This window comes from Leucopleurus acutus (assembly GCF_964270905.1).
Source record: "Leucopleurus acutus genome assembly, chromosome: 2".
Taxonomy (NCBI): Eukaryota; Metazoa; Chordata; class Mammalia; order Artiodactyla; family Delphinidae; genus Leucopleurus; species Leucopleurus acutus.
Genome location: NC_139143.1, coordinates 40,537,847 through 40,609,096, shown reverse-complemented (window position 1 = coordinate 40,609,096; position 71,250 = coordinate 40,537,847). Strand labels below are relative to the sequence as shown.

Genomic DNA, 71,250 nt, shown 5'->3' with positions numbered 1-71,250 from the left:
GGTATCCCCGACGTGCTCAGTGTTTTCTACACCAGTTACAGTGCTGAGTGAACTTACGAGTATTTCTGCTATGGAGGAGGATTGAAACAATTAGACATAGGCTCAGAAGTAATTGTCAAAGTAGGACTTTAAGAGTATTTTGAGTACCAACAGCACTGTTGGAATATTTCGGTACCCTCCCAAGGTGATTACTTTGAAGGGGACAACACTCATTTGGAAAACACATTTCAGTTCTAACACCGTGTCCTTGAATACACGTGCCCTGGTGCCTTTCCTGAAATCCCAAGTGCTTGCTCCTCTCTTTCTAAATTTTTTGCCTTGGGTGGTAGGGAAGTCCTGAGGCTAGTCTTCCCAATTTATTAATAGGGTCTTGGGGGTGGGGGGCAGGCGGGTGGTGTGTGTGTGCCAAAGGACATGCTGTTTGCAGAGGCTTAGAGCCAAGACCTAGCACTCTTGCACTTCAGCTCTTCTGCCAGAGACATATCATTTCTCCCAAACGGGTTGTCATTTCACTTGGCTCTTACCACATGCTCGGAGGGAGGGCTGTCAGAATTTCTGGAGAGGAGGCTCTCGGTACTGAAAATACGAATACTTCTTGACGGATGTCTTCCTGAAAGGACAGAGAACAAACCCTGAACGTAGTCAGCCAGTCCTCCGAGTGCTTCAGCCTGTACAATTCCTGCATCTTGGGTGAAGTGGGTTTGTGTGATGTCTGGGATTTGGGGCCTGGCGTTCTGTGGGGAGAGGGTCAGAGCTACAGGGATGATGTGCTAGGAGACCCGGAACCCTCCTCGGCTAGCTGAGGACAAAAGGACACTAGCACAGGAATTGAGGAGGCTGGGAAAGAGGCTCCTGGGGCGAACCCTCCCTGCCTTGAGGCTGGAGGCCATTTTCTCCTTCTGTATGTCTTTCCCAATGCTAGACGTACCCAGCTGTCGCCTGCTAACTTACGTCAGGAAAAACCAAAGCTGCTGTCTATGTAATCAAACCATCATGCTGTACTCCATAGAATATATGGTGATGTATGTCAATTTTTTATCAATGAAATTGAAAAAAGAAACAAAAAAAAACCCCAACCCAGATGACCTCCCGCTCCCTTCTTCGAGCTCTCCAAGCCCCCACTGGAGTTGCATCTTGCAGTCTATCTATCCCATTCTCTCTCATGCTCCCTGAAGGGCAGAAAGGTCTGCAACTTTAGAGAAAGTTGCGTCCAGGTGAGAGGTACATTCCGGGGGTAGAAGTTCTGTAGGTCTGGACTCCATGGATTAGAAAGAAAAACCTACCCAGCTCTTCTTGTTTTCGGGGCAAGAGGTCATAAATATTTTTGGCTCCTTGTCTGGGTCGAGGCAGAGTCAACAAGGGCATGACGGTAACTTGGAAGTAAGGAACTCGCCCTGCAAGGCAATGAGAGACACGGAGGTCATGGCTGGGCCCAGCTGCACAGAATGCGGGGCCCCTTGGGGATGAGATGGTCCCTGAAAATATTGCCCACCCTCACCATGTATCATGAAAAATACGTTTTCAGACTTGACCAATTCCCTTTGAGCTAGAAGCATAGGGGACTCAGTGGACAGAAGCAGGGCACAGGGATACCAGGGCAATGACTTTCGAAATGGAACTCCACTCAGCACTGAGCCTTATGGAGCCACAGCTTAGGATCCCAAGGGAGACAATGACCTGTGTGTCAGGTAAGAACAGAGGACTGCCCAGCTCAACAGTTTATCTCTGGAGGGTAAACTGGGCTTTAAATACCAGGCTAGTTGATTGATCCTAGTGTGTCTCAACTTTGGACAAACAAGGGACTCACACTTCTTCCATTTGCTCCAGTTCCACAGGATGCAGAAAACTGCGACAACCAGGAGGATGGCAAGGAGTCCCGCAAACCCAGAAAAGTTGCTGCTGTTGTGGTCTTTAGCTCTGCGAGGAAAACCAGACGCCATGACCCAGCCATAGGAGGGTGGGAAGTTGGAGAAGATGCTTCCTTTAGGAGGTAGGGCTTGAGGATTTGGAATGAGAGCCCGGTGAAGGAAAGCTGAGGTGGGGTGGGCTGGATGGTGGAAGAGAGGGTCATCTTCCCTTGGCGAGAGGGAAATAGGACATGGGAGAAGGGACCTATCCTTTTTGAATGCCTACTGGATGCCAGTGTTTTGCATGTGAACCTTATTTAATCTGTACAACAATCCCATTTCTCTTTGTGACCAAGGAATCCGAGAATTAGACTCAGCAATGTAGAGTAACATGTCAAAGATCACACAGGTAGGAAAGAGCATGATGGAACGTGAGTCTAGGTCTGTTTGGGACCAAAGACTCTTCTTTCTATGGCTTCACACTGTCTTCCAAACTTGTAATGTCAAGTCCACCTGCTCCCGCTTCCCCCATTCGCTGCTCCTGGGCTTTCTGTCTTGCCTGAAGGAGAAGATTACCCAACTTACAATTAGGGAGCAGCTCTGGGACAAGAGTTCATGTTGCCTGCACTTGAATAACCCCTGTAGCACCAACTTGTGGAGCTGGTCTCCAAGCAACACTCTGTTGTTCTGCGGAATTTAGCAAATGCACGGAGCAAGTTCTGGGTTACTTGCAGTCCCCAGGCAGGCACGGAGTTACTGCTCTGCTTTGCTTATAAGAAGCAGCCAACTGATGTTACAGAAGGACTCACTAGCAGACCTGCTCCCCCAGTTACTAGAAACCAGGTCATCTATCAGGGAAGATTTTTGTCCTCCTGAGTTCTAGGCTTGTTTACCCAACTCTGTATTGGACATTTCCACAAGGTTGCCTAATAGACATTTCAAACCAAAAATGTCTGGAACAGAACTCCTGCTCTCCCCCCACAAACCTGCCCCTCTGGTGTTTCCTATCATCTAATGACTCGGCCAAAAACCTTGGAGCCATCCTTGAATGTTTTCTTTCTTTCACACCCCACTTCTAGTTAACCAGCAGACTCTGTCTGCTCATCCCTGAGCATCTATCCAAACCAGTCACCTCTTGCTCCTCCATTACCAGCACCCTGGTCTGAACCACCGTGCATTCCACGTGGACCTTTGCAAGAACCTCTCTAATGGGTCTCCTTGCTTTCACTCTTGGCCCCAACACACTATCTTCATGCTCGGGCCAGAGTGATCCTCTAAACGGTAAATCAGATCACGTCCCTCCTCTGCTTGCAACCCCCCATGACTTCCTATCACACTTGGGATAACATCCATAGTCCCTACCCAGTGAGAACTTCATGGCCTCTTCTGTTCTGGCTTCTGCCTGCCTCTGACCTCATTTCCTACCACTTTCCCTCTGACCTTGACCTCCAGGACTCCGTGCTGTTCCTGGCAAAGCAGTCTGGTCTCTCAGACCTGCTGCTCCCTCTCCCACAGCTCAGTCCCTCATTTCACTCAGGTCTCTTCTGAAATGTCACCTCCTCAGACAGGTCCTTCCTGGCCACACCCTCCCTCGTACTCTCAGTCCTCTTACTCTGCCCTGGTTTTTCCTCAGAGCACTTATGACTGACTGACATTATGTTATCCATGCATTTGTTCATCTGTTTCTATCTGACTCTCCCACTTGACTGTAAGCTCCAGGAGGTCATGAACTTGTCTGTCTGGTTCACCTGGTGCCTGGAACAGTGCCTGGTACTCAGTAGGGGCCTTATGAATATTTGTTAAATGAATGAATGAGTAAATTATCAAACAAATGAATGAATATAGAGATAGGATTTTTTTGCCGGGGGAGTTGCAGGGTTCTGACATTTTACGAATTCATTCCCCATCAATGCCTCTGTCCACCTGCAAGTGACATGTATTTGTTTGTCATGGTAATGATACTTACCGCCCCAAACTACAGTGATTTAAAATTTATTATTTTGAGCTGTGCTGTTATGATAGCACTGAAATTTATACCTCCCACTGTCAAAGTTTCAACGGCTGATGGATTTTTTATTTAATATAATATTGAAGTTTTAGCTGTAAAATTTACATCTACGATTAGTTCTGTGGGGTTTTATGTTCTAAGGATATATCTTTATCATATCTATGATTCCATTTTTATTCATGGCAAGTTTTTAGGGCCTAAAAACACATGAAAAAAAATGGGCTTTCTGTTTCCATCAGAGTGGGAACTAGTTTTTGTTTTTATTTCTTTGAGGAGTGATTGGTGGGACCTGAGACAGTAATGATCGAGGACAGCAATCAGGACCTCTGAGCGTGAGAAATCCAACCAGGCCAGGCAGCCAGCTCTAAGGAAATATTGTGTTATCATATTTTGTCTCCCCCTATCAACTCCTTTTTCTCCTCAATACCCATTTCTTTCCTCCAAGCCGTTCTGAGTAAACTTCTCTGAGCCTAGAGTTTATTGGTCTCAGGGGACCACCCTGGTGAGGGACGGCAATGCTGCTGGGGTAGAAGCATCCCAGGGTAGACCAGGGCCCTCTGTCGAAATCAGGGGAGGGGAGAGCTCACCACCCGGGCCACTTACGTGTCTGGGCTGCCGAGGGTTCCCTGCAGAGTGCTGGGCTGTGAGGTCCTCGCTCTGATTTCTGAGCGGGTCGGTATGGTGACATCCATTATCCCAGGACCGTCTCTGGCTTCAGCTCCTCCTTCTAAGCCTTCTCTTAATCATCATCTGCTTGCCAGCCTGTCTGCCACTTTCCCTGGCTCTTCCTAAATTGCTGACTCCTAGGAGAAAAGGCAGAATTGGTTTGTGTTTTACATATAATCCTGTGTGGTATAACCACTGTTTTTAGTAGATAAGAATGACAGAACTCCTCCTGGTCTCCATGTCTTCCGAACATTCCCTAACATACAACATTTTACTCTCAAAATTCATCTTCGTAAATCTTTATTTACCAAAGTCCCTCACAAATAAAGTCTATTGGTTTTTATTTCTTTCTTTCTAAAGCTTCCCATCTATCTTTCTAGAACTTTCTACCTCCCAATCAACTCCCTACCTTGCCTCTATCCCTTAAATGTCAGGCTGACTTGACCCAAAATATGAAACAACAGGTTTGGTTCTACCTGGATGTAGCTGCGATGCCGACTGCAGGAGGGGCGAGCTCCTCTGGGTGTGGTGCTCCGCAGCGAGGCTCAGGGGGAAGCCAGGGTCTCTGCCTTGTGAGGGGGATGTGAGGGGCACTGACGGGGAAACTGCAAAGAAGGCAGAGACAGGCTCCGTGAGAAGCTCATCTTCCCCCAACCCCCAAAGCAGAGATAAGAGAGCAAACACTTTGCCAGAATGGAAACAGAGAGTCAGCTACAGGAAGCAACACCACCAACATGCTAATGAAGCATGGGGCCCAGGAAAGGCTGCTCAGCTCTTAATAAGGTAGAAGCAATCATGTCTGCACCCCGTTCCCTGGGCTGCCCGGCGCGCTGTGTTCTGGGGGGAGCGTGATTCAAGATGGGGCAAGGTGGTGGGGGATTTGGGATTGTTCGCCCTGGGTTTCTGAGACACAGAGAGTTTTATAAGCCTCCAGATTTGCAATGTTTGTTTCAGCACTGGGAGGTGCTTTTTAGAAACAAATGCAGATCTCTGGCACCGGCTGCTGATTCGTGGGCGGAGGGGGCAGAGGAGGACTGGTGGTTTTCATAAACACTTCCCAGGTGATTTTCACAGAACTGGTCTGTGTTTCACATTTTGAGGACCTCTGCTCTGGGTACGAGCCCCAGAATGAAGCTGAAGCAGGATTGACATGGCCCCGGGGGCCTGCCCTCAGGGCCCCCGGCCGCTGGCTGGCTTGCTTACAGGGCTCTTCAAGAGAAGATCCATCCCAGTCTGGCCTGTTGTGCACCTGTCTCAGAAGCTGGAAGATTCACTCCCCGTGTCTACCCAAAGTGTCCCAAACGTCAAAGTTTTTTTTTTATATAAATTTATTATTTATTTACTTTTGGCTGCGTTGGGTCTTCGTTGCTGCATGCGGGCTTTCTCTAGTTGTGGCGAGAGGGGGCTGCTTTTCGTTGTGGTGCACGGGCTTATCGTGGTGGCTTCTCTTGTTGCTGAGCACGGGCTCTAGGCGCGTGGGCTTCAGTAGCTGTGGCTCACGGGCTTAGTTGCTCCGCGGCACGTGGGATCTTCCCCCACCAGGGATCGAACCTGTGTCCCCTGCATTGGCAGGCGGATTCTTTTTTTTAACATCTTTATTGGAGTATAATTGCTTTACAATGATGTGTTAGTTTCTGCTTTATAACAAAGTGAATCAGCTATACATATACATATATCCCCATATCTCCTCCCTCTTGCATCTCCCTCCCACCCACCCTATCCCACCCCTCTAGGTGGTCACAAAGCACTGAGCTGATCTCCCTGTGCTATGCGGCTGCTTCCCGCTACCTATTTTACACTTGGTAGTGTATATATGTCCATGCCACTCTCTCACTTCGTCCCAGCTTACTCTTCCCACTCCCTGTGTCCTCAAGTCCATTCTCTACATCTGCATCTTTATTCCTATCCTGCCCCTAGGTTCTTCAGAACCATTTCTTTTCTTGTTAAGATTGGCAGGCGGATTCTTAGTCACTGTGCCACACGGGAAGTCCCTTCAAATATTGTTCAAAGTTTTTTTTCTAGCTTTCTCCCCCTCTTCCTTTTACGCATTTCCTGACACTCTTTCATCTTGGGAGAGTCCAAGGAGAAGGGGCCACTAAGACTATTAGTGAAGAAGAGCTTCTGATGTCACTTTCCACAAGGAAATGGATTCCCAGCTGGATGGCAGGGAAGCCAGCCAGTGCCTCATCACATGCTTCTCTCTCTCTCTCTTTTTTTTTAAATAAATTTATTTGTTTTATTTATTTATTTTTGGCTGCGTTGGGTCTTCATTGCTGCACGCAGGCTTTCTCTAGTTGCGGTGAGTGGGGACCACTCTTCGTTGCAGTGTGTGGGCTTCTCATTGCAGTGGCTTCTCTTGTTGCGGAGCACGGGCTCTAGGCACGCGGGCTTCAGTAGTTGTGACACGCGGGCTCAGTAGTTGTGACGCATGGGCTTAGTTGCTCCACGGCATGTGGGATCTTCCCGGACCAGGGCTTGAACCCGTGTCCCCTGCAACGGCAGGTGGATTCTTAACCACTGTGCCACCAGGGAAGTCCAACATGCTTCTCCCTTATGTCATCCCAGCGGACACTGAGGCCTCAGCTTCCCTGAGGTGTCGGTGCCTGCCCTGTGTCCAGGCTCCCAGAGGGCCCCCAGGGGAAAGGTCTGCAGGTTGGCCCTGGCCAGCTCTCCCCTGGGCTCTGCCAGTGCAGGTCCTCACTGCCTTCCCTCCAAGTAGCCTTACCTGGCAGGAAGTAGAGATGACTCAGAGGCAGCTGGTTCTAGAGCTGGAACCTGGGTCTCTGTCTGCCTCTCCTTTGGATGGGTCTGAGTAAGAACTAGGACTCCTCACAGGGGAAGAAGATCCATTGCTGCATCACACTTGTGGCTGGGACCGAAGGAAGAGAGAGGGCTCTACAGGCCTGTCCGGAGCCATTGGTGCCAATAGGGGATGGTGTGTGAACTGGGAACTTGGAAGATGGTACATGGGAAGTGCAGATAGAACCAAACCTTAGCACACTGACAGCTACTTTAAAAAATTTTTTTTTTCAAGAACTTCCCCCTGCCTGTGATCATCTCAAGGTCTTATCATGTTATCTTATCTACCCAGTCTGCTTTAGTTAGACTAATCTCTCCGGTCTTCTGCTTTTCTCCTGCCCCCACGCTTGAGTGAAACAGCCTCCTCATAGAAAGTTCCCAGGCTTCAGAGTGAGCTCTGGTTTCCAGGCCCTGGCTGCATCACTTTCCCCTGTTCTCCTTTCCCTCCCCATGGTACGTAAACCAATCAAACCCACCACTCAAAACACAAAATAGATACCCTAAGTTATTCATCGTGATAGTGGAAAAAACTACTCACTCCTGGGTGACAGCGTATGTGTTTTAAACCTGATTGCTCTAGTGTTGGCTTTTAACCACTCAATGACTTGAGGGGTTGAATGTGACATATGATTCTAAAGTATTAAGATTGGTTTTAAATAGACAGAACTTAACCATCCAAGCAAGCAAAGCCCTTTGAGGGGGCGGGGCTACACGCTAAACGTTGTTGCTAATACCAAAAATCGTTCAGAATCCTCTCAGGAAAGACAGAGCGCTGGGTTAAGAGTATCAGATCTTAAATGACTACCTGGGTGATGTCGGGCAGGTCCTCTAATCTTTTTGGCTGTTTCCTTGGATGCAAAATGACAATAATAATAGTGTTTAGGTAATGCTGTTGTGAGAATTAATTGGACGAACAATGAAAAATTCTTGGCTATGCAACAGCTCATTAAATGGGGTTGCTACTATCATGTCATCTCCTGATGCATGAGACTCATTTCTTTACACTTAATGGACTGCTCTCTCAAGCCTTTCTTCTTTTCTCGATGCTTAGTCTGCCTACCTTCTGCGTGGTCCTTTATTCTTTAAGCACATATCTCTGGGACAACTCCCACTGCACAGTACCAGGCACTGGCTTTGCACATAAAACAGAAGCGGTCCCGGCTCTCCTGCCGTGGTCAGTCTTGGATGGCCACCCCCTTGCAGGCACTCTGCTCTCCAAGCAGAGCCGGCTCACTGTTACTTTCGGACTCTAGGCCTTTGCACTAGTTCCTTCATTTTACCAGCGGATTCTTTTTCTCTTGTAGAATTCCAATAAAATCACATTTTAAGAGTTTATACTGGTTATTTCTGGGTTGTGGGGCTTGAGGTATTTTGTTATTTTCTTTTTTGGACCCATTGTTTGAATTATTGCAAAGATCAAGTGTCTTTTTTTTTTTTTTTTTTTTTTTTGCGGTACGCGGGCCTCTCACTGCTGCGGCCTCTCCCGCCGCGGAGCACAGGCTCCGGATGCGCAGGCCCAGCGGCCATGGCTCACGGGCCCAGCCGCTCCGCGGCATGTGGGATCTTCCCGGACCGGGACACAAACCCATGTCCCCTGCATCGACAGGCGGACCCCCAACCACTGCGCCACCAGGGAAGCCCAAGTGTCATTTTTATAAAAAATAAAATTGTTATTTTGAAAAATGTGCCCTAAGCATCACCACTTCTGTGAAGCCCTTTGCACCTGGAACTGGATTCTTGCTCTTCTGTGGCACCGTGTGTAATAGCACCTCTCAGTTGTTGGGATTAGCTGTTTAAATGTATGTCTCCCCAAGTAGACTTTGAACCCTCTCAGGGCAGAGACTGTGTTTTAAGTTATTACATCTCTGGCATTTGGCACGGTGCCTGACTGGAGAAGTTCTCTCAGGTGCTTATTGCTGCTGTGAATTTATGACTTAAGTGTGTAACAGGGTGAGATATTGAGAAAGAAATGAGTGTCCTTGTCTTTTTCCTGCTGTGCACTAATGGGCCAAAGGACAAAGCCATCTCTGCACTGCTCTCCCTGCACCTCACAGGAAGGGCAACCTGACGTCCTGTGTTGGGTCTCCTTTGTCCTAGGAAGGGGTTAACAGTGGCTTTTGTATTTCTGGGCCCCCCAAAATGCCGAAATTGCCCTGTGTGAAAGACAACTGCAGCCAGGCTTTGTTTTCGAAGGTCTGGGGGCTGGGACAGTGCAGCAGGATGACAGCTGGAGCCTTAATGGCAGCCCACGCCTCTACGCTCATTTGCCCGTGTCCTGGAGGGCTTCTCCAGTCCAGGCATGTCTGAAACAGAGCAAAGGCAGCGAACACCTTCCTTTTAAGTTAACGTTGTGAGAAAGCAGGATTAGGACAAAACGATTTAGAAAGTACAGAAATATTTCTTCCACCTCTCTGCTCCCTGCCCCCACTCAACCAAGGTCCTTGGGAAGAGTGAGAATTTGGAAGCAAGGAGTGTGACCAGACTAGGGGATAGCTTCTGTCCCCTCCGCTAAGCTCCAGTGGAGGAGGCGGGTTGGCGCTGCCGACAGGTAAGCGAGCCCTTTCCTTAAGCCTGGCGTCCTGAGAGAAGGCCGACCTCGGCCAGCTTGGTCCTTCTGGAGTTCTTCGTTTGGCAGCCTCCCCCTGAGTCCTGGCAGCTGGAGAGCCACGGAGCATAGATAGCTGTGAGGCTGACAGCCCGGTCTTCCCTCAGCCCCAGAGCTGTGCGAGAGCTGGCTTCCATCCCCTCAGCCCATACAGGCAGAGAGGCTCTGGCAGGAGGGTGATGACTCCTCAGCAGAGGGAGCAGGGTGGGTAGTCACACCAAGAATCAGATTAGAGCACAGCGCAGGTCAGAGGAGGTGCTGAGAGCAGAGGGCCTGCCTGGGGACCAGGCAGCAGCATGACAACAGGATTGGGAAGTTGGAATGGGGAAGGCACAGGTCAAGATGGTTTTCTTCGTTTCCTTCTTGTGTGAGTGAATAAAATATTATTTCAATCATTTCATTAACTAGGGCACCCTGAACAAGCTGGGGTGGCAAGCAATATATCTTAATTTTTCTGAACAAGAATTTTCTTTTCACTATTTTGTGTGTCATAGGACAACAGCATGACAGTGGGGCTTGAATTTACCTGTATCCCTTAGTATTAGCCTAGGCCCATGTATGGTATGTGTGCTAGCTAAAGCTGCATTACTGTCCTTCCATCTTCCCTTGATTGCAGCCACACAACAGCCAAAGTGATCTCCTTAAACTGTAAGATAGATCATTGGAATCCTCAGTTAAAACCCTCCAATGAATTCCTGTTTCATGAAAGCCAACCTTATACTGGCTTATAGGTTCTTGCGTCCACTACCAGCCCTCCATCTCCGAACTTATCTCTTCACTTTCCCACTTGGTCACTCAGTGCCAATCCCTAGCTTCCCTTCCTGTCCTCAAACAAAGCAAGAGCACCTGCCTCAGGGCCTTTGCACTTGCTATGCCCTTTGTTTTGAATCTCTTTCCTCTCCATATTTACCTAGCTCACCCTTTTACTTCCTTCACTTCTCTTCACAGTCTTCTTTGTCAGAGAGGGCTTCCCCGACCACTCTACAAAAGAGCAACCCTCATGCCCTGTGCTCCCTGTTTTCCTTACGCCACTTTACTTTTCTCCTTGGTCCTTGTTACCATTCCATATGCTCTGTATTTACTTGTTTGTTTTGTTTCTCTCCACAAGACTAAATTCAAAAAGGTCAGGGTCTTTGTTTTGTTCCTTGTATCCCCCGTGCATACATTGGTGCCTGGCATAATAAATACTTGATGAACGAATGAGTGGACCAATATTCAAGTGGAGGAGATGAGACCATAAAAAATGACTAGCAGAGGCCTCTCACAGATCTTGGCCAGTGCTAGCTAGTTTGGTGCTAGATTTGACTTGATTTAGAAAAGAAGAGAAACAGACTTCTTGTACCTTAAGGGCTATGGAACAACTTGTCTTTGTTGCAGGTGTGAGTGGCTGAGCCCCAAGTGAAGCCTGCAGGTACTGTCCCAGTATGCAGTAGTGCTCAATGCACACACAATGCCGCATTTCAGGGAAGATAAAGCAATGGAGAAACACCATCTAGACATTCTGTTATGGTTATTAATAGCAATTTTAGACACCAGAGAAAGAAAGAGTGTCAGAGTTGGAGAGACCCTTAGGTCACACAGCAAATTAGCAGCAGGGTTGGGATTATAACACAGGCCTCCTAATTCCCAGGCCAGCTCTTTCCACCAAAGCTCAAATGAGCCACTTTGCTTCTCTAATTTTATGCCATTCCATTGGGTTAGATCTCTGGATTTCCGAACTACTGTTCTTCACAGCAAATTCCAAAGCAGAAGAGCCAGATAACAATCTCAGCAGAATGGACTATAATCCATTACTCTATATTATTTATGCTTACGTTGATAATTATAATGGGAGACAATGAAGACAGGAACCCAATTACGCTTGCTTGTGTGTTTAATCACACAAGTTGTTGTGACATTGTCACCTAAGTTTGGATCATTTCAGCACTGATTATTTGATTTGTTAATTAGAACCTTAGCATTCCAGAGCTGGGGGACCTTAGATGGCTAGTTCATAGTGCTTTTAAGTCATTTTTTAAAGCTACAGCTGACCTGGAAGACAAACACTTAAAAAAAAGAAAAAATGAACACTGTGGGCTCTGAATCATCGCTGAGGAATCCCTTTCAGGTCTTCAAAGTGTAACTGGAAAATGATTGATGTAGTTCCACTTTCTCATTGCAGAGATGGAAAATCAAGCCAGTCTAGAAGCAGACTTCACATCAGGATTTTACTCTATCTAATTTTTCTGTTTAAGCTCCTCCACCAAAGGGTGAGCAGAAAAACATTCAAACCCCTTTGCTCTCCTACCTGATTAGCAGCAGTTTCAATTCAAAGGTTTAATGCAAAAGGTGCAGGAATGCTTGACTCAAATGAAGGGTTTGGATAACCGTGGCTGAAGGCAATCACGTTTCCAGACCTTCCCTCCTCACCTTCACGTTCTCTTTCAAAAGTTTTCATATATATTTACTTTATTTTTTTAATTTAATTGTTTTGACTATGCCAAGCGGCTTGCGAGATCTTAGTTGCCCGACGAGGGACTGAACCCCCGCCCTCGGCAGTGAAAGCATGGAGTCCTAACCACTGGACTGCCAGGGAATTCCCTATATTTGCTTTAAATAAGGCCAGGATATGAAGATCTGGAATTAAAACAAGAAAATTAACCTAATCAACTGTGCTGTTTGGAGGATGGTCTGCATGGCCGTTAGTACAGGGGACATCAGAGAAACCAAGTGGGGCCTGAGCCTGAACTCAGGGACCAGGTCTATCCGACTAGGGAACGATGCAACTGGCTCTGAGAGCGATGGCGCCAGCCACTCAGACAGCTCAAGTACTTCATGAGCATCAGTTAAACTTCTGATTATAATTCGGGTTTCCAAATACATGGGTCATTTAAATTCTCATTGTAAGTAAGTGTGAAGTGGCATTTTGGTTTTGACACCAGCCTCCCAGGAGGTGACACTGGGAGGACATTCCAAAGAGACCACTCCCTTCTATGTGTGTATTTTCTGAGGATTGGGAGGTGTTCTTTGAAATAAATTTCAGAGAAGATTAGTTCCAACAAGATATGGGCAAGTCCCGAACCCAGAACTCACTGCCTAAAAGGCTAAGAGTCAAGGCTAAAAGTATTCTGGTCTATGAATCTAGCTAGTTATTGCTTCTCGGGGCTTAGGTTCATGTTGGGGACAACTGGATGTTAACAACATAACACAGAGATAGTAATAGGTGTGTTTTCTTTACAACAGGGTTTCAAAGTTTGCTGGTAAAGGACATAGCATTTTTATCCTGCTTGCAGTGACATGGAGGCCGTGCCCTAATAGACCCAGGTCAGGGGTTGGTAACCAGCATACTGGTTGGTAACCAGCTTACTCACTCAAATCCAGTGAGTAATCCTCGGATTTGCCCAGAGTTTAAGCCAGGGTGTTCCTAGTTGTGTGTATATACTTGGGGGTGGGGGAATCAGTCAGTCTTGATGGAGAGTTTCAAACAAACCCGATGACCACAGGGAGAGGATGTGGTAGCTGAGAAAGAGATTCACAAGCCGTTATTAAAGATGGAGGGCAAAGAAACTACTTTTTTTAGAAGCGGGGGTAGGGAAAAGATGGAAGGAAAGAGCATACTTTTTTTCCACATGGTAATTTAGGCCTAAGGAGCTGAGCTGGCTTTACACCCCGTGAAACCAATGTCTTAGGAAACACTGGTCTCTGCCAGAAAGCTACTTTGTAGCTCTTCTTCATGCCTCACCACACACTGGGGTTAGGAGGTATGGTCCTTAAGATCCTGTTTGGTGGACTTCTCTGGTGGCGCAGTGGTTAAGAATCCGCCTGCCAATGCAGGGGACACGGGTTCGAGCCCTGGCCTGGGAAGATCCCACATGCCGTGGAGCAACTAAGCCCATGAGCCACAACTACTGAGCCTGTGCTCTAGAGCCTGTGAGCCACAACTACTGAGCCTGCATGCCACAACTACTGAAGCCCATGCGCCTAGAGTCCGTGCTGCACAACAAGAGAAGCCACTGCGATGAGAAGCCCGTGTGCCGCAATGAAGAGTAGCCCCCGCTCGCCACAACTAGAGAAAGCCTGCGCGCAGCAATGAAGACCCAATGCAGCCAAAAAATAAATAAATTAATAAATTAAAAAAAAAAAAAGATCCTGTTTGGCGTAGCAGAGAGGCACAGTTCTAGGGCCCAACGAAGACAAGGTAAGAGGGGAAATATAGGGCCAAGCTTTAGAAAGGACTCTAGTTGTGTGTGTGTGTGTGTGTGTGTGTGTGTGTGTGTGTGTGTATATTTTGTGTATTTTGCACTCCTTTTAAGCAAGGGTATTTGGGATGGAAGCTACAGTGGAAAGAAAGAGGCTTTATTTCTGTTTTGTGAAAGATTTGTTATCAAATAAGTCCCAGCCCGTTTATTTGGTTGGTTATTAATTATTTTCTCCCCAACATGTTTCAAAGAAACTAGGGCAGTGTGGCTGTGCCTGTGGCGAACAAGCTGGGACGGGAAGGAAAAGTGGGGACGAGACTTCTCACTACAGAAGACTCTTTCAAGGGCTCATTCCTCCTTCGGAACCAGCCTGTTCAAACAGCCAGGAGAGTTGGGCTATTCTTCAACATCATACTTTTCCTAACATACCTTGGGGAGCCGACAAAGTCCTTTCCTTCCTTGCTGTTCTATTTATTTATTTATTTATTTATTGCGGTACGCGGGCCTCTCACTGTTGTGGCCTCTCCCGTTGCGGAGCACAGGCTCTGGACGCGCAGGCTCAGCAGCCATGGCTCACGGGCTTAGCCGCTCTGCGGCATGTGGGATCTTCCCGGACCGGGGCACGAACACGTGTCCCCTGCATTGGCAGGCAGACTCTCAACCACTGCGCCCCCAGGGAAGCCCTATTTATTTTTATTTTTTTAAAATTTATTTATTTTAAAATTTATTTTCGGCTGTGTTGGGTCTTCGTTGCGGCGTGTGGGCTTATTGTGGTAGCTTCTCTTTGTTACGGGGCACGGGCTCTAGAGTGCAGGCTCAGTAGTTGTGGCATGTGGGCTCAGTAGCTGTGGCACGTGGTCTCAGCAGTTGTGGCTTGCAGGCTCTAGAGCGTAGGCTCAGTAGTTGTGGTGCACGGGCTTAGTTGTTCTGCGGCATGTGGGATCTTCCCGGACCTGGGATTGAACCTGTGTCCCTTGCACTGGCAGGCGGATTCTTAACCACTGCACCACCAGGGAAATCCTCCTTGCTGTTTTAAAAGAGAGAAGGGAACTTGATTGTGTGCCTGGATGAGAGTTGCTGGAAGGAGTTCTGTGTTCTCAGATATGAGAGCTCAGAACTTAAATGACCTGCCAGGAAGCTGTTTTGACCTGAAACTAAGGCCTGCTATTAGTCATGCTAGAGACCCAGTGAATGGAACAGCTAAAACAAACAAAAAACAAACTCCCAACCTCCCCAAAAACCTTTGGGAAGGTGGGAACTGGAGAACCCCAGAAGAAAGATAGGGAATAGCTGCTATACGGGAAACTAATTTTCCTGATAGGCGTTTTGTTAAAAACAAAAAAATAAAACAAAGAAAAGAAAGAAAGGACTGCCAAGCCTGACTCTTTTTCATCCTTCCAAATTCATCCTTTCTTCAAAAGCTTCAGCTTCACAGTTCTCTGACTGCAGATTCTAACCAAGGTGGGCAGAGCAAAGCTCGTACTCCAAGGGAATGAAACTGGAAACCAGGGCTGCGAGTCACCAGAGGCAAGCGTTGGCAGAGAAGCATGTCAGGGTCCAATGACAGGCTAAGCTCTGGGCTTGCACAGGTTAGCTCTCCATGTAGCCGTGGCAGACCCCTTCTCAGCTTTGACATCCATTGACATTACCCAAAAGTGGATACACATTGAGCACAGCACAGTCTCCAGTGGGCATGGGTTTTATTCTCAGTGCGCAACAGTTTGGTTTCTGCTCATCAGCAACAGCTTTATTGGTTCCAAAAAAATTACCCTTCTTTTTCCTTCTTTTAAAACTCCCCTTCTAGTCTTCCTTTCTCAATGGAACAACATATTTGAATTTCAGATTTGCCAGTTTATAGCTTTTTTTTTCTAAGAACCCTATAAATACATGCAAAACATTGTACAGAGAGCTTAAATAATATCAAAATGCAAATACAGATTGGGTGCACGGTTTAGCTGAACTGCAGATTACGGCAACACACGCTGGGGTACACATTGCTTTGATATCACCATTTGTTTGTTTATGTCATGCAGATCACAATAGTCAATCTTTTGTTTTGTTTTTTTTCCTTTTATATAAAAATACCAGTGCCTGTTATACTAGTTACTGAAAAAAAAAAAAAAAAAGAAGAAACTCAAAATTCCTATCTGCTGATTTGAAAAGAACAACACAGATAGATTTGTTGGCACATATATATGGCATATTCACATATGGCATATATACATATGGGGAGAAATATGTACGAAAGGCCAATTCAGTCATGGGGAGCTCACTTCCCTCCATCTCTCCTAATCAGGAGGAAAGGGGACAGCAGGCCCAACAGCAGGGCTGGAAAGGCAAAGGACAGCACTGAGCTAAATGGAAGGGTGTCTGGTCTTTTCTGAGGAAGAGCCTGGAATGGCTTAAGAAGAGCAGACATTTATAAGTGCCCCACCCCCACCACAGTAGTGGGGTGGTCCTCAGATACGGAGAGTGAGGAAGAGTGAGGAAGTACACACTTCGTGATGACATCATGGGCTGCTTCAATCACCAGGCAGGGAAAGGAGGAAAGAAAGGAAGTGACGTGTTCAGAGGTTTCAGGGCACATGTGAGCTTGCCACACCCCTCTGGTTTTTGGCAGTAAGGTCATCACTCAGATTTAAGTGTGCAGACTCCCCCCTCTGGAGCTCAACGGGAAGAAGGAACACAAACTCTAAAGAACTCACATGTGCTGGTGGGATTTCTCGGTGGTCTCTCTACAACCTTTAGAGATGGAGAGTCATTTCAGAGGGCAGAGGGCACCTGTGGGAAGGATCTAGTCAAGACTGTCACCCAGGCTAGAACCAGCCTTTATTTTTCCACTTAGAGCTCTACCTCCCAACTAATACATCACGTGAAACTTTTCTAGGGGAGGAAAGGAAGTCTCAAATCAAATCCTTGCATAAAAAGTCGCTAATGGAAAACTCCAGGGGAAACAGGAGGTGAAAAGAACCATAAAAAAGGCAAACCCCAAATCAGAGAGAGTATCCTTGCAGCCCAGTGTCTTGGGTGCCACTCTGCCAGCTGTTCTTCAAGAAATATAAATTTATCTGAGGTCCCTGATCCTGACCACTAGTTCCTGGTACCCATTTCCATGGGGGTGCACACTCATTTCCTGCTGGCTGTCCCTTCTTCCTGGATGCCTTCCTTCCCATCCGTAATCCACTGCCCATTCTCCTAGGTTTATCAAGAGAGGAATCTAGGAAAATATTTCCCCCTTTTCCCCATCAGACCCTTTTCAAATCCAAAGCACCATTTTTGGGGAAAGCTTTATTAACTTATGCCATATTTATTCACTGCCAGTTGGATCACTGCAACTGAACAGGAAAAAAAATTTATATAAAAAATATATGCACATAAATACTTAAACTTAATTCCATATCAACAAATTTATATTAAAAACATTCTAGAACCCAACAAATTTTTTTTCCCCTAAGTATAAAGATGGCTGTTTGGAGAAAGGAAGTTTGGTGCATTGGTTTTAAAACCAATTGCAAATATACTATAAGTCACCTGCCATGTCTAATAGCTGGTTATGTGCTCCCTTCCACAGGGTTACATGACAGCACTTTATTTTAAATCCTTTAAACAAAATACATATGGCTGACTCAAAAAATATCAGTTTCTCATCTAAAGAAAACTATATTTCTTTGCATAATATTTCTATATTTTCTCTCCTACTATGGAAACTAGAATACACACAAAATCCCCTTTGACTTCAAACAAGTAGACACAAGCCCTCACAAGTAACCTGTCAGGCACCATGAGAGTCTTTTGGGAGCAGGAATGATAAAATAGCCTCCAAAGTTTGTTTTAAAAACTGATCTGAGGTAATAAAAAAGACTCGACAGAACTAAATCTTCCACTGTACTTAATAAATATATATGTGAACACCTAACGCCTCGGGTGAGCTATTTTTTCCCCCATTAGTATTGAAGACAGAGAAAAGATCACTGAAACGTGTAACCTTTACAAAACCAAAATCAGATCTGGTCGCTGATGTAGTAATAGGGATGTGCAGGGGATACTGTTTCTTTATTCTTCTTTCCTAGGGCAGCTCAGGTGAAAGGGTGAGGGAGGAGGGATCCAGAAGAAAAGGCCGGAGAGGAGAGGTTCGGGTCACCTGACTCCCAAATGGAAATTCGGCAGCTCCTAACAGCCTCAAGCCCCTTCTCCCTACTCCCATCACTCTAGAAAGAGGGGGTAGGCTTCATTTACCCAGTGGGAGATGGGAATTGGCAGACAGGAGCTGACCCCTACACGGAAGAGCTTACAGCAGCATGGTAGGGATAGAAATGGAGATCCTGCAAAGGCGGCTCCACCCTGTTGCATTAAGGAACACTTAACAAATCTCCTAGCCAAGTCCCCAGCTCCTGAGAGACAGGTGGGAAGGGGACGCTTTGGGCAGTGTTCAGGGAGAGAAGGCACAGGGCTTAACTGTGCAGTACTGAGCACATTCTGGAGGGGGCTTGAGTGGGGTGTGCAAGAGGGAGGGTGGAAGCAGGAGAGCTTTACAGGGTGGGTCTTTTGCTCATTTAAGTTGGGAAAGCGTCAATGAAGCCTCCCACTTTGGATACATGTTTTCAAAATCAGAATATTTGAGAAAGGCTGGGGTCTTTTCAGAGACTGATGTTGGCGGACATGGCAAAGAGTAGAATTAAAAACTAAAGGGCACGTCAAAGCTGCTCCCCAGCCACCTAAGCTCAAGGTTTCTGGTTTCTGAGAGGAAGGTTTGCTCAGATGCTGCTGGAATGGAACTTTGGCCTCTCCCAAGGCTTCTCAATACTCACTGTCCCAACAATCAGGTCCTGCCCTGGAAGAGCCTTGGTGGATGGCTTTGAAAGCAGTAGTGGTCACCCCGAGGAGGACTCCACCGAGTTGACTTTGATGGTCTGTTTTCCAAGTCCAGTTAGGAGGCAAGGTCATTCTTAATTCATTCCTTTGCCCCCACTTTAGGAAGAGGAGAAAGCTCAGGCTTCAGGTAAAAACTACAAACCGCATATATGCAAGCTTCACGTCAACGCTGATCTCCCTGGCGCTTAGAAAGCACACACACCTGACAACATGGCAGTTTAGAAGCAGATAACCTGGCAACAACAGGAATATATTTTTACCAGCTCTCAATTGCTTCCAAAGGACCCTGTTAGCAAAGAAAACTATCTGCCTCTAGAACTAAATCAAGGGCTCCACTGGGGCCAGAAGGGAGAATGGTCAAAGTCGACTTAACTCATCCATGTCCTTTCCATTTTCTAATCATCACAACTTAAAAAAAAAAAAAAATTAGTGAAGCTAAGGAAGACAATGGTCACAAAAGACCAAAAGACCATGGGGAGGCTTGACTGGAAGGGCAGAAAGAGGTAAAGGGCTTTAGGTATAAGTTTTCAAAATGGAAAAATTGTTTTAAAACAATCACTCTATAGGCTGATTCTGTACCTTCCATTCTTACCTCAACACATTTCATTTGAGGATATCTGTCACTCTGAACTTTTAACTGAGCCTGTAAACAGCACAGACTCATAGGGTAAAAATCCAGAAGTGAGGAGATGGCTGACACAGGTATGAATACTGGTGAGAATTTAGGTTGGGGTCAATGCCAAAAGGATTCTTGTCATTTCTTTAAAAATGACAACTGATACAGGCAAGGAGTATAGATCTACCATTCATTACTTGCCTGGGGTCTAACTGGGTCCTGCTACAAACCCCAACTCAGGTTTCAGCTGAAGTCCTCGTAGGTCTGTGCTCTTGCCTCTTCATGGCCAGGTGGGGGTTCACACATACTTGGGAGCAGCTGACATGACAGTGAAAAGTCCCATCATCCCCTTAGTGACGGGGCAGATGAAAAGGGAAATAGGGAAAGCAGGAATGGGAGTCAGAGAATGAAGTTCAAACTGATGTCTCCAGGCTGTGTAGAGGGCTGTCTGAGTGGCTGGCAACAATTTGCACTTGGCAGCAATCCACCGCATTGTTGTTTTTGTTGGCTTGTGGAGTGACCTCACCATCCGACGGGAGCATCCTAGTCCCAGGCTTAGAGACCTTTTCAAAAGTTTCCTCTTCTTGCTCATCCAGGAGTGGTGTTCGTGGCCCATCCTCATCTATGGCGAATTCAGGGTGGGTCATGAAGTTGTGGATGGAGTTTTGGTTCTTGGGTTTCTGAATGCTTTCATGGAGGGAACTATGGAATGCTTTGACCACTTTGATCTACACCAGGGGAAGGAAAAGGAGGATGAGAAAATACGGAGGCAAGAATTGGTTAGTAGAACAAGGAACTGGGGGGTTTGAGGACAGAAACAAGACCCAAACTACAAGACACTACTGCTCAACAACCAAAACCAAACATATGAGAGGAGATCATGAAACACTAGAAACATCAGGTGGCTCAAATTTCAAGCATTGAGGTGGGGTGGGGAGAGTGAGTAATGGCAAACAACTGGAATATTTCAAAAGCTGCATAAAAACAAAGGAGAAAACCCAAAGCAAAGTTAGCATTCCCAAACAATCCACTCTTAAAATGAAACAGGAAACAAAACGATTCATTAGTTCTTTTGGATGGAGGGCAAGGACGTTGGAACTAGGTGCAAATTAATAGCCGAACTTAAAAGATAATTCAGACATGTGGATTTTTGTGTTGAAGCCAAACATTTTGTGAATGTGGAATGGAAAATTACACACTGAAGTTTAGTTATCTGTTTAAAACCCTCAAAGAGCCAAACACATATCAATTCGCACGCAATACACTTTGGGTGATAAGTGACCATGAATACCATTCAGCAAGGCAGACAAACCAATCTTCATTTGTGTCAGCAGCATGCAAGAAATGAAAACTCTTATACTCTCCAATTAGTAATTGCTCTTTCAGTCAGGAAACATGCATATATATATAGTACACAGCCTCCACCATGTCCTCTTCCCCCAAAGAAAGTAGAACTCCATTCCTTCAGTCCCTCCCCTGGAAGAGGTGAATGAATACAGGCATCAAAAGATGCCTCCCCCTGACGCTGACAGAAGGCCCACTCTCTCAGCTCAGATGAGGCCGGACACGCATGGCCATGTCTCTGACACACAGCAGCTGTGCCCAGTCGTGCAGCTTTCTCCAGCTGTTTATAAATTATGAAGAGGAATGTGATCTTATGTAGAGAAGGGAAAGGATGGGACCAGGACAGAAAACACCCCATCCAGGAGGCAGTGCTACAAACAAGAGGCTTTTCTGATGGGGGGGACCAAGAGGATGGGGGAAAGGAAACAATTTGCAGTTTGACTGGGCAAAGGGAAATGCACTGCCCTATAAGTGTCAAAGTCTTTGTTCTACTGCACAACAAAGGAAGGGATTCAGTTTAGAGAAGAGGAAAAATTGACAATAATTGATCCCTGGGCCCAGCCTTCACCTTATCCACAGGGAGCAGCTCCTTTTCTGAACTGGGGGCCTCGCTGAGGTATGCTTTGCAACTTGGGTTGGTAGAATTGGAGGAGGGGAGAAGGTTGGATCCTGAGAGTTTGGAGAGAGAGGCCAGGGGAAAAGAAGGTGGTCCTAGGACAGTTTTAGTTGTTGGGAGGTGGCTGATCCTAGTCTTGTCCCAAGGTTCTTTCCTCAGAAAAGAAATGGAAGTAATGCAGGAGAAACTGTTGAGGTGGGGAGGGGGATACGGAGAAATGATGAGGGTTGGGGTAGGGCACATCTTTCGTTACTCTGCTCTTTAAGCAAAGAATATGTTCCTGGAAAAGAGGCAAGAATGTGGAGACATCAGAGCACCCAAAGAGGCAGGCAAACAAACTGGTTGGATTGCTTGTCTCAGTGTTTCCTATCACTGTAGAGAACCTACAAAAGTAATGCACAAAGAAGGTTCATTAAAGTTGTGTCTCCGCTGGCTAAGGCTTTCCTTACCTTGCCTCACTCCACAACAGACTGGCAGACTCACCCAGGATGGAGGGTGCTCAGAGTTCAGAAGGCAAAGGACTCTGTCACTCAATGGAATCCGCTCAACGCTTCAGCCAAGAAGAATCAAGGAACCTGGGCACACATTCACCATGCTGCACAGAAAGTTAGGACCTACTTTTCTATCTTTAGGTGAGATCAGATGGAATAAAGGTTCCATCTGGCTTTCAGGAAATCCCAAGTTTTAATGGATCTATGCCAAACATCTTAGAGCAAGGCAACTTGGATTAAGTGAGCCCAAACCCAATGCCTTCTCCCCTGGCCCTAGTCAAGAAATGGGCTCAAAGCCATAACACCCCCTGTAGGAGTGATAATATAGCCCACACTTTTCACTCACTCTTCAGATCTCAGCATTTCTAACAAGTGCTACAGGAGAACAGGTACCTTTATACCATGAGTTGATCATCTTCAATATCACTGATTTCCAAACTTCCTGCTTCTATTTTTTTTGAAGCAATTGAATACTTTGTTGAAATAATGATATGTGAAGTCCTATCTAGAAAACAGATTTTTAAAAATAGGAGTTGGAATGGGGGTCTGGATCCCTGTTTGCTGGCTTTTCCTCTCACCTGTTGGGGTGATCAATCACTGTTACAGGTAAACAATAAGGGAGATCAGAGTGAATTGGGGATGGGTAGATGGAAAAGATAGGGACAATTTCTTTTTTGGGGGAGCAAGGAACAGTCATCCAGCTAGATAACAGGACTTCTGGAATCTAAAGGGAAAGCAGCCACCTGTAAGGGAAGCTCAAGACAAGAGGAGTTGGAGAGCTAGGGAGCACCATCTTGTGGCCTGGCAGGTGGAGAGAAGGGTGGGGCTGTGCCAGAATGCTCCTCAACTCCAGCACTGGCCTCAGAGACTATATAGTGCGTGCCGATGAACAATCACACAGCTACATCATCACCAATCCACCCCGAGTGGTGGCATCTTCCTTTCTGGATGCATGGTGCCTGGTGCATGAGCAGTGTATGGGGAATAAGACACAGATAGTGAGGTGGGTGCTGTGAAAGCTTCAGGTCCTCTCCACTCAGTCAATCAACCCTTCCTTCCCCAGTCATCATCTCTCAAAGTCTCTGGGAAATGTCTCTTCTGTGGCCCCTATCCTACAGGTGAAAGCGGATGACTGAAGGACAACACTTTCTCATGGCTCAGAAGCCCAAACCAGGCTGGATCTTAGGTTAGGTATGAGCACTAAGGGCCACTCTCTGGAGCCCAATGAATGGGCAGATGAAGACTCCATTTCCTCAGCTGGTATTCTGTAGGTTTCTGCTCCTTTGTCAGAAACCAGGGGCAGAGAAGGGATTAGGACCTTCTTACAGAGAGAAATCTTAGAGGTTTATCTACTTGAAGGTTAGAAAAATAAATGAATTCGTTTGGAACTCTGGAATGGGAAATGGGTTTTAAAATGCATGACTATAACTTCTAGGCCCTCCAATAGGAAGGCACAGCTGGAGAAAGAGCAGGTGCGGCCTGACTCTCCTGAGTTTCTAGCCTTTGAGGGTTTGCATCATATCCTCCACCAGCAACTCTACTACATGAGCCCAGTGGGCTCTGTCTTTTCCTTAGTCTCCTTCTACCTTCAAATTACCAGGGCAGCTGACACTACTCCTTCTAACAGAGAGGCATGATTTAAGAAAGAACAGTAACTAGTTAGAAGGACACGACAAAACTAGAAGAAAAAAGGAAATGAGAGGAATATGGAAGGACTAGAATGAGAGGCTCTTGCATATCTGTAGGGTAAGACTTACATAGTTCTTTGACTGCCTTTGAGCCTAAAGAATATGCCTCTAGGGCTTCCCTGGTGGCGCACTGGTTGAGAGTCTGCCTGCCGATGCAGGGGACACGGGTTCGTGCCCCAGTCCGGGAAGATCCCACATGCTGCGGAGCGGCTGGGCCCGTGAGCCATGGCCACCGAGCCTGCGCGTCCGGAGCCTGTGCTCCGCAATGGGAGAGGTCACAACAGTGAGAGGCCCGCGTACCGCAAAAAAAAAAAAAAAAAGAATATGCCTCTATATAAACCTCCTCTCCCCCTGCCCCTCATCTCTCACATGAGAACACTTAGAGTTGGCTAGAAAGACAACAGATAAGCTAAGTCTGATCAACCTACACACTCACAGTCAAGTGAACCACAGATAGTGCAATTGTTTTTTCTTTATCCCCCATCCCAGGGTTACGGGAGTGGGGGAGGAAGAAACAGACTCAAACACTCAGATATTTGAAGCCCAGAGTATACTTAACACAGAGAGACTCCTTCCCCACCAAATACCTTAATAGCATTATCAGCAAAGAGCCTTCCATTTCCTCTCTGTGTCCCACTTGGGGAAGGTAAAAAGATCAGGAATAGGAAGGCATAAGCATTAGCAAGAATCCAATAATCTACCAATAATCCACCAGATCTTAGGTTGAGCCTTCACAGCTTTCCGGCTAATAGGCTGGCTGAGAAAGGGGTTCCTCAAACTTTACATGCAAAATAAGATATGAAGTGCTGGCTATAAGTAAAACAAACTAGAGGAAAGGAGAAGGGAAAAAAAAAAGTTTGCTCTTCGGAAATTCCTAAAAGAAAACAAAAGACTTCCTGAGTCTTCATTCGGCTTACCCTTACCCCTAACCTTAGGAGACAGAGTTGAGACTCAAAGGAGCAGAAGGAGAGAAGAGGAACAACATATTCAAACACAGCAACAAACAAAGTAAAGTAAAACAAACAAACAAACAAAACTCAAGGAAGGACCAGGCAATGCAGAGGAACAATCAGAACACAGGATTACTGTCTTTAAAATGGTTACGGTTTTAAGAGCTTTTCAACATAAAAAAATAAAATAAAATTAAATAAAATGGCACACAGCCCGGTTTTGGAGTGGAATTTTTGCCCTGCTTTTCTTCCCTTAAGTCAAAGATCAAAGGGAAAAACCAAAAGGAAAAGATAACCACAGCTGGTTAAAGTGAATGCTACGTGCTCTCTTGTGGTCATTTTAGCAAATCATGCATCATAATAGACTATCACTCACTGCCCAGAGTAGGAGATGAAACAGCAGCAGCAACAGAAGTGGTGGGGGGAGATTTGACTGGTGCAACTGTTACATAGGATGAGCTAGGAACATGTTTTACATCAAGGTGTTGACCCATGGTCTGGCGCTTTAGGACTCCCTTAAAAGAGGCTCCCGTCTGGAATGTGTTAATTACGTCGATCTGCAAAGAATCAGAAAGTGAGACAGCTTTGCTCCACAGTCAGAAAGAAGTGAAGAAAGAGGAAGGGAGGGTCCAAGAGGGTTAGGGAGGGGTTGGAAAGAGCTGGGAAAAAGGGACAGGAGACGGAAAGCAAGAGAGAGAGTCCCTTACACACAAGACAATGGTGAAGAGAAGGGGGAAAAACATTAATTGCACATCACACTTCATTTAAGGAACAGTTTGCCATGGAGTCTAAATACCCAGCCAGAATCCAGTCTTCTCTTCCCTTTTAGCCTACGATGGATATTTTAGGTGTGCTGGTATCCAAAAGTATCTAAAAATTTAAATGGACTTTCCCACTCATGATTCCTGACAGAGAGTGACAGCTTATTCACTGTCTTATGCTCTGACCTGTACTTTCTTTTTTTTTTTTTGACCTGCACTCTTAATAAAATAAGGCATGCAATTTAAGATAGTAGGCAAAGTGTATATATTACTGAATTTTGAGGCTCAGGAACCTCTAAACCAATTAAATTGACTACCTATTTTTGCAGATTTTCCAGGAAAACAACTCATGTGTTTAAACAGAGGCGTGTAGTAATCCATACACAGGTGCCATGGTGGAAAGGCTCCTGGACCATGAGTTGCTGGGCTCACCCTCTTCTGGGTTCTTCTCTGAGACTCCCTGTCCTTGGGCAGAAGTGGATAAGGCCCCTGAAAGTGGAGCTCAGGAACCCAGTGGCCAGGCTCTGTGGAGAGAATGCCACTGGCAGCATTCGCGCACTGGAGATCCTGAGAGGCTGGCACAAGTGCAGATGAGAACTCAGCAGTTAGACGGGGTGGGGGGAGGAAGAGTTGGCTGGCGGTGGTGGCAGCAGCTGCAAGTCTAGCCCCATACAAGTTGTCTCTGGTTTTCAGTGTCCTACTCCTCAGAGACTGAGGCAATGAATGCCATTTGTTTTCCAACAGCGGTCTTGATCTAGGGCCTCAGTCAAACCTACCATCCTCATCCCTGACCTCTGCCTGACCAAGGACTAGTTGACCAGGGATGTAGGAAAGGTGCTGATTTCACTCATCTAACTTTACTTCCCCAGGTGAGAAGGTGGGAAAGCAGGTACCTTGTGAGTCAGACAGTTGTTCTTACTTATAAAGCTTCCTGAGAAGCCATGAAATGTTTAGGGCTAGTTTCTGGACTCAGACCAAGTTTGAGCTAAAATACCACTCTTCATCACATGATACGGTTTTCAGTTCCAGGGGACCGAGGAGCCTGATGCTGTAAGAGGAAAAGTTCTGCATGTGGGGAGGGTTCAGCCACACGGAAGAAGGGGCTGGAGAGTCACCTTCCTCAGTGCTTATTAGGGTCACAAGGTCCCAACCTCCACAATGAAACTGGCCCCCAGATTTACCTTCCCAAGATTCTAGACCTCAAGTTTCCCAATCTTCTGCTTTCTAGTGCTTTTAGCTCTCCCAAAGCTAAAGGGACCAGGATGGGACAATAGCCTGGCAACACTTCCCACCCATAAGTGTTGCAAGAATGACAACAAGGAACAACAATCGGATGGCAGGGAATTTCATTAGAACCCAGCTGAGGTGAAGAGCTGATGCCAGGAGAGAGCTTTAGGATCCAGGATGCAGGTTAGCACAGTCATCTGCTTATGGAGTCAGGTGGGATGGCATAGATATGCTCATCATGGCATCTTTAACAGGTTGCCTTTGCTGCCTAAGTTTAGGCTTTAACGTCATTCTGGTCCAACCGCCTTTTGCTCCAACAGAGAAAGGTAGTATACCTAAAGCTATGTAGACAGCGAAACCAGAGAGGTATATAGTCGAGGGAATGGAAATTGGTAGTGGAGGGGAAGGAAGATCCATGAATCTCAGCCCCGGGAGAGAAGACTGGGAAGGAGCCAGGAGACACTGGAACGAGGGCATTCTGGCTAGGAAAAAAATTACATAGTAGAAGAGGAGGCAGACGATCCTGAAGGGAAGAAAAGCAGACAGGTTATTCTGAAAAGAGCAGACCTACAGGGAAGCACCGAGGCCTTAGAGACATGAGCCAAAGATGCCAAGTTCTCTGGGCACGTGAGGCCCTTGCTCGTGACGGACTTGGCAGCCTGGAGGGTGGGGTGCGTGTGGAAACTCTGGACATGCTGAGGTAGTGTTTGCGGGTCCCATGCGGATTTCCGTCTCCGGGAAGGGGAACTCAAGAGGAGCCCCAGTGTGCTTCCCTCCCTAGCCCTGCTTTCCCATTTCCATCTGTTGTCTTGTCTATAGGAGACCAATGCCCAGCTGCTACAGTAGTCCTCCCTTATCCGTGGGGGATACGTTCCAAGACCCGCAGTGGATGCTTGAAGCTGCAGATAGTGCTGAGCCCTGTATATACTATGGTTTCTCCTAGAGTAATGGGTGGGTAGCTTATACAGCGAGGATGTGACAGGCAATGGGATGACTTATGTCCAGGGCAGGACAGAGTGGGGGGCGTGAGATTTCATCAGCTACTCAGAACAGCATGCAATTTAAAACTTATGAGTTATTTATTTCTGGAATTTTTCATTTAATACTTTCAGACTGTGGTTGACCACGGGCAACTAAAACCAAGGAAAGCAAAGCCACGGATAAGCGGGGGACTATTGTATTTAGCTTAGACTATTCATTTCACCTCTTCCCTAGGAAGTGGTGGGCTCCACTAGGGAGCTTTTGAAACCATCTGCAAGGCTAATTTCAGAGAGTGAAATTTACTTCTGGGATCTCTAGCCAATTAGCAAAGAGGGACAGGCCTGTTCTCTGGTGAACACCTTTGAGAACTTGGGGATTTACAATTTCTTGAGATGGGAAATCTCAGGACTAACACAATAGAGGTATGTGGGGTAAGAACAGGGAAAGTGATAGGATTATCAATGTCTAGACCAGCCCATTTACCCAGGAGAAGGTAGTTACAGTTGCTGCACAGGAAGTGGGGGAAAAAAGTTACTGTAGGGCTATAGGAGGGGACTTAATAGCAGCAGGAGCAGCTTCTATCCCATTTTAGAAATTGCAGGAAGGGAAAAGGTTTGAAGAAATTATAGCTTCTTGCTTTCTGGGAAGCAAGTCTGAATCCTGTAAAAGATACTCAGGCACTGAGAGACTATTGTCATTTATATACACTTAGCCATCAGATTCCCCATCATGGCCTTAAATTTTGAGTGGGGAAGACATAAGAGAGCGAGTTTCTTTTACAAAGATCAATCCAGATAACATCTACATTCCCCTAATAACAGCTTGAGGATATACAGTAAATGTCTGCTGGGGATGCTGGCATAGAGATATTGTCTAAATCCTACCCTCTGCAGGGTCAGGAAAGACTCTGAACATTTCCCACCCTGAGGTTAGGCCTAGCGCTTACAAGAGACCTTATGTGGGAAGATGGCCCACCCATCTGAAGTGGGCTTCAGACGAACCCAAAGCTAGAGGATGATGCTAGCAGTTAGTGTCCCGTGTTCTCAGCCCCCCATGATCACTCTCCTCTCAGAGGAGCCCATACCACTGCCTCTGCCTGTCTGTCCTGAAGCAAGGGAGCTCGGGCTGCCCACTAGTGAGAGGGCCTTAGGAAGGGGAGAGACGTTGGCCAGCAAGAACTGCTGCCCTCCCAACACCTCCCAAGAAAGATGGGGGAGATTCCTTCTCCCAGGGCGAGGACAGGCCACTATCACAGTACCTGAGTCTGGATACGGTTCAGGCCCCGGAACCAGAGGATCTGGCCTCGGCGCAGCTCCATCTCTGCATGGTCAATCTCGTCCAGCCCCTCAGCATCCTTGGTGATCTCCTCTTTGGTGGTGCCATGCCCAGCCTCCTTTAGGAACTTCAGGGATTGGGTAGGTATTGTGGAGATGACCTGAGAACAGGTGCAGCAAAAGGGTAGACACCAGCATCAGGGCGAGAAGAGCTGTCACTCAACTTTATGGGTCAGGTCCTTGGGTAGGTCACTCTTTGCCCTATAAACCTTCCCGCTGGGAAAAGTGCCAACCCATTCAGGCAAGCGTTTGCCAAGTGCCTACCAGCTGTCAGGCCCTCAGGAAGATTTTCTGTACTTGTGGACGTACAAAGGAGAACTTATATTCTAGCATTTGACCAGCCATCTGCCTTGTTATATACTTCATTCTCTTCCTCCTGTCTCAGTTCTTTCTTTGCATTTTGCCATCTGTCTCTTAAAGGAAGTAGAACCATAATGCATGATACACAGTAGGAAGAGACAGAGACAAGGACCTGGGAGAAAACAAGTCTGGAGACAGGATGGTCAAAATGTATGTGTATGGGCAAGGGGAAAAGAAGGGTGTTGGAGGGGAATGACCCTCTTCTTAGTTACCATATGCTAAGTAATTCCTCTTTTATAAAACTATAGTGAGAGGATACTAAAAGTTTTCTTGGGCTTGGGGTGAGGAACTGGGTGGGATAGCCCATAGAAGGGACATATGAGTATTATCAGAAGACATGGAGCAGTAGGTTGGGGCTTGCAATTCAAAATAAATCACTCTATAAGCTGTCGGTCAGTTCTCCTTTACAAATAAGACAAGGGCTCAGCTGGGAAAGGGGGACTGTGTGAGCAGTCCAACATGGAGTCAAGTGTTTGAAGTGGAAAGAATGTCCACGTTCTGCTTTTAGATGTTAGAAGGAGCTGTTGTGATACAGAAGGAAGGCTGTTGTTACCTGGCATCAAGGCCACATGGCCACATGTGAGACTAGACCCAGGTGAGAGTTTCAAACAGTACGTGAAATCATCAAGTTCCACCCCAGTGCAGAAGCGCTTTAGGGACCCACTGGTAAATGAACTTCAGCAAACAGAGCAGGGTGGAAGGTCTTGTGTTAGGAACGGGGATAGGGATTAATCAGGGAGGCATCTAGGAGCTATGAAAGAAACAACTAGCAGCTCTATGGGGGAAAGCCTGCAGCCCTAGGGAGGGATCTTTGGGGCCAGTTAGAGCAAAGCCTCCATTACCCAGGTGGCTGGGCACCAATCAGTAGAGACCTGGGGTCTGCAAGCAGAGGTAAAGGCCAGGCCAGAGCTGAGGATGAGAGGGACTCGCAAAGTGGTATTAGGGAAGGAATGAAACTCTTATCAAACCTGATTATATTATTATAATATTAATAGCTAACATTTATTGAGTACTTATAGGGTACTAGACATTGTTCTAAGTCATTTCTGTATTGAAACTGATTTGCTGATTAACAATGATTCACAATGATCCTGTTATCCGGAGTTGAGGAAACTGAGGCAGAGTTGCTAATAAACTTGCTCACTATGATGCAGCTTGTAAAAAGAAGAACCGGGATTCAAACCTAGAGAGTCGGTTCCAAAGTCTGTGCTTTGAACCATGTGCTATACTGCTTCTCTAGAGACCTTGTGAGTCTGGATTTATCTTAGATGACAGTCAGGCACCCATCCTGGATAAGGCAATGGTGAGAAACAGAAGAGGCAAGGGAGCCCTACATTATGACAGCACAGCAGCTCACAGCCAGACTGTGGCTTCATTGAAGACATATGCTTTGCAAACTCTTCTACTTCTAAGACCCTTAATTTTTTTTTTTAGCAAAATTCCATTGAAAATTTCCACTTCCATCTCAGAGAAGCTAAGGGATTTGTCTGTCTCCAGGCATGATTAGAGAAGAGATCAGAAGCCTCTGAAGTGGTGGGCACAGATCATTCTGCTTTGGGTTCCTACAAGATGGAAAGAACTTGAAAACCTGGTGGTAGAGAGAAGAGGGAAGGATATGAAGGCGAGGAGCTGGGCGTCTCCACAGTTGCTCGTTCCATCTCATCTTGGGGGGGGGGGGGTGTCTGCCGGCCATGTGACTGCACGGGGAGGGTGAGCCCGTACTCACCTGGCCCCACAGCAATTCTCCAAAACCGATGAAGAGACACCAGAACCACTGGGACAGGGTGAGGTTCGTACAGCTGAAGGGTTTCCCCCCAAATTCCACAATGATAATCTAGAACAGAGAAAGAGGCAGCCCATCATTGGGAGGTAACAGGTAGCCAGCCCTCCAGTCAAGGCCATCAAAGCCACGTCAGCCCCCTACCCCAGGGTCCCTGTGGTGTGAACCCTGATCTGCTTGTTGGGGAAGGAGAAAGGAGAGATCCAGGTGGGGAGAAGGGAAGACAGACACAGTCTTTACAGAGCACTCTGATGGGGAGACAGATACAGCTACTATGAACATTATTAATGCAAAGGCTGGGGGAGCAAGGGGAGCTGGAGGCTTCTTGTGACTAAAGCCAGTAGGTGACAAAGAGAAGGCACAGTGATGGAGAAGAGGAATTTAGGAGCGGGAGAAATAAGAGTGAGGCAGGAGCTCTTCTGTTACAGGGCAGGCTCATAATCTCTTGTATCGGCAGATGTCTTAGTGTACCTCTGACTGGGGCAAGAAGGAAGGGGCTCAATCCTTTCACCACCAGGGCAGCCATGCCCTTGACCCCACTTCCCACAGAAGGAGCCCACGTCAGGCTTATCTGTTGACTACATATGGCAACATTCCATGTCTTCTCCTTTTCTCTGAATTGCATACCATTTTCTACCATGAGCCCTTTCTGAACAAAGGGGCAAGGAGGGACAGGGAGAGATCCCATATAGCACTTGCATGCACATTTCAAGTATGCTGGCAGGAGGCATGGAAAGGGGTTAGAAGACAGTGATCTTCCTCCTGGTCACTATGTGAAATTGCTGTGTTTTAGAAAGATAAGGAAAGGATTCCACACATTTTATTTTATTCGCTACCAACATGCTGCCTTGCACTGGAGCACTTGACACAGCAGGATCCAATTCTAGAGCAATGAGCAAACGGAAGCATTTGGGAACCCCAAAGTGTTCAGCCCACAGCCTGAGTCCCCATCACTCCCTCACTCCTTTCCCCGGGTGCTCAGGGAATCCTGGCCCCCAGCTTCTGGCCTTTATTGTCCCAGACCTCCTATCCCAACTCCAGCTAGAATCCCACCTGGCTGACGAATGTGCCCAAGACCACAGAGCAGAAGATGAGGTTGCGGAAGATGCCCGAAAAGACATTCCTCTCTCCATGGATCTTGCGGGAGTTGATTTCATTGAAGAGCTGCATCAGCACGAAGGTGTTGAAAATAATGGTGTAGTGTTGGCTGGGTGGTGAATGCAGAGGTGCTCTCCTCCCACTATCAATGTCAAAGAACTTCTCACCTAGTTGGGAGAAGGGATGCATCGGAGGATAAGTATGCTCTCAAGGAGGGTTCAGGTTGAGTCAGAACACTTGAGTATGGCCCCACTGGTTGCTTATGACTGGTGTCCATTCTAACTGGTCAGTATCCGAACCACAACAGTCATCAAATATTTTCAGTGTTAGCTCTGGTCTCAACATCACTTTTTTTTTTTTTTAAAATAAATTTTATTTATTTATTTATTTATTTTCGGCTGTGTTGGGTCTCTGTTGTTGTGCCTGGGCCTTCTCTAGTTGCATTGAGCCCGGGCTACGTTTCATTGTGGTCTATGGGCTTCTCATTGTGGTGGCTTCTCTTGTTGCAGAGCACACGTTCTAGGCACGTGGGCTTCAGTAGTTGTGGCGCATGGGCTCAGTAGTTGTGACTCACGGGCTAAGAGCACAGGCTCAGTAGTTGTGGCACATGGGCTTAGGTGCTCTGCGGCATGTGGGATCTTCTCGGACCAGGGCTCGAACCCGTGTCCCCTGCATTGGCAGGCGGATTCTTCACCACTGTGCCACCAGGGAAGCCCCCTTTTTAAATATTTTTGGCTGTGCCATGTAACATGTGGGATCCTAGTTCCCCGACCAGGGATCGAACCCGTGCCCCCTGTATTAGAAGGCGGATTCTTACCCACTGGACCACCAGGGAACTCCCTCAACATTTCTGACCCTCTCTCTCAGCTTGCTCCATCACTATTTGCCTTCTCGTAGTGCTGCATTGTGGTAGAACTATGTGCACGAGAGTCTGGCAGACATAGGTCTGAATCTTCGTGCCACTATTTACTCAATATTTGACTTAAGCTTCAGTTTTATGATCTAAGAAAAAGGTAACATAAAGCCACCCTTTGGAGATTCTTCTTTTTTTTAATCATCTTTATTGGAGTATAATTGCTTTACAATGGTGTGTTAGTTTCTGCTTTATAACGAAGTGAATCAGTTATACATATACATATGTTCCCATATCTCTTCCCTCTTGCGTCTCCCTCCCTCCCACCCTCCCTATCCCACCCCTCTAGGTGGTCACAAAGCACCGAGCTGATCTCCCTGTGCTATGCGGCTGCTTCCCACTAGCTATCTACCTTACGTTTGGTAGTGTATATATGTCCATGCCACTCTCTCACTTTGTCACAGCTTACCCTTCCCCCTCCCCGTCTCCTCAAGTCCATTCTCTAGTAGGTCTGCTTCTTTATTCCTGTCTTACCCCTAGGTTCTTCATGACATTTTTTTTTTCTTAGATTCCATATATATGTGTTAGCATAGGGTATTTGTCTTTCTCTTTCTGACTTACTTCACTCTGTATGACAGACTCTAGGCCCATCCTCCTCACTACAAATAACTCACTTTCATTTCTTTTTACGGAGATTCTTAAAAGGAGTAATAAAATACAATGCACCACGTAGCGGGAACAGAGGATGCGCTCAGTAAGCGAAGCTGCTATCATTCCCGTCTTGTGCTCAGCTTGCTCCCTGCTACTTTCTTTCCTTGGGCTGCTCTCTGCCCCCATCTCCCTCTAGCACTCCAAATGCCGCCACCCACCCCTGCCTTGGCTCACCGGCAAAGACAAGGAAAAAGATGACGGTGAGCTGATAGACGGCGTGACCCAAGATGTTCTTCATCATAGTGCGTGAGATCAGAGGCTTATTTCGACCATAGGGGCGACGCTTCAACAGAGAGTCTGTAGGAGGCTCTGTGGCCAGGGCCAATGAGGCAAAAGTGTCCATGATGAGATTAACCCACAACATCTGCACGGCTTTCAGTGGGGAATCCTGGTGGGAAGAAGAACCACTCCTTTTAGCTTTCCTTGGAGACCACCCCCCACCTCACTCATCAGCCTCATCTTTGCCCTTGAAATGGCCTACCTCCTGCTATCCACCACTTATTAGCTGAGTGACATTGAGAAACTTATTTAACCTCTTTGAGCCTTGGGTTCTTCACCTGTAAAATGGGGATAATACCTACTTTGCAAGGTTGTTTTTGAAGAACAGAGAAACTACATATAAGTGCTCGTCACACTGGCTAACGTGTAAGTACTACATTAATGGTAGATAAATTATCATCATCCCACATGAGCAGATGGAGACCTAGTAGAGCTATTCCTGCCCCAACACCCCTTCGGAAACTCTGGTTCTTACTCCTCAGTCGACATACTATACCCCGCACCCCCTGTTCCTTAGCCCCAGCCTCATCCCTCCCATCTCAGCTCACCCCACATTCCCTTCACCTGGGTGATACAGGCTCCAGTGAAGGCCACGATCACAGCCACCACGTTGACAGTGAGCTGGAACTGTAGGAACTTGGAGATGCTATCGTAGACGTTTCGTCCCCACATCACTGCCTTCACGATGCTGGTGAAGTTGTCATCGGTTAGGATGATGTCAGAGGCCTCCTTTGCCACATCCGTGCCTGCAATACCCTGAGGTAAGAAGGGGAAGGAAAACAGTGAGGAACTGGACAAAATTCATGCACATTCTGAACTCCTATCTTGACCTCCAAGAAGCTTCAGAACTCAGCATAAACACTAGAGGGCACACTAGCCACACAAATCCTACAGACTAAACCACCATATTTTGAGCGGTCTTCTCTCCCAAAGAAAATGAAGGGAAAATGTGTCACTGTCACTCTGTGGGAAAGGGGACTGGGCCATGATGCCTCCACCTTACTCCTGAACTCAGACTGGAAATTACAGTTATCTCTGATATTCCTTTCTCCCGTCCCTCCTACTTCCCCACCTTAGAAAATAATTAGAAGATAGAGAAAAAGTCGTATCTGCTCTACCTCTAAATTTTAAAATTTCTTTTGCCACTGCCAATATTTAATTTAAATCCTTATCTCTCCCGCACCTTGAAGTTACTCTACATTTTTTCCCAGGAGGAGTAGTCTGGCAGTACAGTTCAGATGTACTGTCCTTATTCAAAATCCTGTCACTGGGGAACCACCAAAGGTTTCTAAATAGAAAGATCAGTGGTTGAAAGCAGTGTTTTAGAAACAGTAAACTTTCTAGTCTGGTAGTCAAAGCCCTCAACAAGTGAACTCTGGTTCATTTTCCAACCTGCTATATCTTTCTGCTCAAAACCTACTGCTTTATTCACAATTCCCTGAATCTCTCATTTACTTCTAGAGTCCAGTCTTCTACTTACACCCTTTTCTCCAAGCCTGGAACATCCTCTTTCTCCATCTATTTAAATCCTATCTGTCCTTAAGGTTCTATTCAATTAATTAAGCCCTGCTTGCTTGGCAAAGCTGTCCCTTACATCCCCAGCCTATTCTTCTATTCCATGTCTTAAAACCCCTGTAACCTACAGAGGGGCTTGTTTGTGAATCTGACCTGCACTAGTAGATTATTTGTACCATTTACCTGGCAGTATTATTTTCCTATCCAGATTGCAACAAATGAATATCTGTTAGATAGACTATACAATTAAATTTCCCCATCAAAAAGTTCTCTAACACATGCACACAATGCTGTACCATGCACTGTAAAGAGAAAGGACAGAAAGAAAGAAAGAAAGAGTATCTTTATATATGTACTACTGCAGAATAATCTCTAAGTTAGGTTGTTAAATTAAAAGAAGGTGGAAAAAAGAGTATATAGTGTGTATATAGATAGATATAGATAAGTATCACTTATCTAAGAGAGTGGGATATAAATATACTACACATTTGATTGTATTTTAAAGGAGCAAACAGAAAGATAAACCAAAAATCAAAGAAGTAAGTTATCCGTGGGATTAAGAAGGAGGCAACAGCATGGAGGTGATAGGGATAGAAGCTAGACTTCTATGAATAGACCTTGTTGGTATATTTTACTTTAGAATTATGTAACTACTTTATACAAGTATAAAACAAAATTAAGTTTAAAATAAGCAATCTCAAAAATGGAAGGAAAAAAACCCCATGATATAAATGAACTGGTATAACCAGTTGGTAGCACAACCATACCAAGGGAGAAGTTCCAAATGACTTTTTGAAAAACACAGTAACTTGATGTTAGGATATACCTATAGGATAAAAAGAACTACAAGAAAAATCTTTAACTGTTTTTAGTAGAGTAATTGTATTATTATTGCTATTTTGAGACTATTACATATATTTTAGGATAAAGCAAATAATAATTATGTTAAGCCATTAGGAATCAAACTTTTCAGCTTAAGCGATAAATATAAAATCAGGGAAGTAAAATAGGAAGTTAGAGTTCTAGAATTCTAAATTTGAATTGGAAATGCCAATATGGATTCATGAAGTATTTATCTTTAAAACAAAGAAACACAAAAACAAAAAGAGACATAAAAGACATATTTCCTAGCTTTGTCCACTGAAAAGTTCTAGAAACAATAATTTACTAAGAAGTAAGGAACATCCTGACATTCAGATTGTGTTCTCTAGGTATCATTTCTCACTGAAATGAAGCAGAACTCCTTTGAGAAGTGGATGATTCTAGATCTAGGACAAGAAATATGCATGATGAATCTGGAACATCTTATCATGCAAGAGACCAAGAAAGCTATTAAAGACAACTGAGGTTGTACCCAAAGGACTTAGCAGTGTTGAAGAGGTTAATGATGGGTCAGTATAAACATCAGAATAATAATAAGGGCAATGGATCAAAACATATCACATATACTTAAAACCATGAGCTCATAATGATATTTAAAAAAAAACCAGACAATTAACTTTTAGTAGTTTAGTAAGTTTAAAAAGTGAACAATTCATTGGTCACCTTTGGAGGATCCTAAAAAGTCAACTCATTATTTTGAAAACTGGTAAATAAAGAGAAAAAAATCAAGCATTTAACCTGTCTTTCATGTAGGAAGTGAACCTCACAGTAACCAAATAATCGACGAGGGGAAATTTCTTTTTACAGAAATATTCAAGTTAATAAATAAAGAAAATCAGAACATTGTCATTTTGCAACCCCTAATGAAAGATGGGATGTAGAATCTGATTGCTCATAGAACTAAGTACTAGTTTATAGGAAATACAAGGGCTGAAAGAACAGGTTAAAGGACACTATGGGGATACAACCAACAAAATCCCTGCCATGGGATATTCTATGTAGAAAAACAACCTTATTCCTTCAAAACTAAGTAGCTAGAAAAAAAGATGGAAAGGGATTGTGCAGAAAAGAGTTACATAGCAGGCCTGAGACTGCTTTCTTGAGAAAGTTCTGTTTGCAAGGTTGGCCCTCGGCTAGCACCTGGAAACTTGGCTCTCAGTCAATAATTAACTGAAAATTAATTAGTGATTCACTGTGCCTAGACTGTGCCCACACATATGGTTTCCACTGAAAACCTACTTCCTTCTGGAAGTCTGGAATCTTAGCACATGCTAGGCAGGAGGTGCCTATACGACCAACCCCAATAAAAACCTACAACACCAAGTCTCTGGTGGGTTTCTCTGGGCAGAAACATCACATGTACTGCTGCATTTTCATTGCTGGGGGAAGAAGGTTCTCTTTGTGACCCGTCATGGGAGGAAGAGATCATAAGGGACCCTGCGTGTGGATTCCAGACTCTACCTGTGACTTTCTGCCTTACTGGATTCTTACTATACCAATGGACTAAATCTGAACCATGAGTACAACTGTATGCTGAGTCCCCTGAGTCCTTCCAGTGAATGCACAAAAGGGTGGTCTTGGGGACCCCTGACACATAGATCCTACAGGGTCAGTGGCTGCTGAACTTTATGATGTGTCAGAGTCACCCAGAGGGACTGTTAAAACATGGACTGCTGGGCCCCAACTCCAAGCTTTCTGATTCAGTAGATCTGGAGTGAGGCTTGAGAATCTGCATTTCTATAGGTTTCCAGGTAGAGTTGGAAGGGAGAGCACACTTCAGGAAATACTGTTATAGGTTAATAGATTCAAGAGATGTATCAACCAATTGCAACGTATGGATCTTGTTTGCATTCTAATTTAGAAAAATAATGTATTAAAACAACATTTATGAAGCATTTGGGGAAATGTGAACACTGACTAGATATCTAATGATAGTAAAGAATCAATTTTGTTGTGAGACAATGGTACTATGATTCTTTAGATATTTTATTGATACATATATATTTTCATTCATACTGGATGAAATGACATAATATCTTGGATATGCTTCAGAGTAATTCAGGTGTAGATGGGGAAATGTGTATGTGTGGGCCAAGATTGGCCAAGTGTTGATATTTGATGCTGGGTGACAGATACATGAGGATTCAATAAACTATTCTATTTTTGTATATTCTTGAAATTTCCTAGAGTAAAAACTTTTTAAATTTATCTTTTGGCTAAAGAGAGCACCCTAAAGACATATTTCTTCTTGAATCTTCTTCCACTTCTTAAAAATCACCAACAGTTCAATGTGTATGGGAAGCTTACAATCATAAGTTACTTGAGTGTGAGAATGTACTTTGCAATCTGGGGACTTCTAAATGTCCCTGAGCATTAGAGTCAATAAGTGTACCTGTTCAGAAAATCCAAACACTTCTGGGACCCAGCTCAGATGCTACTGAATGAAGATAGCCGACTGTGGAACCTTGGAATATATGATTTTAAATGAACTTTCCAAGTGACTCTGATGCTCCGGGCCTCACAAGTGAAAAGCAGAGTGACGAACAGTGCTAACTATAGACTGCACATTTTCCATATAGAATGTGAATTTTCCATAGTGTGCCTAGGCAGACAATACCATCATGTCCATGGGCAAGTTTCAGTTGGTCTTGCTTTGCTGGGTAATGATACCTCATGATTTCCCTGCCTTCATACTTGATGGGTCCCTCATTATACATATTATTATTGGCCAGGTAGGGAGGCGAGATGGAGTTAGAGAAAGCGTACAAAGGGGGATGTGAAGGTACGGGAAGCAGCAGGTTACCAGAAGCCTGTCCTGGCTTCCCACTGGAGGAGGCAGCTTGCAGCAGAGAGACACACTACGCTGAGCTGCTTACCATGGCAAAACCAACATCTGCTTTCTTCAGAGCCGGCCCATCATTTGTGCCATCCCCAGTGACAGCCACCACCTGCCGCTGTTCCCCAACAGTGCTGTCGATGATGCCTGGGAAAAACAGACACACTACAGTGAGTTCCACATGTGCCATCTGAGGCCATTTCCCCATGAAAGGCAGTTTTTTGGTCTTCCTCTCCGGTCCCTGCCACCACCTCCCTTACTACGCTCTTTCCTTCTTTTTTCCCAATGCTAGAGGTTCTGTAGCGTCACCTGATGGCAGTAAATTGTTTCACGGGTAGCACTCTAAGCTAAGAAAGTCTGACCTTGTCGAATATCTTGTCCGGTGCCCCAAGGCAGCTATTATGTGGTAGAAAAAGCACTGGATGATTTGAAGGCAGAGACCCAGGGATTGAATGGTAACACTTCCACTTACCAGTTGGGCAATTTGGATAGGTTACTTGTTGTCTCAGCCTCAAACTTCCTTATTTGCAAAATGGGACTAGCTTAACCTGTACTGTCTAATTCACAGTACTATCAACAAACAAGATAGGATAGTGTTTAAAAACAACTTTATTATACATCTTATACTCACCAGGGCCTCAGATGTTTGCTAAACTATATGTTCTTCCCATGAGCGGGGAAGCTCTCCTAGGACCTCCCTACTCAGGACAGGAGAGTTGCTTTGGTTGATGGCTCTGATCTGTGCTCATCCCCACCTGCCTTCCTCTATCCTAGGTACCTCCTCAGGAACCAGCCTCACCTTTCACCAGTGTGTGCTTGTCAGTGGGGGAGGATCGCGCCAGCACCCGGAGCTTAGGCCAGATCTTGTCCAGCTTTTCTTGCTCTACCTGCCAACACCAGACCACACCTGGGTCAGTCAAGCTCAGAACAGCCATCTGGGAAAATCTTACTTCTTTACCCACGCTGAGCTTCTGGGAGAACTGGTATTCCATGGCCCCTGGGGGAGTGTTATCCTGGCCTCCAGTGGAGGTGAAGCAGCCAACTCAGGCTCCAGGACAGATTCACGGATGGTGACCATTCAGGCCCCGCTTGTCTTCTTTTTCCTGCCAATTCCCTACCTGGGGGCCAATTCCGTATTTCTTTTTTTTTTTTTTTTTTGCGGTACGCGGGCCTCTCACCGCTGTGGCCTCTCCCGTTGCGGAGCACAGGCTCCGGACGCGCAGGCTTAGCGGCCATGGCTCACGGGCCCAGCCGCTCCGCGGCATGTGGGATCTTCCCGGACCGGGGCACGAACCCGTGTCCCCTGCATCGGCAGGCGGACTGTCAACCAGTGCACCACCAGGGAAGCCCCAATTCCGTATTTCTTAGACCCTTGACAGAGGTGGGCCAGGGTTAGCTGTTGGCTCAGGTGGCTAAAGTAGTGCTTCTGAGGTCTTAGGTTCAATATCTACATTGACCTAATGTAGCTCTGGCCTGCTCCACACCCAGACCATGTCCTCCTACCAACCTGTGCCACTGTCAGTCACAAGGCAGTGACATAGGAGGGGTGAGGTAGAAGGAAATCAGTACAGAATCATCCCACAATTGAAAAAAATGGAAAGACATGAAAGGTTAGTGACACTGTCTCAAAAGATGGCTTGTGAATGAAGATAGTGAGAAGAAAAAAATCCAGTTTTACTGTCTGAACAGCTATGGTAAAAGGGACATCTCACTATGAATAGATTTTAGTTTAAAAACCACCCACTTCCTCCCACCTGTCCCAGATGCCTTACACGTGAACCAGCCCTCGCCTAATAAAGGAGGCCCTGATTCCTCCCACCCAAGACCTACCTCGCCCTTCTCGTTTCGGATGAGTCGGTTGAATTCTTTGCCCTCCAAGCACAGAAAGTCATCCCCAGGTGTCACAATGCCACATTTGGTGGCGATGGCCCGGGCTGTGTTGATGTTGTCACCTGTCACCATTCTGACAGTAATACCAGCTCGTTTGCATTTGGCAATAGCTTCCGGCACCTGTGGAGAGTGAGGCAAGAGGAATGGAGGAGGTGGGGGTGGCGAGGCCTGGTAGGCTGTTCCTGTTCAGTTGTCCCCTCATTGTGGACAGCGGAGAGGCACCCTGGAAGCAGAACCATGGGGCGTGGGCTCAATCTGGTCATTTTTATATCGCTTGGTGCCACCTCGCTTCTGTCGTATCCATGATACTCACATTTGAATTTGCCTTATCGTGTCATGAGTTGAGGGGGAAATTTGCTTCAGGAGCCGGGTGTGAAAGCTTACTCTCCCACTCACAATCTAGATTTCTTAGCAGGGCACGCCTGGCCTTCTGAGATTTTGCCACTGCCTTCCTTTCTAGCAGAAGTTTTAACCACCTTCCGCTCCCCTGGCACATACTCCAACAATATCAATTCTTTTAAATTTCCCAAATGCATGACACATTGTCATGCCTCTGGGTCTTGATGGTTGAGAGTCCATTGGTCTGAACTTCTTAGAAGCAGAGACTTTTTCAATGCCCTACAATTGAGAGTAGTGCTTAGCTGTTCTAGGGGTGCTCGACAAGAACGTGTTGCTTGAAAGAAGGTGGCTAGACACAAAGCTGGTGCTCCAGTTAATTCCATCCCCTGACGATTCTTGAGTACCAAACAATAATCCCAGTGAAACCTATGCTTCTTACCCCTCAGACAGCATGAACCGTAGGAATGCCACTTTTTATGAGTTCAGTACTCTACAGCAGTTCTGTGAAGCAGGAAGCACAGACACATCTATCCCAGCAAATGAGAAACAGTTAGGAAACTTGCCTAAGTTTCCTAAGTGACAACTAGAAATGGAGCTAGTACCCCAGTTCCTGCGACTCCTGGGTGGCCTCGCATTAGGTCACACTGGGCCGGCGCATGGGCCGGGGCCACTGGAAGACTTCCATTCATGTTTCCTAGCCCTTTTTTCAAGTCAAAGCCTCACCTCTGGGCGCACAGGATCCTCAATGCCCACCACTGCAATACAGGTCAGTTCAGTGAGGATTTCGCTCTCATTGTCCCATGGGGGCTCTCCATCATTGAAATCCCGGTAAGCTATGCAGATAGTCCGGAGTCCCTCACTGGCCATGGGCTCGATGACGGTGCGGACCATCTCATCTCGGTCCTTATTCTTGAACGGCACTGCTTCTCCTTTCTTGTCCAGGATTCGATTACACCTGGTGGGGCACACAGTCAGAAAGCAGCATCCCCCCATGTGCTTGCATGGTCATTTACAGACATTCTGGCCACTCGGCATTACTCCTAAAGACACTGTCGTGTGGCCATAAATCTCCACTCAACCCAAAGCTGAGCCCCTTTTTCCAAGGTGGGGTGGCCAGTAGGTGGGTAACGTCTAGGTGGGCAGAGCATTTGATTCTCCCATGTTGTCTGCTCCTACTCTTATGTGGATACGATATCAAGGGTCATTTGTGGATTGCCTGCTCCTTTGAGCTTCACAAAGGTAGAGACACTTTCTCAATCCTCAGTATCTAGAGTGCTCAGTGCAGAGGGTGTTCTCAACAAGAACGTGTCACTCGAAAGAGGGTGGCTCAAGCCAAGCTGGGGCACTGGTTTTTAGCTACTGGCCCTATATCCACGTAGGTGATCCACGTAGGTCACCTTTTAATGACCTATGGATCATCTAGCCACTTTGATTATGCAACTTCATGTGATCAGAATTGAGAATAAAAAGGAAAAGGGAACGCAGAACTAACATTTCTAGTATCAATACTTGCTATGTGCAAGGCATTTTACATACATTGAATCACTTAATCAGAGTAACCCTGTGAGATGGGTGGGTATTATTATCTCTTTTCAGAATAGGAAATGGAAGTTTGGATTGCCTAGGTCTGAACCGTGGCTATGCCACTAAGAGCTGTATCACTTCCAGCAAGTTACTGAACTTCCCAGCACCTCTGAATTCTCATCCGTAAAACAGGGATAATGACAGCATCTACCTCGCTGAGCTGTGAAGAGTAAGTACAGTATCCAAAGTACTTAACAGCAAGGCTTGGCCTGAACCAAGCTCAGATGTTAGTCATGATGTCACCGCCTGGAAGGAGGGTTCACTCATCATCCAGGTGGATTCAGTGTGAGGTCTGGCACCCTGACCTCCCTGAGGGGAGGATCCTGCAGGGAGGAAGAAGCGGGGGAGGGGCGCTCACTTGCGCAAGATGATCTCAGAAGCACCCTTGCTGTACATGCGGTAGCCACTGCGGGGCTTCTCGATGACGGTGCTCATGGACTTGCGCACCGAGTTGAAGGTGTACACCTTGTAGAGCTTCTCCTCGGGCACCTCACTGCGCACGGCGTGGTAATCCTGCTTCAGGTCCGTGACGAAGCCCAGCAGGGCGCACTCGGTCTTGTTGCCCACCTGCCGCGGCAGGCCGCCCTCCTTCTCCGGAGGCTGAGAGGAAAAACACACGTGGGAGTGTTGGATGAGGTGCCGAAGCTGGGGAGAGAACCTAGGAAGGGAAGGACTCCGCTCGAGGCTTTCACACATGTACCCAGGGCCCGTGGGGGTGCCGACTGTGGTCCCTGAGCCACCCAGGGCTTGGGGATTTTTTAGCTGCTCTGGGGGTGGTGCTGGTGTCTCACCCTGTGTGGGTCTTATTCTAACACTCTCTCTTAGTTTCTAGAAACTGAGTAATTTACTCCTGACCAGCATGAGGTCTCTTTTTATTTATTTATTTTTATTTTTTTAAGATATTTTGACGTGGACCATTTTTAAAGTCTTTATTGAATTTGTTACAATATTGCTTCTGTTTTTTGTTTCGGTTTTTGGGCCCCGAGGCATGTGGGAGGGATCTTAGCTCCCCGACCAGGGATCGAACACACACCCCCTTCATTGGAAGGCGAAGTCTTGACCAGTGGACTGCCGGAGAAGTCCCAAGATCTTTTTAGACATACTACCTTTACCTGGTGATTGGAGGTCATTTCATAGCCATAGATTCCTACCTGCCTCCCCCTTGCCCTCCCATCCCCCAATCTACTCCCATGGATTATTTCCTAGTTTCACCCCAAACATGTTCACTGGGGAGTGGGAAATGGGATGTGGGATGGCAATTCAGGCAGAATAAACAAGAGAAAATGAATGGTTCCCTCCGCCTACCCATTTTAAGTGTCCTGGCAAAGGAAACGCTTACCAGAACCTTGGAGGTGTAGGCACTGTTGATAGAAATACCATTGACAAGAAGGTCCAGGACCTTGGGCACAAGGACATCAGGGCTTGGGATTTGATGGTAACGGGTTTCTCCGATATAAGCCTGCACCACAGTCATGCGGTTCATGGTCAATGTGCCTGTCTTATCGGAGCAGATGGCCGTGGCATTGCCCATTGTTTCACAAGCATCCAAGTGCCGTACCAGGTTATTGTCTTTCATCATTTTCTACAAAGGAGAAGAGAAAAGACTTCCCAAATACAGGTCAAAGGCCATTTCCTAGCCAGCATCTCTCCACATTTCATTCTCTGGTCCCACACAAAAATGCAGGATACCATTTTTGTAAATACTCTTAAGATTCTACTGGATTACTTAAATGTTGATGCAACTGATCCAGATGGTCCTTCCAAAGTGCCAGTGGCTTCTGCTCCTGAAGGCATCACTCAGAGTTTATGAAGACAGAGTGGCCCATCCCAGAGGCTACACGGTACCCTCCCCTCTGGTCTCTGCTCTGAAAGAAGACACAGTTTCATTCCAGTCTCACCTTCACAGAGTAAGCCAGTGAAATGGTGACTGCCAGTGGCAGCCCCTCTGGCACAGCCACCACCAGCACAGTGATGCCAATGATGAAGAACTTGACAAAGTACTGGACGTAGATGGGAGTACACTCAGCCAGCCATGGTTTGCGCTGGATCACAAAGTTGTCGATCACAAAGTACAGAATCAGGATGAGAACTGTGATTGCAGACATGATCAGACCTGTCCAGGAAACAAGTCAAATGAACCCAGGCTTCAGGGTATTCCTAGGGCCCTAGCCAGAGATGGGTGGCATAAATTGTAGCCTTTGCTATCCATTTTTAAAATGACTCTCTAAGTCATACCCAAAGCCCCTATCCATTCTCTGGCGCTTGTACATTACAGTGTAGGGGAAAGAGGTGGCTTTGCATCCTAAAGACAGGGGTGCTATTCTCAGCACTGCACTAACTTGACTTGTGGCTTCTGACTGGTCTTGACCCTCTCTGGGCCTATTTCCTCATTCATAAATAAGAGGATTGGTCTAGTTTTCTAAAATAGCATTCTATGCTTCTATCTCAGACCTACTCTCTTCCTACAAATCATAATGTAGTGACTATAGGTGCCTATTTCCTAGTAGTTTATCAATTTTAACTTCTTCCCTAGTAGCCTGAGAATGTCAGGCAATTCACAACTTGTTCACAGTGTTGCCCCTATGGTGTTAGCACATCACCTACATAACTAACCCTTAGAGCGGTGCTTCCCAACCTTTCTCCTGACATGGCACAGACAGAAGATGACAATAATAACAACTATTAATATAGTGCTTACTATGAGTCAGGCAAGCACGTCACAGGTATTAACTCATTTAATCCTCACAACGATCCTGTGAGATGTTACTATTATCATCCCCTTTTCTGTGTCTCTCTAAGGCACAGAGAGGTCTTGGTATAGCACACTGGAGGCGGACCGACCATCCTGGTTTGCCTGCGACTGAGCAGTTTCCTGGGCTGTGGGACATTCTGTGCTAAAACTGAGAAAGTGTCAAGCAAACTGGGATAGTTGGTCATCCTACATATCCTACAATGGAAGAATCTGCTCAGGATCAGAAAACAACTGGTCTAGGGGTTCCAACTGCCTTGGGTGCTGCCTGGCTGCTCTGAGGGCATCTGTATCTACCTGTGGCACAATATCTGGGAAAAGTTCCACTTCAAATCATAGTTTGATTTGTGTCTTTGCTTTGCCTGAGGGTCCAGTGATTCAGAGGGATCAGAACAAGGCTACAGGTGATTGTATCATTGAAAGCATATTCTTTTGTACTTTGCTTCATCAGGGTCAGCCCTAAGAGGTGAGGCAAGCAAGGCACCTAGGCTGCAAAATTTAAGAAGGCGTTCACTCTCAGGGTGGTGCCAGGCACCTCACTTGCTTCCCCCTGGTCCTTGGTCTAGATGATGTGTGAAATGAATAAACAGAGGAGACCAGTGGCTAGCCCTCAGGTGGCTTGTCCTCCCTAAAGAATAAGCTAGGGATTAGGAGCACAACAGTAGGATCTGTTTAATGCTTCAAACCCGTGTGCCAGGCTCAGCAATTTGATTCCACACTTGCAATTTATCTCATCTGTGTACTGTGTTTTTCTTTTTAAAAATTAATTAATTAATTAATTTTTGGCCGCATTGGGTCTTAGTTGCTGCGCGCAGGCTTTCTCTAGTTGCGGCGAGCAGGGGCTACTCTTTGTTGCGGTGTGCGGGCTTCTCATTGCGGTGGCTTCCCTTGCTGCGGAGCACAGGGCTCTAGGTGCGCGGACTTCAGTAGTTGTGGCACAAGGGCTCTAGAGCGCAGGCTCAGTAGTTGTGGCGCACGGGCTTAGTTGCTCTGCGGCATGTGGGATCTTCCCGGACCAGGGCTTGAACCCGTGTCCCCTGCATTGGCAGGCGGATTCTTAACAAGTGCGCCACCAGGGAAGTCCCTCATCTGTGTATTGTTTATATGCAAGAGACTTCATGGTGGTCAAAATTAGCTAGGTACTAGAACTGGATGAATAGGCCAGACTGACACTCTATAAAACTCTCTGTGGTGCTTAAAACGTTCTCTATTTGCACTGTCCAATATGGCAGCCAGTAGCCACATGTGGTTATTGACCAACTGAAATAGGTTAATGTGACTGAGGAGCTGAATGTTTAACTATATCTAATTCTCATTAATTTCATTAATTTTCATTAATTTAAACGGAAACAGCCACACATGGCTAGGGGCTGCAGTAGTGGACAGCATAGATTCTTGCTATTCAATGTGTGCTTAGCAGAGCAGCAAGCACTGCCATCGCCTGGGGGATGGTTAGAAACGCAGAATCTCAGGCCCCACACAGAAACGTACTGTAGTAAACAGAGAGGTGAGGTCAGCAAATAAACAGTGGAAAAAGACTAGTTTAAGGGATATGTGCGCTGAAGGAGCGATCTTCCTTTGTTGCTTCCTCTAAATCCCCTGCCCCACCCCACCACTGAAAGAAGGCAGGAGAGAGGAGAGTGCAGAGGCGAGCGATGGAGAAGCTGCTTCCTCTCACGATGCACAGGAGTGCCTTTACTGACCTCTGCTCTGCAAAGCGCCTCTTTAATCACTGTCTTCCTTTTCCCTCCAGTCCTTATTCTGAACTGATTGCTCTATGCCTGGCCATTCCTATGCTAGGGAATTGCCCTCAGCAAACAACAGCCTTCTCTACCGTTAAGGAATTTACAAGCCAACACACAAGCAGGTGAGTAGCTATTGAAGTCTTCCTTCTTGCTAATGTAAATCTCCCATTTGTTTGCGCCTTTAACCCTAACACACAGGAAAACATCTCTCTCTGCAAAAGCTAAACAGTTGCAGAGAGAGACACAGCTACCTGGACTGCACTAGCCACTTGGAATTTTCAGCTTCTTTCTGCCAGACCTGGCTGGTGTAGAAAGAAGGCAAGCACAGTAGCGAGGATCCAGAATAGCACTGATAAACAAACCAAGAAGGCTCCACCCTACTCACCAGCTTTCCCAATCTGTACAGCCAAGCGCGTCAGCTTGCCCTGCAGCACCGACTTCTCCTTTTTGGGCAGCTTGGCTGCCTTTTTCTCCTTTTCCTCATTGTCGATCCCCTCCTGGCTGTTGAGTGGCTGGATTTCCAAGGCCACTCCATCCTGAGTCTTTGCTAGGGTGTACACACAAATAGGACAGGTAAGCAGGCAAGGTAGTAGCACTGAGTAGCAGGCAAGTGGAAACTAACAAATCCTTCTGTCTTATTCCTGGAATATACCTTGGACCCCTGACATCAGATCTGACCACCCTCACCCCATGCCAGACAGGGAACTTGACTCTGACCCTCTATTAGGGCTTTTGGAACGATATCTTAACAACTGGAGGTGAAATATGGTGCTTTTAGGGTATGGATTTCCACTTCAGTGGCAGCTTCCTGGCACTACCTCAGAGTCCCAAGCCAGGTTTATTCCAGCAAGAGGATTAGTCATGCCACTAAGTGCTATTACCAACAACCATCCTTCCCGGAATTCAGTGCTTAATATAGTGAATCTTTACTGCAGAAAGGGGCTGAAGGGGAAGGCTGGTAGATATTCCTAGAGCATAAGGGTCCTAGTCAGCTCTTTGAAAGCTTCATCTCTCTCTCTCACTATATCTATATCTATATCTATATCTATATCTATATCTATATCTATATCTATATCTATATCTATATCGACTGTCAAGGAAGAAACACGGACCCCAGATACAGGGTATTTTCCAGTTCCCTCTCGTATTAGTTGAACGATAGGGGAAGGAAATCTCTTTTCTCCCCTGTCTGATGAAGGTAGGGAGGTACAGAGTGGGACCTAGGGGAAAAGGGAAGAAGCTGGTGTGAGGGACTCCCTGGAATGAGAGAAAGCCAGGGTAAAGACAGACATATAAATCCACTTTGCTTTAAAAAGAAGAGTTAAAGAAATCTAAAATTAAAGAATTATTTTTGTGGAGCCCTGGTTCTCCGACATGATGCCTTTATTTCTAAAAACTACTATGATGTGGGTTACAAAAGGAAAAAAATCTCTAGAAGCTGTCTCAAGAGAGCAGTTCTTGCTGGTTCCTGGCACCCCTCCAATTTCACCCCTGCAGAGCTCGACTCCTTTGGTTAGATGCCCTTCCTGAGATACTGTCTCTGCTGTCAGACTCACAAACAAGACAGAGACAGGATGTAAACACAGCCACCAAAAAAGCAACACACATCAGATTAGGAGGAAGAAAACAGACTGTGGAGAGAACAAAGAAGGAGGTGGGGAGCGAGGTCACGGAGAAAGGGTTCTCTCCACCCCTGAGAAGACTAGCTGAGAAGGAATCCAGATCAGAAGAGGACACCGACGAGGAAGCCAACAGAGGAGGGTGCAGGGACTGCCCATCCCAACTCCTTCCACCATAAGGACCCTGAAGTCTTCCAACCCAGAAACCGATGACCGTTGTTGTTTAAATCTGGCCTAGGGCAGTGAAGCAAAGAGTTCAGCACCCTGGGAAGAGCAGATCAATCTCACAGGCTCTCCAAGATTGACATAAAGTTCCTTGAGCCAACAGCAGAGGATGCTGTCGTCCCATCTTAGATTGGGTTTGAGAGCTTGAGACCACCCCCAAATCTCTGCACCTTCCTCAGGATAAGGCATCTGGGCCACAGCAGCAGATAACAAATTTATGGAGAGGAAAAGGGAGGAGGCAGATGGCCTGGGAAGGCCTGGTTTGAGTGTGGGCAGGTAGAGATGGTAAATGAGTGGGTGGAAAGGTTACCTTTGTTGCGATTTTCAGGGACTCCTTGTTTTTTACCTGTTTGAACAAGAAAGAAAAAAATGGGGTGGAGACCCAAAGTGACTATTAAGAGATCAGATATCCAATGCTTCGGTCCTGCTCAGAGCCCAAAAGGGCAACAGCAAAGGGGCTGAGTTGCAGGAAAGGGAATGTAAAGGAAGCTCACATCTGTTTACCTCCATCTTCATTAAGGGCTCTCATGAATCCTTGGGGTATGGACCAGGCCACTCATGCAGGTGAGTGCACACCCACTTCTGAGCTGCTTTCTCCTGGAGCACAGCTGCTGTTGGGAGGGTGCTCCCAGCCTGAGTCACACCACTTGGAGAAATGGGGTGGGGGTTAGGAAGCGAAAGGTTTGAACTGTTTCTGCCTGGTGGCAAAGGCCCTGCAAGGTGCCTCCATGTCAGTTTACCAGCGCCAAGCAAGCGTCCTCCTTATTCACTTGCAGGCAGCTGCAGAAACGGATAGTCTAGCTCCTGAGTGAATGTGTTTTGTCTCCTTCTCATTAACTCCCCTTCCCTAAACAGCCCAAGAAGGTCCTCCAGCCAACTGGTAGAAATCCTTCTCTCCTCCAAGGGAAGAAGGAATTCTTAAGGGAAAGGTGTAGATATGGTTTGCTATCTTTTTTTGCCTTCTGTTTTTCCTTCTTTCAGGAACAAGTGAATGGCAAAGACAGGGCTAACTCTCCTGGCCATGTCTCTCTTCCACTGACAGCCCATAGTTTCAGCAGGAATCCAGTTTCTTCTCCTGGACAGTTTTCCCTTAGCCATGATGATTCATATAGTCCCCCATATCTGAGGAAAAAAGGGGCAAGGGTCGGAGGACTACACAGAGGGGAGTTGAGCACCTCGCCAGCTCATTTGGGGCAGGCTTTCTACCTCATCCCTTTACAATCCACCAATAGACACAGGAATCAATGCAACCTGACTGGGGAGCCTAGAGCCAGGATCTGGTTTCCATTAGAGCACTGTGGGGAGCCAGGGATGATACCCTTAGCTCAACAAGGAGTTTGGATATCTGTACTCATCATCCTGCAGATTCTTCCAACCAGGTACTGCATCCAGACCTGCTCCCTTTCCTAGTTTGTCCACGGGGGTGGGAGGGAAAAGACTCTCGTCCCGAAAGCCCTTTACCTTTCTTCTTCTTCTCTTCCTCTTCCCCCTCACTGGCCCCCAAGAGGGTAAAGATGATTCCAGTCTGAGAGTTGATACCCACAGCAGTCACTACCATTCGGCCAGAACCTTCCATGACATGGGTCCCTAAATGAGAAAGAAGACAAGAGAAGTGTTTTTTGTTTTTTTTATACCTGGCCATTCTTTGGTGTGAAACGTAGACCTGGAAAAAAGCAATCCCTCTTTCTTCCTCTCCCGTGGATAGTGATATACTCAGCAGATAGTAGGAAAAGATCAAGAGCAAGCAAACTGGGGGGTAAGGAAAACAATGTGCCTAACTGCTTTAGGGTAAGGCTCCTTTCCCACCACCCACCCCCAGCCAGCAGAGCCCTTATAGCACCTGCTTCATAGGCAACCTCTTATAGGTTGCTTGATATCCTTGTGTTCAACCCACTAATATGCTACTGCCTCAGCTGAACCTTGGGGCAGGGCCAGAAGGGAGAGCAAGGTCTGGATATGGTCTCTGTGGCTGACTGTCTGGGGGGAGGTAGAATGGGAGCTGGTGTAGCCAGAGGCCATACCTGAGAGCAACATGGGGTCTCTTTCCAGGGACTTTTTGACATGGTCCGATTCCCCAGTCAGAGAGCTCTCGTCAATCTTGAGATCATTGCCCTGGATCAGGATTCCATCTGCAGGCAGCAGGTCACCTAGTACACAGAGGTGAAGGGGCAACAGGGAAAGAGGGTAGGTAAGGACCATCCAACCCCATCTCAGGGCTGCTCCCATGGGCCCTGCCTATACGGCAAAGGCCCAGGGAGAATCTGGAGAGCATTTGAAAGACAACTTCAGCTCTGACAACCTGGGATAAGACTCCATTCCGGGTATTATAAATTCAAATAGTTACTGATCCCCAAACACATTCCCATGGCCTGAATATTATATACTTTTAATCTAAGCCACACAGGGTACAGTCTAACAGTCTTTGGGAGTTTCAGTTACTGCTTTCTGTGAATTTCTCTTCCATAACCTCCTTAAACTCTAACCTAGAAGCTAACACAATTTGGGGTCTTATCTTTTTGGGTCCTCAGCAATTCCAAGCAGCCCCCTTATGCCAAAGGACCTAGCCTTGAAATAGGGAGGGTGGCACAGGTACAAGAAACACAGAGCTCTTACCGTATTTGATTTGGGCAATGTCCCCCACCACGATCTCAGCCACAGGGAGCTGAATGATGTGACCATTTCGGATAACGGAGAATTTCTGTTCCTTTTCAATGCGGTTCTGCAGCCCCCGGAATTGCTTCTCTTTGCTCCAATCATTGAAGGCAGTCACTAGTACCACGATGATCACTGAGAATAAGATGGCTGCCCCCTCAATCCAGCCGGCTTCTGCCTCCCCTTCATCTTCTGGGCTAGTTACGGCTAGACCGCACTCTAGCCCAGGGAAAGTAGAGAAAAGAAGGGTCACCTAGGGGCTTTTGTTGACATTAAAAATGGGGGTGGTGCTTCTGCAACCCCCCAGAATAGAAAGACAGGGAAAGAGAATAACAGCTATTCTCTTGGGTAGAATAGCTCTCCTCTGAGGATACTGGAGGACAGCAGGATTGGGCGTCATCTCACCACCAATATAACTATTTATGTTTACCTAAAAGAAGCAAATGACTAGCATGAAACATATCAATACAAATTACAGGCAAGTCACATATAAAGAACTTATGACCGCCAACATGGTAGTTCCCACTACGACTTCCTATGATGCTCACACAACTGGGGGAACTCTGAGATGCAGGGCTTTGTTGGTTGAGTGAGCATAGAGAATTTAAGACATTCTGAATAAGGATTTGATGGGAAAAGGGGGAAAAGACCCTGGAATCAGGATAGGTTGGAAGAATAGCTTACTAGCTACTTGTTAGTTTCCTTTGGAGAACCCGCTCTGGATAATGCGGGGGGGGGGGGCATTTTAAAGCTATAATCTGTCAACATGAATACTAAGTGCTTTTTGGTGGTGCTGGAAAGAACCCAGATCAGAGTCATGCTGGTCTGTTCAAGATACTCACGTTCATTTTCTTCCCCAGGGGGGCGATAGAAGGACAGGACCAGGGAGATGATGGCCGCGATCTCCAGGATGATGAGTGTGACATCCTGAAGGGCTTCCCACACTAATTCTAAAAAGGTCTTGGGCTTTTTGGGGGGAATCAAGTTTTGTCCAAATAGTTGTTTACGTTTCTCCAGATCTGCAGGGTTTCCAGATAGGCCTGAAAAAGACATAAGAGTGGAGCAAATGAGAGAGAAAAAAGGGGTAGAGATGAATGACAGAAGAAGGCAGTTAAAAGATCCCTTTAAAAAAGATACCTTGCTTCCCGATCTGCCCAAGTATGAGATCCAGTTAGGGTGACTGGTCTCTGTGGCTGACAGACTTTTTGCTCAGACTCAGGGGGTGTGAGACTTTCAGTCTATAAATGGGGGCAAACCAAGACAAGTTGGTCACAGGGGCCATTCACTCCTCTTGGTCTCCAGGGTAAGCTAACCTAGACCTAAAACTTCATCTCTTCCTCATGGGGTTTGCTCCAGGCTCCAGCTCTAAGAGCACAAACATTAAAATGTTTCCTGAGACTCACACAGAACTTTCCTCTCACATTAACATGTAAATGCTGTTCATGACTTAAAAACAGAGCTGGGACTTCCCTGGTGGCACAGTGGTTAAGAATCTGCCTGCCAATGCCGGGGACATGCATTCGATCCCTGGTCTGGGAAGATCCCACATGCCGTGGAGCAATTAAGCCCGTGCGCCACAACTACTGAGCCTGTGCTCTAGAGCCCGTGAGCCACAAATACTGAGCCCACGTGCCACAACTACAGAAGCTCGTGCACCCTACAGCCTGCACACTGCAACTACTGAGCCCACGCACCACAACTACTGAAGCCCGCGCGCCTACTGCCCATGCTCTGCAACAAGAGAAGCCACCGCAATGAGAAGCCCATGCACTTCAACGAAGAGTAGCCCCTGCTTGTCGCAACTAGAGAAAGCCTGTGTGCAGCAATGAAGACCCAACACAGTCAAAAATTAAAAAATAAAATAAAATGTTAAAAAAAACCCAACTAAAAACAGAGTTGGCTTCCACCCAGTGGCTCATACACAAAAGCAAGAAAGAATAAGCTATCTGCCCAAGGTCATGCTAGGAGGCTAGGAGACAGAGCCCAACCAGTTGTCCTGTCCAAGTTTCAGTGGTTTCAGGAGATCAACAGAGTAGAGGCTTCGAGACTCCAACTTTGGGCATCCCCTTTTTGCACACAGTCATCCTTTTCTGTCACACACAGAGGCATACATGCATAGACACACACACATCACTAAGAGGCACTATTGTTCTGCTAAGTACTATGTACTTGGAGATGTACTAGGTGCTAAGAGAAGTACTACTTAGACAAAGTACTAGGAGAAGCACTATTATTCAGGTTGAATAAAAAGAGAACAATGAAGGTGAAGCCACTGAGGTAGTACTCAGTCCTTGATTATCAGCATGCCCCCCACTAACACACATGTGCTTATGTACCTGTGTGAGTGTGCACACACAGTCCAGGCATGTTGCCAGAGAGAAGAAGAGTGAGGCAGAATTATTCCCAGTGTCTTCCTCATATTTAGGCCCTTCTCCTGGGCCCTAGGGGTGTTATAGTTTAAGGGAAGAGGAGACAGCGTCTAACTTTAATTAATGCCAGGTGACATTTATCAAGCTGTTTACACAACTTGATTAGCAAATTAGCCCTGGTTTTGGCACTGGACATTGTTGGCTATACTGTGGGATCCCCACAGTCAGGGTGAGGCAACCTTTGTCTTGAAAAAAGATCAGCAGCTGAGGAGGGTTAGAATCAAAGGATGGGGACACTTAACCCAGCTTCACACAGAGGTGCAAGAAAAGCAGATGACCGGAAGCTGCAAGGAGAAAATGGGGATACTGATGCCAGAGGACTTCTTCACACTTTAGTCAACGTGAAGGGCTACTCCACTGTTGGGGAATGGGGGCTTAGCAGGAGGGCAGACATCTATTCTCCATCTCCACTGAATAGGATGCAAGAGTGTTTCTTTAAATGGCAAGGAGAGAGATTTGGGTTAGAACTAAGGAAGACAGAGCAAGATTTTGAAAATGGAAAAATAGATACTCAAGGGAGTATTGTTTGCGGGGTCCATTTCTCCACCCTAAAAACAAAAACCATCAGGAGAGGTACTTGAAATCTACCTGGGGACCCCGCCTGGAGGTAAAGTGGGGGTGTGAACTGGCACCCACGATTGTGGAGTGAGGACTGCAGACCACTTCCTCTTGCCAGTGCTCAGGAGAGGGAAACAGGGGAAGTGGTGCCTGATGCTCTTATCCAGGGCCTCCTGCCTCCTTGGGCCCAAAAGCACCACCCTGGCTGGAAAGCTGAGAGGCACAGCAGAGCTCTGCAGGGGAGCGGGTTTGACCAAAGCGCTAGAAGCAAGCTGGGCTGCCTGCCAGAGAATGCCTGCCTCTACCACTCTGAGAAGTCAGTTCTCAGCAGGAAGGAAAATCCAGGGCCTGGGAAAGGAGTGTTTCTGGGCAGGGCATCTTGACCCCCAGGCAGGCAGAGGCACAGTTGCCAGGGGACAGGGCCTTGCTGGTTCTTCCTCTCAGGGACCTGAGATAGCAAGTCTGTGCCAACTTGGAACTGCTGTGCTGGACGGCCAGGCTTGCTGGAGGGAAATAGGAGTTCTGCTAATTTGTTAATCTACCTAGGATGTTTCTCAAGAAAGCAGGATTCACAATGTAAAGGGAGGATATATTATTCCCTCCTTAACAAGGGTGAGGGCAAATCAAGACATCAGATATTAGAGGTTATCATCAAGGGACATCCCAATAAGTCTAATGAAGGCCAAAATGGCGTCAACACAACAAGAACAGTCTCGCTAAAAGCACCCCATCTGAGGTAGCCCTGCCTCTCCCTGCTCTCATATTAATGCCTCATAATCACCCTTGACTCCTCTCTCTCTCTCTCCCTCTTATCCACTATATCCGTTTAGTCAGGGAATCTGTCAGCTCTATCTTCAAAATATATCCAACGTTCCCTCACTTCTCATGTTCCACAGCTGCCATCCTGGTCTGAGTCACGGTCATCTCTTGCCTGGACCACTGCGACTGTCTAACTGGCCTGCTGCTTCCACCCTTGCCTTTCTGTTCTCAGTCTCTTCTCTTTCCAGCGTGATCTCTTACAGCCCAACCCATGACACTCATCTACCCAGAATGCTCTGGTGCCTTTTACTTGGAATGAAACTGGATACAGAAGACATTACAATGGCCTATAAGCCAAGCCCCCTTTATGAGCCCCCAGCCCCCCACCCCTTAACTCCTACCATTTTCCCCTTGTTCACTGAGATGCCATCAAGCTAGCCTTCCTGCCATTCTCTGCATGCACTAGACACGTTTCTTTTTCAGGGCCCCTGCACACATTTCCTTTCTCAGATTCCTCTTCACTAGGTAGGGCTCACCCTTTCACCTCCTTCAGGTCTTTGCACAAACGCCACCTTCCTCGTGAGGCCCACCCTGACCCCCGTATTTAACACAGACTTTTCTGCCCCTAGCACGTTTGATCCCCTTATCCTGCTTAACTGTTTCCCTCTACAGGTCTTCTCTCAGAACAGATTATATACTTATCCTATGTTTGTCTATCCCCCTCCACAAGGGCAGGATTTTTGTCTTTGTTCCTTAGGTCTAGAACAGTGCTGGACACACAGTATGCACACAGATTTATTGAATGAACTGCATGAATGAGTAATAAATAAGACTGTGAACACTGAAGTGATTACAATTGTGCCAGATGCTTCACCAGGCACATTTGTGTCTTCTCACCGAAACACTGCAAAGCCCTATGCAGTAGCTGCTATTAACCCCACCTCACATATAAGCACACTATGGCCTGGAGAGGTTTTCTAACTACTCAAGTAAGTGCGCGGCAGTCTATGCCGCTCTACAGGAAGCAGCTGGATGCCAACCTACACACAGTGGGGCTGGGGTGTGGAGGCAGCCGCACTCAGCTGAGGCTTCATTCTGGCGTGACTAACTTGTCCTGGTTTGTCTAGGGCTTTCCAGGTTTTAGCACTGGAGCTCCTGCCTCCTGGGACGGCCCCTCAGCCCCAGGCAAACAGGGATGGCTGGTCACCCACCCTCCTTTATTTAGCTCAGGGCAGGCCCACATGCTGCTTTTCTCTACACCTCTAGGCAAATCAGTCCCGTTCCCACTCTTTATTTACAACCGGGGTGAATTAGTCCCATCTTTTCCCGTCCTCAGAGATGGTGACACCAGGTCTGTCAGAGTCTAATCTATGAATTTTGTATTCAATAAGAGGTTCATTACTGGCCTTTTTTGGACCCAAGCAAATGAAACAAGACAGGTTATGGAAAACAAAAAAGGTCAGGCCTTGCTCTCACTTAGATGCCCTCAAAGTCACACATTTACTTCCCTTTTGCCATTTTCTCTCATCTCTCTGCTCCACCTTAAGTCACCCTACGCTCTTACAATAGCTACCTTAAGAAGTCAAGTGGCTGCCCAAGTTCCCAGCATGCCCTGTGGCAGGGAGGGGCAGTTTGGGGCTGTCAGCGTAGTAGCCTTGGGAATCCTCTCTGACATGTGGCATGGCACAGGAAAGCCATGTGGGACTGGGAGCTCGGCCAATCCCCAATTTTGGGCTTTCCATTCCCATTCTTCCTGCCCCCAAGAGGCTCTCAGGCCTTGATCTCAGCAGCTGTGATTTCACATAAATACTTGTCCAGCCCAGGAGGGGGTTTTAGTCCCTTATCTCCACAGTTGCTTCTAAAATATACCGCTTCCCGAAGAGGGGAAGGAAGACTTGGCAGGGAGAAAATGCTGGAAACACTGGAAAAGGGTTTCCCCTAAAAATACATCAAGAAAATGAGAAGAAACCTTGTCCCCAAGAACATAAGAGAGAAAATCCTACCCAAATTGGGAATACATCTGGCCCGAAGAACCAGACTTAACACATGAGCTAGAAGAGGTGACAAGAATGTCAGTCTGTGAAGTCATTGCCCCCACCCCACGCTGGGGAATTACACAGCCCTGCCCAGGCTGGCGGGAGACGGAATAAACAGCAGTGGAAAATCTGTGTCTGCTATGAGCCTGTGCGGGGACCCAGGGCTTGGGCGGAGAAGCAGAGGCCCAGCCCTCAGTGGCCTGGCTCCAGCAGGGAAGGACCAGGGCCAGCTTCCCTAGGAGGCCGAGGACTGTTGGCAGAGGCACCCCTTATCAGAGCCAGCCCAGGCCCAGAAAGGGTGGGGCTAGGTTAGACATCATGAGGGACTTCCCAGCTGTCTGAGTTATGATACCTTGCCAATGGGACAGCAGAATCTTCTCCTACAAAGATAGTATAAGGGAGAGGTTTCTCTGGGTTGATTTGAAGGCAATCCTATTTGGTATATAAGAACAGACATCAGAATACCTTTCAAGTCCTACCTTAAAAACCCTGGATTAGGGGGCAAGAGGGAAGAGTAGCCTAAAATCAACATAAGGACTGACAGGCTTCAGTCAGCTACTGCTGCTAACCCATTGCCACTCCTCCGAGGATTCAGAGCAGTTTCCCTGCTTCTGCATCTCTAGCTTAACACACTCACAGCTTGGAGATGTGCTCCGTACCTGCTGGCCTTCCAGCCCCCAGAGAGAAGGCAGTCTCCCTAAGGTCACAACAAGAGGATGATGGACTTAGAGAAGAATGCCCCTTTCTCACTCGCAATCCTAAAGCCCTGCCCTAGGTGGACAGCTTCCTCAGGGAATGTCTCCCCCTATCTGGCCCTCTGCTGTAGGCCTTTTGTGAACACTCCAACTCTGGCATAGAGAAGAGACAGCTCCCCAGAGCGCCCTCCTCACCCTCTGCTCGGCCGCCCTCTCCCACGCTGCACGCACACACTCCCCTGCGGTGTCACACCCCCCAGTACTCACACCTCAGAGCTAAATACAAAGAGCGAAAGCTCCACTTCCAAGGGTGGATGCAACATCTGCCCCAGCCAAGGAGGGGATGCTATCTTTCTTCCTTCCCCTAGCTGATGGTCCAGTGCAAGGCACTGACAAGAAGGTTTAAAGCAAAACAACACTTTTTGCTTCGGGCAAGGAGGAGCTGGATAGAAAAGAATTCACAGAGCCTGGGGATGGCCTGGGAAAGAGCAGGCCCATAGCTGTCACGCATGGTTGGCCTAATTCAGCCCTAGGCATATAACTCAAACCAGACAGGGAACTCCCAGGATGCAACGTGGAATTCCCTGCAGGGGGAGGAGGGACTAAGGGAGGGCACTTTTTCTCTCCTGTCTTTCTCAATCATCTACCATCCCACTGTGGATGCTGCTTCCCCCAGGTTTTGTGAAAACCTTTCCCACCCCTCTGCCAAGTACTAAATATTTCACAGCTACTCACATCACAGTGTAGCTGCTCTCTGGCTGTTTGAGCTGGTTTGCCCATCTCTAACCCTTCTCCTCCCTCTAAGATATTCTTTTGGCATGAGTCTCTGTCATACCTTAAACTTAATATGTCTGCCCAAAGTGTGATAGGCAGAGAGGACCACAGATTGTTATTCTCAGCAGTCATGCCCACATGAATTGTTTTTAGAATAATTTATTTGGCATCTTCCAGGTGATGGCTATGGGGCAGAGGGCATGAGGAAAGAGAGGTAGCTTGGCCATGCTTCTAAGTTGAAATTGATGGACTCCTAAAAGTGGATTTTCTAAAACAGACTATAAGCCCTACAGATAGGGAGGAAAATCTCAGAGAAGCCAGTTGCCCATCTTCTTCTCATATCCGTTCCATTCCATATCCACTTGCCCATTTCTTTACATCCCCTGCAACATCAACATTCTCTAAAGCAGTGGTCTCTAAATGGGGCATGCATTCATCCGTTAGAGCGTGGGAAAGGTACTGGAACTTTTTGTATTACTTCATCCATTTCTATTTCTTGTAGATCCTACTATGTAAATAATATTAGTGTTAGAAGTACTGTAGGTGAACATTTATTGGGGCTACGTGTGCAATTTTCTTTCAGATTGACAATGCTACTGGAAATTTCAATCTCCTACACTGAGGAAGAGCCCAATCCCAGTATGTCCCAGCTTATGGGAAAATGGATAGTTCTTGGTAGAACATGCCACTGACCTCAAAAGGCATGGCAACAGGAACACAGCTAAACCCCAGAGACCTTAAGGTGGCAGGAGATATTAACCTAAATCCTGCAGTTAATGAACCAAAATCAAAGTTTGCGCTGTCTTAAAACAGATTCTTTCCCCCTCCTGCTGTTTACTCCCCAAAGAATCTCAGCTCCCAAAACCTAGTCGGTGCTCAGTTATTAGGCAAGGCAAAGATGCTTGCATCTTATGCCAGGAACATTTACTAAGTGGTAGCAATTACCACAGAGCATGGCCAGGCCAGAGCTTCCCTAGGCAATCACACGATGGAGGAGTCCTACCTCTGACTCCTAGGCCCCCTTTTCCTTCCCTACAATCCCCTCAGCTTAGGTCCCTGTACTGTGTGCTCCCATAATACCATCATAGCACTATGACAATATTTCTGAAATTGCCTTAATTTTTGTGTATCCTCTTATTGCCTGTAAGCTTTATGGAAGCAAGAACTGTCCCTGTCGTGTTCACCATTGTGTCCCCAGCACCTGCTGGACATTAAATATTTGTTTAATGTGGTTGAAAAGAAATTAGAAACCCTCTGTATCCCACTGTCACACCCTCAACTCTGCAGAGGCGGAAAAGGAATAGCAGGGTACAGAGGGAACATGAGACAGAAATTCCCACCAACATTCTTCTAGATCCAAATTCAACATAAATAGTCTTTAGCCTTCCGAAAGAAGTCCACAGGTAATGACTCATTGTTTAGTCAAGGCTCCCCTTCTCTGCCCTTTCTCATCTGGGCCCAGACCTCCCCCCTAACCGTTGGCCTAGCTCCTCCTCAGAAAACATCATTCTTCCTCCTAAAAAGGGTAACACAGCTGAGGACCAATGTGGAAAAGTTCTATGGAGAAGAAGAATTCATACAACTTTCTATCTAGACCAAAGAATCTCTCAACTAGGATCCTCTCTGCTTCCTGCACACAAAGGGAGACTGAGACTAAGGAAAAATACCTCTTCTTTCTTCCCCTTAAGCCACGGGTAATTCTCATTCCAGATTCACAAAGGTTTCTCTTGCTCTTGGAAGCCAGGAGATGGCATGGAAAACTGATCAGAAGATAAAAGGCTATCTTCTAGGGGGTAGCACCCAAAATGCTCAGCTCTCTGGGGATTGGAGAGATTGGCTGGGGTTGGGATGTAATGGGGAAAGAAGAGGCAATAGAAAGAGGGGGGATAAAGAAATTGGAATGAGGAAAGAAGCAAGCAAACTAAACAGATTCCATTGGCGCAAAATGCTCAGGTTTTCCCTACTGGTAAACCTCAGGCAACACAACCACCACTTATCCAGGAACTAGAGCCTCACCTCTGCCTCTTTGCCTTTCTTTAACATGGCCATGAAGGCTGAACTCTTTAGTGGCCTAGATGAAAGCATGTGTCGTCTTTCACGTCTCCCCCACCCCTTTTTGTTTCCCCAACTTTCCTTCCCTTTTTTGCTCACACTCAGCCTTGTGTCTGGTCGTTGCTGAATGCCATGGAGGCTGAGCACCTCCACGTCACCTCGAACGTAACCAACTCTTGGCCACTGGGGCATCTCCTCTTGTTCCAACTAGCCATTGTACTCAAGGAACGCAAGCCAACATTAAACTCACATTAGCATTGGGTCACGGTTAGACATTTTATCAGGCATTGGAATACAAAACAAACTGTAAAATTATCTGTGATTCTGAGATTCTCCATGCTGCTGCTCTAGCCAAAGGGGCAGCAGAACATTAATGGACTGTGAATCAGAAAACATGAATTATTCCATCGAGTTCTACCCTGTGGTAAGACTTTAGGCAAGTCATTTAAACCTTTTGGTCTGTTATGAGCAAGAGAGAGCGAGTGAGTGAGACAGAATAAAAAAAACATGTTAGTGTTTGAAATGTTATAAACTCCAAGTTCCATAAGACCCTTTAGTAGCTATGGTTTAAAATAATCTACCGGGCTTCCCTGGTGGCGCAGTGGTTGAGAGTCCGCCTGCCGATGCAGGGGACACGGGTTTGTGCCCCAGTCTGGGAAGATCCCACATGCCATGGAGGCTGCGCGTCCGGAGCCTGTGCTCCACAACGGGAGAGGCCACAGCAGTGAGAGGCCCGCGTACCGCAAAAAAATAAAAAAATAAAAAAAAATAAAACAATCTACCAATCTATACTGAAGATACTATCAATCCAACAGAAAATAAAGGGGAAGAGTCATATTCTAGGAACCAATCTCCCCTATCTTACTTCACCTTGGTTTCCAATCAGCAGAATTCTAACACCGGGAAAATTTCTTTATTCTTATTATTAGCCTGCAGGGGCCTCGCACAGCTATGCTAGGCTGTCAGGCACCTCAGAGCAGTCTTCTGTGAACAGGCTGTTTTTTTATGGCACCTGGATATTGATGCTCTTTTCTCAGCCTGTCCAACCAAACCGCTCAGCACCATCCCCGTCTGGGGAGAGACTCCTGTGTCATAGTTCTTCTGTGTCCCCTTTTCCTGTCCCTTTACTCTTTTCACATATGAGGGGGTCATCGTTGGCACTGGGGGCTAGAAATTACTCACGGAAAAGTTATTTTCTGACACCCTGCCTCCCCAGCTCCAGGACCGGCCCTATGGGTAAGTCGTAATGAAATAAATCAGGATACATATTTGTGATCTAAGGAAGCAGGAGAATGGCAGTGGACAACTGTGACAAAGGTAGGGGTACGGGGATATAGGCATGGCCAGGGTTTGTAGCAACAGAGGCACCTGACATCAGAAGGGTGACTTTCAACTACAGGTCTGAAACCAGGACTGGGAAAGAATCTAAGCATTCGATATCTGATGTTGAGATTAAAGTACAATATATATGCTGGCCTTTGGGAATGGAAGCTCTCTGGGATTCAGGAAGTTAACAATAACAGCTATGAGAAAGGGTTTGGAAAATCGGGAGGAAAGTCTGGACCCGGCTCTTAGGAGTTTCTTAGGTTTCAGCTTATTTGGACTTCTGAGTTTCACTTTGTGAGAGAAACAACTGACCCAAGGGATAAGAACAGAAGAGGAAGGGAAAAAGAAAGATCCTGCTTAAATTCTGATGAATGTTTCGAAAGTATTGCAGTATCTCAGTTAAACATAATAGGAATACCCTCTCTTTAAGGTCAATGCTACTGTGAAAGTGGCAGAATAAAGAAATCTAGCTGACAAGAAGTAGGCATTATCCAAAGGGCAGTCATTAGATACTAAACAGAAGGCCTTTGCTAAGCCACATGAAAGCAACTAAGCACTGCCATCTTAACCAGGCTTTTTGACATCAACAGGTGAATGGAGAAAATGGACAGTGGTTGCAAGTAGACTGCAGCAGCCTCTCCAGATGTAAAAACACATTGCACTGCATAGGCACTCATATTCTGGCAAATATCTTCAGACACGTGGACTCCATTTTAATGTGAGACGACTAATTTATTGAACACCCGTTATAAGTGTAGGCATTGTATACAACATTACATTATTTAATTCCAATAACTCTGCAGCCTAGGTACTAACATCATTTTCAAAGAAGAAAATGATGTTTATTTAGGGAGGCTGAGCAAACTGTTCAATGCTATTCAGCTAGTAAATGGTAGAAGTAATTTTTTTTTTTTTGTGGTACGCGGGCCTCTCACTGTTGTGGCCTCTCCTGTTGCAGAGCACAGGCTCCGGACGCGCAGGCTCAGCGGCCATGGCTCACGGACCCAGCTGCTCCGCGGCATGTGGGATCTTCCCAGACCAGGGCATGAACCCGTGTCCCCTGCATCGGCAGGTGGACTCTCAACCACTGTGCCACCAGGGAAGCCCAGAGGTAATATTTGAACTTAGAGCCTATGAGATAAGAAACTGAATTCTAGAAGTACAGAGAACGTGTAGGGCAGCTCTCTTTGATTGCAAAATATAAAATAAAATAAAATAAGACATGGGCAATGTACAGATATCTAGATAAAAATCTCTTCCTTTTTTTAATCCTAGAGAGTCTGGACTCCAAGTCAGTAACTTATAACATTGGCTAGGGGTCAAAACTTCTTAGAATTGGCAAGAAGTATGATGTGGCCTCCAAGGAAGGGTCAGAAATGGTATACCTCAAGAGGCTGAAGGCATCTAAAGGACAAGATCTTTGCTCTATCTCAAGCTACTCAACCATGGCCTGCCTGACTGATAGGACCAAGCAAGGACCTGTAACAGATGCTGAAATCAGGCAAAGGAGAAAATAAGATTCCTCTGGTACTCTCTCCATTTCAATGAGGCAAAATTATCATGGCTCACTGGGCAACTGGGCTGAGCCAGGTAAGCATGAAGCTGGATTGTTCCTTTTCCTTTCTTTTTTCTTTTCTTTTTTTTTTTTCGCGGTACACGGGCCTCTCACTGCTGTGGCCTCTCCTGTTGCGGAGCACAGGCTCCGGACGCGCAGGCTCAGTGGCCATGGCTCACGGGCCCAGCCGCTCCACAGCATGTGGGATCCTCCCGGACCAGGGCATGAATCCGTGTCCCACGCATCGGCAGGCGGACTCTCAACCACTGCGCCACCAGGGAAGCCCTCATTTTCTTTTAAGAATAGATTATGAACAATTATACTAAAAGTGCATAGGACAGGGTTGAAAAAGTCATCAATAATTCCCTGAAAGAAAACAGAGTGAGTAATCCAAAGATATGGTGGGTACAACTCTCTGCGTTATGACTTACCATCCCGTTTGTAACTGTGTACCATAGAGAAGTGCTACATTAGGTAGATGGAATCACCCACTTTTCTTCATATTACACTGTACGATCAGTGTGGGGAAGAATTTTATCTTCAACCTTTGCAATCAAAGACTGATACAGAATAAGGGACTTGATTACTGATAAAAGCATCTCTAACATAAACACTTATAAAATAGAGATCTTCTGCCTTCTGTACATTGATACAGAAAAAGGAGGAAAGAATGATCTTCAGAGAATACCACAGTCACTCAACATCATCTCTGGGATGACATTTCTCTCCATAGTCGCACCTCCTTTCAGCGCTTCAGATACTATACTTTACCCACCAGACACAGATATACCAGCAAGGTCTCCAGAAATGTTCCTTCTCTAGAAGTTGGGAAAATAATATATTTTAACACTAGCCACCTTCCTCCGATTCCCCACCCCTGGTACGGCCTTTACCTTCCACCGGGTTGGTTTTCAGTCTACTGCAGAGATTCATTACTCCTCCATAGTGGACATTGATCTGGTTTATTGCATCAGCTGAACGCAGCTCCATGAGCTTCCTCAGGTCCATTACCGTGCAGCCAAATTCCCCTTCATGGCTCTCAATTATCGAGTTGGCTGGCAAGGCGTGTTCTGTTGGGTTTGTCATTTTGCCTGCTGTTACCAAGCCCCTCAACCAGAGAAAATGTGAAATTTCCCTTCCACTGATCAGGGTCTCTTGCCTCTCTGCCTCACTTCTTCTTACTTTTTGCTTCACTGGGAGCCCAGACGGGAAATAGATCGACTATATCTTGTGCAATAAGCTTCAGAGTAGCAACCCGTAGCCCAGATCCTTTTCTGGGTATGAAGCTTGGCAGTAGGAGGAGGAAGAGGATGGGGGAACTGAGTGGAACTGGACCACGTGTCACGATGATTGGTGTCCCCAGGTGGTGATGGAAGTGGTTGTCCAGGGTAGGTAGGTTCCTAGCTTAGACCAACTTGCACAGATGGAGGTGTAAACAGGATGTGCATGTTACCATGGAGGCAACCTTAGAAACAACCAGCGACTGCGGTGGTAGAGAGGTGGCAGGAGGAGGAGGAAGAGGAGGGTTCCCTGGATACCGATGACAACAGGATCTCTGGAATAAAGATTCAAAGATAGACAAAAAGAAACAATTAGAGCAGCATGGAGATCCAGCATCTGCAAGGGCAAGAGGTACTCATTCTAGCACAGGGTTTAGGTGACAGTTGATGTCTGAGCTGAACTGATAGCTGAGGCCTGAGGTGAGGCCCCTTGCTCCCTGGGAGGCCCCAGCAGCCTGTAGACTCCAATAATTTCAGATACACCCCAGTCTTCATACCTCACCTCTTCCAAACCACGTAACACAAATCCTGCAACTTCAGAAACTTGGAAATAAAAGGTTATGACCTCTAATTGTTCTAATGCACTCCCTGTCTATTTGAGGGAACTGCTATAGAATCTTTTAGTCTGACCTTACTTCTAAGAGGTGAGAAGAGGTCAGAAAAGGAGTCCAGACCAGAGTGATCTGGAGGGTGGCCTGCCAGTCTGCCACCCTCCCCCATGCCTTGCACCCTCCCCTACTCCTAACACACACATTTACAAACCAGGAGGACAGCCTGGTAGAAGATGCCCAATCCTCTGCAGCCCCTCAGAATACTCAGCCTGATGCTGTATAGAAATTCCTCAGGATGCCGCAGGTGTCAATAGATCAGGAGCTAAGCCCCCCACTGCTCCAAAAAGCTTTTGGGGGGAAAGGATGAGTAAAATGCTCTGTCAGTAGGCGATACAGGGTGGAACCTTTTTACATAAAGGGGACAGAAGGACCTCTGAGGAGGAAAGATAGTGAGTTTGAAGCCTATGAGTGTTAAAGTTCCTCTGGAGTGGCAGGAATACGACAGCTACTGATTCAGATAGAGCCTAGGGCCACAACAAGGTGAGTAGGGGAGCAAAGTTAGTCTGCATGTGAGTGACACCAGAGGGTCTCAAACCAGCATTTCTCCCCTCAGGAAGGCATGTGTTACCTCTTACACGTGCTCACTAGGGAGAGAGGGTCAGGAGTATGGACAGGTGAGAACAGGGAGGTTGAAGGTGAAAAGTCTTATCCTGAGCCCCGTTCTCAGCGTCAGAAAGGGGCTGCTGTGTGGCATGCAGGAGGACTGCCACACATTGGCTATTTAAATGTGAAGGGGCTCTTCTTGAACACAGCACCCGAACACTGGGGGCCCAGCCCCTCTCTAATAAATGGATGACATCCTTGCTTCTAGAAGGTGAACGAGGGAGCACAAGGACCATCAGATAAGGACTTGACTCTTTTATCAATTAATTTTCCAAAAATCTCATGTGGCCAAAGTTCCTGCTAATTGTAATCAATCCTGTCCTTGGCAGGTTCCACGGGGATGGAGGTGGTTAAACCCCTCCCTCTCCCAGTCTGCCCTCTGCCTCCTCCTTCTACTATAAATTTTTAGAGCTACTCTGACTTACAAAGGGTTACGCAAGCAGGGTTTTGTTTTGTTGTTGTTGCTATTGTTTTTTAAACATCATATTCCCTTTCTTTTTAGATGTCATCAGAGAATCCTGGGGAACAAGGAGGTCTGGAGAGAACCTGAGGCAGAGTGTCAAACTCTCTTCAATCATACTGGCATAGGGATAGGCAGTACCACAGACTTTTCTCTCCAGTTCACCTTCTTCTCCAAGTCTGGAAGCAGTGGGAAGGGCTATAGCAGCAAGAAGCCCAGCTGACCCTTAAGTTGAACCCCTTAACCTTTCAAGAGGATGTTGAGGACAGTGCTGATTGTGAGCTTAGCTGGAAATCAGAAGATTTTACTTTTTTTTTACTCTCTACCCACTGCCGTGTTTGTTCTATGAAGGCAGAGATTTTTCATGTGTCTTCTTCACTGCTTTCTCTCCAGTGCCTAGATAAGCACCTGCACAGAGCGGGCATTCAGCTAATTCCTTTGGTTGAATAACCAGTAGTAGATTCAGAACCAGATTCACCATCTTCCCAGGTACCCCTTGGCAAGTCACTTGGCCTTCTTAGTGCTCAGTTTTCTTAGGGCTCAGCTCCTCCCATCTTTATCTGGGGGAAGAATCAGCCCTACCTTTTCACACCATCCTAAGAAAGTGATAAAGGGAAGGGATTATAAATAGAAATAGTGCTTTGAAATCTTAGATGAAAGATGACCAGTGTCCAGTATAGGACACTCAAGTGATGAGAAAAAGCTTAATTTGATCTTAGTGAACTTTTTTTATCTAGCCCTTTAAGCAGAAGAGCAATAATTTCCATGTGCCCCTCCATCTTTCCTTGCCAGGGGGAACTCCCACACCCCCAAAAGAATGGAAAATTCCAAGGCAGCTTCATTAGCAGTAACCATTAGCTAGGTTATAACCATTTGCTGTAACCACTAGGCAATGCGGCCTTGGATCTCCAGAGAAGTAGGGGCAGTCTGAAGAGATCAAAGAGGAGAGATTCTTCCACTCACACAGACAACCAATGAGAAAAGGTCACTTAAGATTAGAACACATGGGACAAGTAGAAAAGAAAGAGGTTTGTCTGCTTCAGGTTGCTCTAGAGACACACATGGAGGTCAAGCACTGAGCTGCTGGCACAAAGTCACAGGGACGGTGCCCATTCGGGACCCTTTCTCAAGTTGGGCTCTCCGCGAAAGTTCTTCCGGAATCCAGAGGCATAGCTGGTGCCGATACTCCTCTCTGAGCTCCTAGAAAAAGAGCAACGGCTTAGCTTGCCTAGCCCCTAACCTTATTAGGCAACTGGCAAAGAACAGTATGTAAATGCTCACACAGGCTCAGCCTCAGATGCAGTGCTCAGATGCCAGGGAGGTACCACCTCTTGTCAGGTCAGGATTAGTCATTCGGCTCAGGGCCTCCTGGGTGAGGTATGTTCTCACTCCCCGTTTCTAGCGTTTTGCCAGCTTAATGATGATGGGATGGGAGAGCAAACTCTCATCCCTTCCTGCGGGGGCAAGAAGTCATACTACTTATACGATCATTAAATCATTTTAATTTTTTTCCTCCTAAAGTTCTGTAACATCTGTTCTACACCTTGCAGTGACATGTAAAAGGACTGTCATATCAATTTTAGGCAGGACAGCTGTGACTCCCACCTTACAGATGAAAACACTGAGGTCCAAAGACATAAAAAGTGATTTGTTCTTTGGCAAGTCAGTGGCCTTGACTGCCTGGTCCTCTTTTTGTTATACCTTGCTCCTTCCCTCAAGTCTGGACCTCCCCATTTTCTGACAAATATAAGTCCTTTAAAAAGTAGGCAGCTTTGGGATACAGAGAATACACATAACCGCTTAGAGGAAATGCTGACTCTTACCCTTGCTCTTTCTCTTTCAGAATCAACTACATCACATCCCAGGCAATGAGGGTGAAAGAGACCCCCTCCTGTTCCTACACATGCCTGAGAAGCAGACCATCCTATATTTCCTGATGACTCAATATGCAGCTAAGCTCCCTAGCAAGTTCTAAACTGAGGAGCTGCCAGAGACAAAAACCTCATGCCTTAAGTCACCAAACCACAAACAATAGTCAGACACTGTTTCCTCCAATTTTGTCAAGAAATCCCTTACTCTTAACTTTCCTGGGGTGCATCCCCAGGCTATGAGGAAAAAGGGTAACTCCCTATGTAGGGAGTAGGGTATTCTGAGAAGCTGAAAGGAACCCATCCCCTGAATCTCCCCTGCCAAAGGCTCCTATTGAATCTGGCGTGATGCATGGGAAGTGAAGTATGAATGGAAAGAGGAGAAAGGAAACAGGAGGGGCCAGGGGCCTAGGGCTTCAGGCTGGTGCAGCACTGCAGCCAGACTTGCCTGGAATAATAAGTAGCTATGCTCAACTCTGGCTTCCGGGCTGCAGGCAGGGGCTGTCCAGTGGAGTGGACTCTCATGCCCTGCCCTCTTCGCTGGGCTGGGAGCCTCTGCTCAGAAGTGAGTTGGTAGCACTTGGAGATGCTGTGTTTGGAACGTCAGTGCCAGGGAGGGAAGACCTTGTGCGGGTGGGGAGGGGGGTGGCACAGGAGTAGGCTGGCCCACCTTAGAATGCACCAAACTGAAGTATGATATCTGCTTCGAGCCCACACTTCCCCAAGAGAAATCATATATGTAACCTCACACACATGCGCACACATGGTGTAGTGTATAGGCAGCAGCCTAGCATAGCAGCTGATATGTAGTGGTTGGTCCATACATAGTAGTTATTTATCATTATTCCACATATTGTTTCACTGAATCTTCACTAACAGCTCTATAAGGAGGGCACCCCATTTTATAGCAGGGAAATAGAGATTCAGAGAACCAGGATTTGTGTCTTAGTCTGAATCCAAAGCCACCCTGCCTCAAGTACAAGGACAATCCTGTAAGAAAAATGAAAAAAATGCTACAGATTTACTTCCTACAGCTTGATCAGAAGGCCCATATAAACCTATCTATCTGTCCCTGGCCCACAACCCCTGAAGCCTCTACCAACACATCAGGGCAGGCGTAGGGGTAGAGCTACAGCTTGTGAGGGGCAGACACTCCCCACTCCATCCCCACCCCCACACATAGGTACCCCCCCAGCCAGAATGCCCTTAGCTCTGGATTGGCATGATTCCAAGTATATCCAGTTCCCACCTAGAGACTGAAGGAGTGGGGCTGAGGGCTCCCTCCACTCCTCTTCTCACACCCAGGGCCTTGCAGCCTGTAGGGACTGGGGAGAGGCACAGAGAGCCCTGGCTCTAGATTCTCTCCCTCCTTTCTCCAGTGGGGGCAGTTCCTCGGCCATTACCTACAGTGTCTTAAGCTTCACTCCTTTTCTCAGCACTGTCATACCTCTTAGAGGGGCTTTCAAGAAAGCTGGCAAGCACCTGAACATGGCAGGCTGCCCAGCGCGAAAACATCCCTGGTTGGCCCTTCTCTCTGAAAGTCTAAATTCTACACGAAGGCTGCTCTGCTCCCTTTTCATTACAGGCCCCTTATTCCCATAACCCAGAGTCTAGCCCACCTGCGCTAGTTCCCACCACTTGGGTGTAGCAGCCATCCTCATCGTGGTTCCAGGTTCTCTTTCCCTCCCCATGCCCTCTCTGCCCTAATTGCTCCCCTAATGCCTGCTGACTTGCAGAGCAGACCTGCGCACATACCCTCCTTCAGTCTACTGAGGCCCTTTGGAGGCATATGGGAAGAAGGTCAGAGGCAGAGGATGTTGGCTAAAGTTCAGGTAGTGGGCGGCACCACCTGTCTTCATCAGCAATAGCCATGCTGGTGCCAGGAAGCCAAGTGAGGGCTGAGGCCCCAAACCACGCCTCAGCATGGCATACTGTAGCCTGTGCTTCTGGTCCTGGTCTTGGAACTCGATGCTAATTCTCAGCCAGCCCCTAGGGTTTGGGTTCTGGTGGGTACTCCCTTCCTAAAGAGAAAACATCACTTGCTGGTTAGGAGGTGGTATACATGAGGGTCCCTCCCTTACCCTCCCCCTCCCCAAGTCTGCTACCCTGAGAGTGTCTTCTTCAACCCAGCAGCAGAAATGCAG

At 46.7% G+C, this 71,250-nt stretch overlaps 2 protein-coding genes across 3 annotated transcripts in view; both read right to left on the bottom strand.

Moving 5' to 3' along the window:
* The window catches only part of LAX1 (lymphocyte transmembrane adaptor 1), a gene marked incomplete at both ends in the record, with an annotated part of 6,571 nt that extends 2,024 nt beyond the window's left edge, over positions 1-4,547 (bottom strand). The window contains 4 exons of the mRNA XM_082834806.1: positions 525-610; positions 1,284-1,394; positions 1,808-1,917; positions 4,459-4,547. Coding sequence (XP_082690932.1) covers positions 525-610; positions 1,284-1,394; positions 1,808-1,917; positions 4,459-4,547 — 396 coding nt within the window. The remainder of the gene's footprint in view (positions 1-524; positions 611-1,283; positions 1,395-1,807; positions 1,918-4,458) is intronic.
* Positions 4,548-20,004: 15,457 nt separating this feature from the next.
* Positions 20,005-65,488, bottom strand: ATP2B4 (ATPase plasma membrane Ca2+ transporting 4; the record flags this gene model as incomplete). 2 transcript variants are annotated; one of them, XM_082833371.1, is made up of 20 exons in its annotated part: positions 65,178-65,488; positions 52,943-53,140; positions 52,062-52,319; positions 51,470-51,595; positions 50,910-51,035; positions 49,759-49,794; positions 47,990-48,151; positions 45,009-45,223; positions 44,450-44,692; positions 43,469-43,710; positions 42,250-42,481; positions 41,128-41,307; positions 40,097-40,184; positions 39,338-39,444; positions 34,629-34,820; positions 33,960-34,173; positions 32,177-32,388; positions 31,070-31,177; positions 28,908-29,084; positions 20,005-20,319 (listed from the first exon to the last, which is right to left on the bottom strand). In XM_082833371.1, the coding sequence occupies exons 1-20, from the start codon at positions 65,368-65,370 to the stop codon at positions 20,005-20,007; spliced, it is 3,624 nt and encodes a 1,207-aa protein (XP_082689497.1). In that variant the 5' UTR covers positions 65,371-65,488. The 2 variants fall into 2 exon arrangements, with proteins under 2 accessions (XP_082689497.1, XP_082689498.1); XM_082833372.1 differs by lacking the exon at positions 20,005-20,319 and adding an exon at positions 25,049-25,237.
* Positions 65,489-71,250: the final 5,762 nt, after the last annotated feature.